This window comes from Agelaius tricolor, unplaced genomic scaffold (assembly GCF_023055355.1).
Source record: "Agelaius tricolor isolate 1412-34295 unplaced genomic scaffold, bAgeTri1.0.p SCAF_10, whole genome shotgun sequence".
In the NCBI taxonomy this organism is placed as follows: Eukaryota; Metazoa; Chordata; class Aves; order Passeriformes; family Icteridae; genus Agelaius; species Agelaius tricolor.
The window spans coordinates 14,305,415-14,372,798 of NW_027269270.1; the positions used below are offsets into that span (position 1 = coordinate 14,305,415).

At 50.7% G+C, this 67,384-nt stretch overlaps 8 protein-coding genes across 10 annotated transcripts in view; 1 reads left to right on the top strand and 7 right to left on the bottom strand.

Annotated features, from left to right (window-relative positions):
* Window positions 1-1,764: 1,764 nt before the first annotated feature.
* HOXD4 (homeobox D4) lies at window positions 1,765-2,979 on the bottom strand. Its single transcript, XM_071434243.1, has 2 exons — window positions 2,562-2,979; window positions 1,765-2,153 (listed from the first exon to the last, which is right to left on the bottom strand). The coding sequence occupies exons 1-2, from the start codon at window positions 2,968-2,970 to the stop codon at window positions 1,849-1,851; spliced, it is 714 nt and encodes a 237-aa protein (XP_071290344.1). The 5' UTR covers window positions 2,971-2,979; the 3' UTR covers window positions 1,765-1,848.
* A 16,648-nt stretch (window positions 2,980-19,627) lies between these two features.
* HOXD8 (homeobox D8) lies at window positions 19,628-21,259 on the bottom strand. Of its 3 annotated transcripts, XM_071434247.1 has the most exons (3): window positions 21,140-21,259; window positions 20,716-20,863; window positions 19,628-20,134 (listed from the first exon to the last, which is right to left on the bottom strand). In XM_071434247.1, the coding sequence occupies exons 1-3, from the start codon at window positions 21,257-21,259 to the stop codon at window positions 19,839-19,841; spliced, it is 564 nt and encodes a 187-aa protein (XP_071290348.1). In that variant the 3' UTR covers window positions 19,628-19,838. The 3 variants fall into 3 exon arrangements, with proteins under 3 accessions (XP_071290348.1, XP_071290347.1, XP_071290345.1); XM_071434246.1 differs by having other exon boundaries at window positions 19,628-20,131; window positions 20,716-21,259; XM_071434244.1 differs by having other exon boundaries at window positions 20,716-21,259.
* Window positions 21,260-25,276: 4,017 nt separating this feature from the next.
* On the bottom strand, window positions 25,277-27,589 carry HOXD9 (homeobox D9). Its single transcript, XM_071434248.1, has 2 exons — window positions 26,914-27,589; window positions 25,277-26,338 (listed from the first exon to the last, which is right to left on the bottom strand). The coding sequence occupies exons 1-2, from the start codon at window positions 27,587-27,589 to the stop codon at window positions 26,097-26,099; spliced, it is 918 nt and encodes a 305-aa protein (XP_071290349.1). The 3' UTR covers window positions 25,277-26,096.
* A 3,141-nt stretch (window positions 27,590-30,730) lies between these two features.
* Window positions 30,731-34,143, bottom strand: HOXD10 (homeobox D10). Its single transcript, XM_071434249.1, has 2 exons — window positions 33,402-34,143; window positions 30,731-32,018 (listed from the first exon to the last, which is right to left on the bottom strand). The coding sequence occupies exons 1-2, from the start codon at window positions 34,141-34,143 to the stop codon at window positions 31,741-31,743; spliced, it is 1,020 nt and encodes a 339-aa protein (XP_071290350.1). The 3' UTR covers window positions 30,731-31,740.
* Window positions 34,144-41,905: 7,762 nt separating this feature from the next.
* HOXD11 (homeobox D11) lies at window positions 41,906-43,392 on the bottom strand. Its single transcript, XM_071434250.1, has 2 exons — window positions 42,786-43,392; window positions 41,906-42,213 (listed from the first exon to the last, which is right to left on the bottom strand). The coding sequence occupies exons 1-2, from the start codon at window positions 43,390-43,392 to the stop codon at window positions 41,978-41,980; spliced, it is 843 nt and encodes a 280-aa protein (XP_071290351.1). The 3' UTR covers window positions 41,906-41,977.
* Window positions 43,393-49,435: 6,043 nt separating this feature from the next.
* HOXD12 (homeobox D12) lies at window positions 49,436-50,715 on the bottom strand. Its single transcript, XM_071434251.1, has 2 exons — window positions 50,154-50,715; window positions 49,436-49,804 (listed from the first exon to the last, which is right to left on the bottom strand). The coding sequence occupies exons 1-2, from the start codon at window positions 50,713-50,715 to the stop codon at window positions 49,566-49,568; spliced, it is 801 nt and encodes a 266-aa protein (XP_071290352.1). The 3' UTR covers window positions 49,436-49,565.
* Window positions 50,716-56,166: 5,451 nt separating this feature from the next.
* HOXD13 (homeobox D13) lies at window positions 56,167-57,910 on the bottom strand. The gene is made up of 2 exons (XM_071434252.1): window positions 57,205-57,910; window positions 56,167-56,417 (listed from the first exon to the last, which is right to left on the bottom strand). Exons 1-2 carry the CDS (start codon window positions 57,908-57,910, stop codon window positions 56,167-56,169), a joined length of 957 nt encoding a protein of 318 aa, XP_071290353.1.
* An 8,131-nt stretch (window positions 57,911-66,041) lies between these two features.
* The window catches only part of EVX2 (even-skipped homeobox 2), a 3,027-nt gene continuing 1,684 nt past the window's right edge, over window positions 66,042-67,384 (top strand). Inside the window, exon 1 of the mRNA XM_071434254.1 lies at window positions 66,042-66,465. Within this exon, the coding sequence (XP_071290355.1) occupies window positions 66,042-66,465 (424 nt within the window). The remainder of the gene's footprint in view (window positions 66,466-67,384) is intronic.

Genomic DNA, 67,384 nt, shown 5'->3' on the forward strand with positions numbered 1-67,384 from the left:
TTGCCGTATACACTCTTGTTGAAAAGCTCGCCTTTTATTTTCGAATTAATTCAAGCCCATTTTGGTCAGCGTTTTCCCGAGCGAGCCCAGAGAGCCGTGAGTTCTCAGTGGGAAGCATCCAGCCTGGAGAAGGGCACGTTAACTCACCCCCTGCTCTTTCCACCTCCCTTCAGTGTTTGCTGAGTTTCCTTCCTCGCCACTTTTCTCTTTAATAAAAGGATCACCTCGTTACAATTTTGGCTCTGTGGTCCCTTTCCTAGGCTGCCCTGAGGGTACAGGAGATAAGGGCTGAGCTTTAAAACCGCCTGAGCAGAGGTGTAAGTGGCTCAGGGAGCTGGTTTGGTTTGGTAGTTACAGAGCACTAAAACTTTGGCAACCAGCAGTCAGGGACAAATTCGTGGGTATTAGACCAGCTCTGCTCCCATCCAAGCCTTTCATCTTTCCTGAAAGCAACTTGCTGAGATTTCCAGCCATTGCAGTCATGTGTCATGGTTTGCTTAAGAGCAATCACTGTTCTAAAAAGGAAAAAAAAAAAAAAAGCAACAAAAATCCCCACCAAAACCAGAAAAACCCCACCAAAACAAAAAAAAAACCCTACCCAATCTTAAAAAACCCACCCAAACCTAAAAACTAAACAAACCAAAGCCATAAAAACCCAATATAAACCCAAAACAAAACAAACCAGCAACCCACATAGACTATGTCTCTCTAGCAGAAAAGAAATTTAAAATCTGGTTGAAAGAATGTGTTCAGCTTTCAGCTTTGAATGGCTCAGTTTATATCAGAAATTACATTAATTTTTCAGTCTGGGTTGCCGTTGTTTTTTGTGGGGTTGTTTTTTTTTTGTGGTCTCGCCTCTTTCTTTTTCCTTTTTTTTCTTTCCATTTTTAAATGAGGTATCGATGGTTTAAAGCACAGCGCTGAACAGAGCAGACTTTGGAAACAGATTTCAAGCCTGTTAGCTCTGGATGGCACACGGTAAGAAGCAGGGACACTTTTCCTATTCACAAAGATGGAAATTTAAAAACAAGGGTGGGGGGGAACAAGAAAGTTGTGTACGTTCAAGACAAGTAAACATTACATATGTGTTCATGAGACTGGGAAGAAAAATGCTGCATTTCAGCTCCCCTTCCTCGTTTTTGGTTTGACTATTTTTCTTTTTGTCTTCATTCTTCTATGCAACAAATAAATAAATACACTAACATTACCAGAACATAAAATAACCCGTTTTCACTTCATTTCTATGCACACTTTCTGAGACGTTATGGAAATGAGCAAGAATTTTCATTACACCGAGAAAGGTAAAGCAGCACAAAAAAAAAAAGTTCACAATTACTAGTCTTTATGTTCGAATAAAAGACTATGCTATGAATTTCCTGTCCTCAACTTGCCCAAAATGCATTCTCCCGAAATTGCATGGGATAAAAAGACAATTAAAAGTATAAATCCCAGAATAAAGCATCCAATCTTCACTTCAGAATTCAAAACTGAAACACAGGACAGTTTCATTTTCAATGATTTATTATTTTTTTAAGGACAGAAGGTCTCATTTAATATTTTCCCAATTCCCACTGCCTGCATGATGGTTTGTTTGTTTGTTTTTCCCTCTCTCTCTCTTTCTTTCCTTTTTTTTTTTTTTTTTGTTTTCCTTTTTTAGGTTGTGCTAGCAGAGGCAAATAAAATAAAGTCCAAAGTAGCGTCATTTTGTCTCCTTTGTACAACAGTACCTTACAGAAAGATGACAGTTTCTCGTGTCCTTAGCTGCTACATGCAGGTTCTGCTTGGGCAGTGTCAGTTATGTACAGTACTGGTCAGAAGCGAAGGATGAAATGGAAAATTTCACCTCTTCTACAAAGTTGTCAAGTCAGTCTGATGGTCCTTGGAACCAGTTTGTAAATGGGGGTTTGAACCAGAGGAAGAAGATCTGCCCTTCGTGTTGGGCAGTTTGTGATCTTTTTTCCACTTCATTCTTCTGTTCTGAAACCAGATCTTGATCTGGCGCTCAGAGAGACACAAAGTGTGGGCTATCTCGATACGGCGGCGCCTGGTCAGGTACCTGTTAAAATGAAATTCTTTTTCCAGTTCTAGGACTTGCTGTCTGGTGTAAGCTGTGCGGGAGCGTTTAGGTTCCCCTCCGTTGTAATTGGGATTCACTGGGAAAAAAATACGGAGAACTTTTACAAAGCTAATCTTGACTTGCCGGTCCGACTTTACAAAAGAAAACCTTACGAGCTGCGAGCATGTGGCCGAGCTGGATTCGTCCCAGTTGCTTACAATGGCCGGGCTGCTGCTTTCCCCCCTCGTTTGAGGCAGGCACTACGGGCACACGCAGCTAGGTAGGCTGGGAGCCTCTAGAAGGCTCCTAAAATGGAGTTTTCTCCTGCACGCCAAAGCCCCGCATGGCCAACGGCCTATTTCCTCAGCAATAAAAATTTATGGCGAGTGTAATTGGCCACTTCGGCTTAAAAAGCTCGCCCACGAGCCTGGCAGGGACTCGGCAGAGCGCCGCTGAGGCCGATCGGAAGCAGGGGAGAAGAGCAAAGTAAGAAGAGGATCCTTACCCGAGTTAACATGGACTTTCTTCATCCAGGGATAAACTACTGCCGGCTGCTTAACTGCGGAGCCGTTTGGGGGTTTGAGGGCCGGCTGCTGGCTGCAGGCTCGCGAGTTGGACATTGGAGGCGGTGGACAATGCTCTGCTGGGCCGGGGAAGTGGCTCGCCGGGCCGGATTGCTCCTGTCCGTGACCCCGCGGCTGCCCGGCAGAGCCCTGGGCATTGCTACAGCTAAAGGGCTGCTCGCTGTAGTTTGACCGTGGGTAGAGTCCCTGGTGCTGGAAATCAGCGCCCTGCGAGGCACTGTAGTACTCGGCCCCCTGCTCGCCTAAGTAGCTATTCTGCAAATATTCCTCGCAAGGAGGAAATTTGGGATCCACATACTTAGAGTTCACCATATACGAACTCATGGCCATTAATTTCTGAAGGTAGAAAATACTAATTTTTCTCGTGTTGTCTTTTTTTCCCCTGCCATAGAGCCCTCCTACTTGCTGTCAACTGAATAAAGTTAGGCGGGCATGTGACCGGCCCGGCCAATGGGGAGCCGGGCGCCCACCGCCGCATTTCCCCGCATTTCCAGCGATTCCACTCAATAACATCCCTCTAACCGAATGACCCCCCTCTCCGGCGGGCCGCACCCGCAAACCAGGTACCGGAGGTGTAGGGGTACCCCGGGGCGGCGGCCGCTGCCCTGCCCACAGCCTTTTGTCTGAGCCGGCTTCCCCCAGCCCCAGGGGATGCTGCCCTGCCGTCTGAGCTACTAGCCAGGATCGCCACCGGGGCTTGGTACCTCGCTTTAAAAAAAATAAGAAAAAGAATCGAAAGGAATATACAGAGCGATGAGCTGAAGCGGGGTTAAAAGGGAAGAAACTGATAAGCAGGCGAGGAAAAGAAAAGCCATCAAAGAAGAGGGTAATATGATGTACAATAGATCTGTCCTGTCTTTGTCTAGCAGAGGTCATCCAAAAGTTACCAGAATTTAGTTCTGCTGAATAAAATTAGGCAATCAGTAACTTCTCATTCACTTTCAAGCCTCAAAATATACGTGTGCAAACGTATGCGTGCACAGACGCAAACGCCAACGTATATTTATAAATCTACACATGTATGTATATAAAATCGTACAGATGGCAAGAAAGAGTTCACTTTTAACCGCTAAAGTTCAATCAATTGAACTGGAGACGTCATTTAATTAGGTTAAAAATATCACGGCTTTAATGAGATAAATTCGGTCTTCATTCATCAATATCATTCCTGGAGCACAAGTAAATACATTCCAGCGAGGCGAATGCTGCTTTTGGTGCTGTCGTAAATATTTTGATGCGATCTGGACCCTTGACAGGGAAATTTTGCTAACGTCTGGCATATCTAGCTAATTTATGAGTATCTTATAAAAGACTCATTCACTGATTGGTATATAATATCTTTTTTTTTTTTTTCCCAGAAATTTTGTAACTTCTGGTGAATTTAACTGTTTAAATTCAAAGATTGTCAGTGAGAGTTAGGACTGAACGACAACCGAAGTTTTAAGAAACGTCCTAAAACCTAGCGAATAGGAGCGAGGCAGCAAAACTTTTATAATTTCTGAGTGTTCAGCACGCACATGCCTCTTGATTCCGCCAGTATTTTAACTTCTAACAATCTGCAGAAAGGTGAAGTTTTTGCATCGACCATATATTCCCCTAGAATCGAATCTGTGACTATATGAATATCACACAAATTCGGTTCTACAGGGTATATATAGACAACGTAATAACATTCTGTTTTCATCTACAATATAGCAGGTCACTGCAATTCTCTTAGCCTCTTACTGTCTTCTGAGGAATGCAAACTATTCTGCTGGGACTCAGTTCTGAAATACAGATTTGCAGGAAGGTGGGATTTCAGAAAAGATTCACGCTTGTTATTATTGCTGCAATAGAGCTTTACGACCCTCCACCAATTCATAGCGACGAATTTCGCCTACCAAATTCTCAGAAAGACCTGCCGCTTTCTTTAAATTCTCTGCCACTTACGTCCTCGCTATGGAAAATGGACGTGGTCAGTCAAATTGCGCTATTTAGAATGATAATGGTTAAAGTAATTTAGCTAGGAGTCTTTAAATATTTAGGCTAACACGAATCTGAAAAGATTCTCCATAATTAGAAATTCCCCCAAAATAAAAAAGAATTTCTGAAAAATCGAAACAGAAGCAAAACAGCCGACAACAGAAACAGCGGTTGGTGAAAAAGATGAGGTTAAAAGCTGGAGTTAGTTGCTCTCGGGAAAAAGAGAGTTTCCAAATTTACCTTCATCCTATTATGCTGGTCTAGCTATTATCCCCGCGATCTGCCTGCGAGCCTTAGCCTCGCACCCTCCCAGGTTTTCCCTGCCGTAGCGTTTATGGTGAAGGGCAGGGCGAGAGGTCAGCCGAAATCATTTACAAACATATCACAAAGTTTCATTATTTTTACTTTGTCGACAGCGGCACACAGGAGTACAAAAGTTCATGAATTGTGTCTGACCCAGCTCCTCACTGCTGTCCTGCGGTCAACCTCTTCTCCTTCCACTATTTAAAACAGGCACCATAAGGACAAATAATGGTGCGGGTGTGATACATCCAACCACTGCGGAGGGCAGATTTGGGGGTGTTGCGCTTATCCGAGCGATGTGTACCGGGTTGTTTGGCTGCCTCCAGCTCCCAAGTGCCTGGGCTGGGAGATGCTATTTTCAAACGTCTGCTTTCTGACCACTGCGGCGGTGCCTCCTCCACAGCAAGTGCACCTCAAAACGACTTTATAGCCTTAATCTCCCCCCGGATTCTTCAAATCCCTACCCAGCTATTTTCAGCATCTCTCCCGCTTTCGCATCCTTTCTCTGAGGGGAGAGGGGATACCCCCCCGCCCTCGCGGGCGTTATTTAGCACCCGGCTGAACTGGCAGGGTAACTCCCCTCCGCCCCCCAAAGAGAGCTGTCCTTTGGGGCAGCCCCCGGGAGCGGACGAGCCCACCTAGGGCTGCCCAGGGAGCAGCGATGGAGTTGGGGGAGCAGCAGCTCCCCGTTCTGCTTAATACTACACATTTTCATATTTGTTAGACGCTGTGACCTGCGTTTCACCTTATTGCACGACTTGCTCAGACAGGTCAAAGCCAAAGAGTTATTGATGAACAAAAGCGTTATATATTCACCTCCTGTTCAACTGCCCATACAAAATACTTTTGATCTATCAGGCTTTTTGTATTCTGGTTCATAATCAGTATGCTAAATGTACGTTGGCAGAAAACAAGTAATCCATACATTTAGGGCCGACCCTGTAATAAAATGCCAAGGGCGTCTACGTAGCACAGGACTGAGCTATGGGGGAAGGAAAGTTACCTATGGAACACAATTAAAATTGCAACGCTGAAGGCGATTCTTTAGCTCGTATTTATAGGACTCGAAAACCAATATTGCAATGGAAGACAAAAGGACCGGGAGAAGCTTGGCACACACAGGGAAAATAGATTATTTATCAGGAAACAGGGAGAGGAAGCGGGGAAACGCAAACAAACACACACGCAAACACTCCTCTCCTTCACATGCTCCGGGTCAGAGCCGGGCTGGCAGAAACGGGAAGGGCGGTGTACAACCTAATGAATCTCCAAATACCGCAGTCTTTCTTTCCCTCTTTGAGAGACAAGCCGGTCTCAGCCTGGAGGACCAGCACCAATGCATCCAGCTCCTCACTGGGGCCAGAAAGGTTCAACAGCAGCTCCTGATGCACACTGATCTTCTGCCCTCCCCTCGGTCCCCCTGGCGCAGCTCAGGCAGGACCATCTGGGATGCGAAAACCCCTACAGTAAAAGATTGCCCCGCTAAGCTCTGATACCCATTCTATTCCGTGCCTTCACAGCATTTAAATCCACGTTAGAGTCTCCCTTGCCCCGAGACCTCTCGCACCAGCAGATCAGCTCTACTGCCCGCAGAACGGGGCTGCAGCTGGGCTGCCCCGGCTCGCCAGCGCTGACCGCCCCCAGCCCCTGCCGCCTCTTTCACCCAGCCACCCGTCTGTGCCAAACGAGGGGAACAGCAGAAAGCAGGCACAGCTCTGCTTGGGATCCATCCCGTCTGCAGAAAAGAGTGGGAGTAGCCAAGGTTATGAGGTGCTGGGATACAACGTGATCCGTCTGGATTCTGCACAGGGAGGCGCTGTACAGTCCCGCCGAGTTAAAATGGAAACGCTGCTAATTGCTTTGGAGTGCTTAAAAGCAGGACGACACCTGTACAGCCCTGTAATAAACCCCCAGGAGACTGCACCTCTGCTTTTAATGCTAGCCAGGATTATGACATGGTACCACAAACTGACTCCACAAGAACCTTCCCATGCTGACATAGTACTTTCTCTTTTTTTCTTTCTTTTTTTTGGGGGGGAGGGGTGGTGGAGGAGGAGAAGGAAGAAATATCCATCAGGAATCATAGTTTGCTGGTTTTTTAGGTCTGGAGGGAAGAACCAGGATTTTCGAATAACATAAACTACGAGAAATAAAAGGTTACTTACTGTGGATGTTCTTCCATGCTGCAGAACCTGTTGCAATAAAAACGTTTGTTACTGTTGTATTCCACATACGGGTGATATTTCTGGAGAACAATTACAAACCACGTTTGATAGATGAAGGCAGAGAGGAGCTGGTGGTAAATCCTGCAAGCAGAGGAGTGGTGGGATGGAAGCCCCTTCCAAATGAGGACCACGTTGCGTTCAGGCAGTTTTTTATGAATACACGCTTTCCCTGTGCCTGGGGTGTGATCTTTCACTTTTAATATTCATAGTCTAAATTTTATAAGGGATAATTTCTAAAGAAATGAAGAGCCAGACCTCCTTCTTTCACTAATGGAAAAGAATAACAAAGGCCTTTGTTTTTTTTTTTTTTGTTCTGTGGGAATCCAGTCACATTCAGATCACCTTTGCCAAACCATCACCCACAAAATACGCCGTGCAGCATTATATCCGTGCTAAACACAGAAAGACCTATAATTTTATCAGAATAAATAAATAAATATCGGATTACTCCAAAATAGTTCTCTTTTAGGATCACCTAATTAACCTCTCAGTAACCACGAGACATGCGCCTTTGTTTGCATTATAGAAGGATAGATTTGACTTCAACATTCCTTCAAATATTTTATTAAATCTATTCAAAGATCACATAAGAGAAACAAACCCACACGTCTAGTCTAATTCTCCTGAAACTCGTCATATATTTAAAAGTAAATACTACTGGGGGGTTCTTTTCTGTAAGCGATTTTTCATCTCCTGTATTGCCTTCCTATGATATCTTGGCGAGTTATTGTATTAAACACAGAGCAATTGCCTCCGTATCAATACTTCACTGCATAGAGCTTTCCAAGACCTTTCTTGTTAATTTAATTATTTCTTTTTTTTCTTGTTGTTGTTTTAAGTTCTGCCCACTCTAGGTAACATTCATAGCCTGCGAGGAGAGTGGATTAATTATCAGCATTTTGGCACTAAGCACCCCCTTACGAAGCCTTTCCTTTTATTAAAATAAATGGTTTTTATTAAAAAAAAAAAAAGAAAAGAAAAAAAAAGAGGAAAAAAAAAAAAAGAAGCTTATCTCCATTTAAGAAATGCCATTAAATTCGGAAATCTCAGCCAGAGCGCAGCCGGCTGGCCCCGGCGCAGCCGCACCTGAGGGTACCTGCCCGTTCCCCCCGGAGCCGCGCCGGGCGGGCAGCGTTGCCGCCCCCACTGCCGGCGAGTGCCCGGGGCCGGGAGCCCGAGCGCGGCGGCGGAGGGAGGCGGATAGCGGACTTACTGTGCGCTCCCCCCGCGGCCTGGGGGACCCGGGAGCAGAGGTGCCTGCGCGGTCGCATTCCGCCGACGGTTCCCTGCTAACACTTTCCCGATTACTGCTTCCAGGAACGAAAGCATCTGCACTTGTATGCTCTTAAACTAATTTATGGTGGGAATTATATTTTGGCTTGTCAACTCTCAAGCCATAAAACAAAGTTTATTGGAATCACGTGCTTCTAAATAGCCACTCAGGACTTATCTCTGTGGAACCATAAATAACCTTCAGCTTTAAACTTTTATTCGCTAAATAAAGGTTCTCTGAATCTGTCCTATAAAACGGGACCGGGTCGAAATAGCGGGGATGGGTGGAAGCTCAGCTGCGCGGCGTTATGCCGGCCTTTTTTGAGGAGCGTGTTTTAGGAAAAGCTGCAAAGGGGACTTAGCGCTCCCAAAGTGCTCTTGGGAAAGGAGCCGGGCGTGTTTTCTGTGGGTACCCGTTCAAACCTTTCTTTATAGCTCTTGGGGTACAAGGAAGCACATCTTTAGGAGGACAGAAAAAAAAATCCCACCAAAACAGCAACAACGACAAAAAAACCCAAACCAACAGAAAGATGGAACCTTTTTCCCTTCCCTGGGTGTTTATGGCATTCTGGTGAGGCTCCCCTGAAAACGGCTTTGAGTCATTCATCTCAAAACTTGGGAGAGCTGTGCCAGGGGCTGCAGGTTCGCCGGGCACCCGAGGGACCTTTGTAAGTGACCAAACTGCTGCCAACAGTGAGTGCACAGGGCTTCGGAAAGGGAGAAAGTGTGAAGCCTGCCACAATGAGATCTTTGAGGACTGGAAGTTTAAGGACGGTTATAAAGCAATAAAAGAGCCCTGGTGTGAAGGGAGCAGGGTGTGAGTTCGCAAATGAGAATTTCAAGGAGCCCGAGCACAGGAAGTCAAATGTCCCTGGCAGTCACACAGCATGAAGAAACTCGGGCATCGGCTCCCAATCTATCATGGCTAAGATGGAGACGTCGGAGCGGCCAGCAGCTCCTGGCGCATCCCAGGAAGGGTTCGTGCCTTCGCCAGAGGGCGGGGAGCTGTGTCAGCCCCGGCGGGGACCGGCCGCCTGCAGAGGGGACACGGCCGCTCGCCCGGTCCGGGGGTGAGAGTGCGCCTCCGCCCGGGGGCTCAGCTCTGAAAAACGAGCAAAATGCAATTCCCTGCTGGGTGGTGGCACCAACTGAGTGGTGCCTACTTAACACTAGAGTCTGGTCTTACTTCTTACGAAGTCATCCAAAAGCATCAGCTCAGCTCTCGCTATATTTTTTAGATGGCTCCAGTCACAGCTGAACTATTCCTCTTCCTTCAGACAACAAGAGGCATCCCGAGGTCCTTCCCTGCTCCTTCTTTATGATCCAGAGTGGCTTTGCATTCCACTATTTTTCTTGCTCTTTGCAAGCCCTTACTCACACGGCATTGCCTTCGTGGTTTTTTAGTGCCCTAAGCTGTGGAAGAGCCCTTTCCCCCTCCCCTGCCCAGGACAGCTGGCAGGGACGGTGCCCAAGGTGGCATTTCAGACACAGTGCATGGTCTGAGAAGCTTTATTGGGCTCAGGGGCTCCAGCCAGCCATCCCAGAAAGAGCAGTGGGCTGTCTTGCATGGGGCTGACTGCAGGGTCTCTGTCAGCTTGTGCATGGCCTGTGCTCCCAGTCCTGGGCAGGCAGAGGGACAAGTTCCCTGGAGCTCCCTGAGCCCTGCTCAGGCACCTGGGCCTGGCCACAGTGGGCCCTGGATCAGGCTTTGTGGTGGCCTCCAGCTGCCCTCCTCCCCAAACACATCACCCTCACTGGCTTCTGGAAGAAGGGCTTCAGCAGCAAGCAGCTGCAGGGAGCCAAAGCGGCCACACCTGGAGAGGGGCAAGAAAAGGCTGTGTGCTGGGACAGGAGGGGTAGGGTGTAATGAGAAAGTGCAATAAATGTGGGGAAAATAGTTTGGGACAAGAAGTAGGATGCAGAGTCAAGTGTGTTTGCCCCAGGCCTGGCACTGAGTGCTGGGTATGGCACAGGTCAGGCCCCAGGCAGCCATGGGAGGGCTCCAGGCCCTGTGCAGTCCTGCGAGCATCACATCCCTCCCTCAGTGTCTGTGATCGCCTCAGCTCTCTTGGCCTGTCTCGTGGGCAAGAGAAGGCCACAGTTTGGAGATGAGTGACTGCCTGGAATGTGCAGGAGGAGAGGAGCCATGGACAGGCAGGTGGCATGGCAGCCAGGCTGCAGAAGTGACAGCCCCTGGCAAATGGGGTGGCCCGGGCTGGGCATGTGCTTCAGACACACGTGTCCAGGACATGGGGCTGTGAAAGATGAGGCTGTGAGATAGTGAGGAGTTGATGATTGAGATACAGCTCCCTCTCAGTTAAGGACGAGACAAATGTTTCAGTAACTGAGTAATTCTAGCCATGAGATTTTTGAAGTGGGAATTAGAACGATTTTCACATTTCCTATTCTAAAATGCAGATATGAAATTTGACTTTGAAGCTCTGGCCAGTTCATTCTCTAGGGTTTTATGCAAGTTTTCATATTTGGGGCTGATGATCTGGAGACAGATAAGAGGTGTGATGACACAACACAGTAACAATTGGTTTCCCTCTGGTAATTGTGATAAAGAGGCTGGGGGAATAGAATCACATGTGCATGCCGCCATCGCTCTCAGTGCGACTTGACAGACATGACGACTGGCATCCTACCCCGAGGACCACACTGCCAGAAAATTACAGGCTCCATCTCTGACTTTGAAGACCTACTTAGCACCTTGATAGCGTCCAACGCATTTTGCCCCTTCGCTTTTATCATAACCTCGACTTTTCAAGAGTCACCTCGTCGCCCATGCCCTAGCAGAGCAGGATGTGGGCATGCAAAGTTCCCTGCCTGCAGCACCCCACGCCCGCAGGCAGATCCGGCGGCAGCGGAGGCCCGGAGCGGGCAGGGCGGCGTCGAGCCGCGCCTCAACATCAAACGGGGGCAGCGGCGGCGACACCTCGGGTCCGCGGGGGAAGAGGGCGAGGAGTGCGGGGCAGGGAGGGGAGGCCGTGGGCCGTGGGAGCGTCCCGCCGGGGTAGGCACGGCCCGTGGGGGTGGGTGCCGCCAGGGTCGTGTCCGGGCACGGCTGGGGAAGGTGAAGCCTGCAGGCAACAGGTGAGGCGGAGGCAGGGAGCTCTGCCGGGCCCCGGCTTGCAGGAGGCAAGGGAGGGTGTGCGGGGGCCGGGGGCTGTGCCCGCGGGAAGGGAGCCGGCGGGAAGGAGGGTGCTCTGGCACCCGCATCAAAGGAACGGGGAGGGAAGAGGCGGGTGCCCGACATCAAAGCGCGGGCTGGTGACCGGGAGGGCAGCGGGGCACACGGGGGGAGCCCTGCGGCACCGCGGGTCAGGCAGGGAGAGCGAGGGCGCGCCGGGGTCTGCGGACCCGGGTGAGACGGGAAATCGCGGCGCTGGAGGGAGTGGGACAACCGGGTCGCGGCTTGAGGCGCCCGAGGAAGGCGGTGGAGCCCCCCCGTGTCCCCCGGCCGCCGGCGGGCCTCTGCCGCGGGCAGGCGGGCGGCAGGGTACGGGTCCCGGGGCCGGCGGCGGGCGGTGGGCCCCTCGCCCCGCGGAGGGGAGAGCGGCCAGGCTTGTCCTACAGCGCCTTCTCCTGGAAGAGGCCGTGAGACAGAAGGGCTGGTGGCTGCGGCCGGGGCCTGTCGCGCCCCCGGCGGTCGCTCCGCGGCCCGGCCCGGCGGCCCTGAGGGGGAGCCGCGGGCAGGTGACCGCGTCCCGCTCCGTCGGGGCGTGCGCCCACACGCGGACAGAAGCGGCGGAGCCAGGCCAGGCGGGCGGCTGAGGGAACCCCCGCCGCCCCTCGCTGCACTCCAGCAGGCTCCAGCTCGGATGGCTCCGGGCGTGGGGCGCTGGGCAGGCGCTGCGGGCCGCCTCCCCTGCCCGCCGCACCCTCCCCCGCGGGTGATGGGAGGCGAGCGCTGGGCTCGGGCAGAGCCTGCTGCCGCTGAATGCAGTTTTATTGCCTCTTGTCTCTCGCAGAGACCCTTCCTCCGCGCCCCGCCCGGCCTCCGCGACCTGCTGCAATGTTTATTGCGCCTCATCTTTTCCTTTCGCTTCCTGTTTTTTCCTCTCCCGCTCCAGCAGCATTGAGTGCCGCACTGCAGTAGAGCAGTAAATACCTTTAACAGCTGCCTGCCAACCGAGGGGTGAAATACCGTCTTTGTTCGGGTTTCTTTTTCTGTCCCAAGCGCACATAAAACACCCTGTGGGAATCATATTTTTGGGGGGAACGAGAAAATGAATCGACGGGATTTTCAGTTCTTGAGAACGCAAAACCAACGTGCCTATCTTCGCCTAGTCTTATCGGGTTTCCCGGGCCCGCAGTTCACAACGCATCCCCTTCCTTGCACCAAAGCCCTGCCAGGCTGGGGGAACAGAGGCTGCACTTCTCTTCCATGCAACCTGCAGCAGCTAAGCGGGAGCCAACCTGGCTTCCCGAATGGCAGCGGGTGCCAGCGGTACCCCGGCACTGTCAGGGACAGGGGGCTGCCGCTTCCTGCCAGCTGCTTTGTGATGATGGTGTTTTTATACTGCCCGTGCGTCAGTAAAGGGTGCACTGGGGATCGGCTGTTTCCTTTCAACAGACACACACACACACACACACACACACACACAAAAAAAAAAAAAAAAAAAAAAAAAAAAAAAAAAAAAGGAAAGAAAAGAAAAGAAAAGAAAAGAAAAGAAAAGAAAAGAAAAGAAAAGAAAAGAAAAGAAAAGAAAAGAAAAAGAAAAGAAAAAAAAAGAGTAAAATTCTGTCAAACACATCAGGAAACGAAGCAAGTGCAAGACATTTGACTGTGAATCTTGTACTCCAAAAATTTCAGCACACCAACACATCTATACTCATACCATGTTTTAGAGGTGTATAAATAGATGTAAAAATACAGTCCTCATAAGTGCCACATATATATAAACATGTACATATAAATATATATGTGCCATAATATATATAAATGCGTATTTATTTGCTATGAGTACTTACAATTCCATAGGTATGTTTAACAACATGAACAGACCTATGTGTACTTGAATGTTAATAATAAATAAATAAATACATACATACATACATCTGATAAGGAAAAGAATAAGAGCAAAAGCAAGCCAGGAAGGAAACCATTTAGAAAAAAGCTGAATTCCCACATGAACCAGTGGAATCATAAATGCATGTGTATATCCGTATGTGTCAGCAGATGGACCCGCAGACACACACATACACATTAGAATTCGTTAGAACATCCTGCTTTTGTTTTTTTTCTTTTTCCCCAGGCTACGAATAATTTCAAAACAACTCAAGGACGAGATTTTCCGAAGTTTTTGGAGAGATTTATAGTCAAGTAGCCATAATTACTGTGTCACCTAGGAGGGATTCTGAGAGTGAAACCTAACGCAGCGCATATTTTCCACGTTACTCTTGAAGACTGTTGCTATGTTGAAAACGACTAGTCCCAAATAATCCCCAAGTCCTGCAGGAGCGCAGGGCGGCCGGCTCGTGCAAACAGGCAGAGCGTGGGGGACAGGGATCTTATCGCTGACTGCAGCGGGGCTCGGGCTCAGAGGCTGCGGCGTGCTCGGGGGTGGATTAAAGAACAATTTCTTCTGTGGGTTCAAAATATGTACTCGGGGCAGGACTGGCACCTTTCCACCCTCACCGTGTATTGTGTAGTCGGGCGTTCTGCTTTGCCGTTGATTAACTGGCTGCTTTCGGGGTAAATGGCGAGTGGGTAAATTCCTGCAGTGCAACAGCACGGTGCACTGCAGCCACCGAGCATCGATGTGAACGCTAAATACCAAACGACGGCTTTTCCACCGTGCACTAGCAGTTTGAAAATGAAGATGGAATGAGTAAAGCATATATACGTTCACAACAACGTAGTCCCAAAGAATATGTGTTCTACAGAGAGAAATGGATGTGTGGATACCATATATATGTATGAATATAGGTAAGGTGAATATGGATGCATATACATATATGGGTAACGCAGGAATAGTTAACTATTCTATCTCCTCGACACATTTTAAAATAAACCCAAGGATTTGTTGTTGGGTTTATTTCCGAGAGTTTGTCCTCCATCTAGCCCTCGATGATTTGCACGTGGGTAGTACCGTACTGCGGCCGTGCCCTCCTGGCGGTGTCTCCGCGCAGCCGCCCCCGCGTTCCGGCAGCCGAGCCCGGCCCGTGTGCCGCCCACCGAGCAGCTCGGAGCCGCAGCCCTGGCTCCGCGCTGCAGCGGGACAAGGATGCTACAAAAAGTCCCTGCGGGGCAGGCGAGGGCTCCCAGGACTGGCCCCGGGCACAGCCCCCGGCTCGACCGGCTCGGCGGAGCGGCCCCGCGCCCTCCGCCCCCGCGGGAGCTCTGACCCCGGTTCTCCTGCGAAAACACCTGTTAGGCTTTAAAGTTACTCGACTGCCCTTCCGCCATGGGGGAAACAAACTACAGCATCACCACAGCATGCTTCAGACTGGCAGGGCGAAAAACTATCCCAAAAGCAGAGGGCCTTATATGGGGAGAAACCCCACCGGCAGGAGAGGCACTGCCTGCGCGCACTGCGCCCCAGCCTTCCGCCCCTCACCGCGGAACACCCAGACATCGCGGCCCGCGGCGCGCTTTCCGCGAGAGACGGCGCGCAACAGCCGCTCTCACTGTGCGGCATGCCCACAGCCACTATTAGTAATAATAACACCAGCGACAATTACAATAGCAACAACAACAACAGCAATCATAGCGGTAATAATAGTCATAGCAATACTAAATGGAAGAAGAAGGGTTTTCGAGGGACAGGTGATGAAGAGGGACAGGAGGACAGCGGAGCCGGTGCCGTGCCGCATATCGCGGAGTACCGGCCAGCAGCCCGAGGGGAACTCAGTGCTTACCAGTTCGCGGCATTGCCCGCCTGCGGAGAAGCCCGGGAGGGTCGCTGTAATCCATTTTGCACCCGTGTAGCAATCCGTGTGCCGGAGGAGATAGCGGCAGCGGGGGCATCGAACGGTGGGAGAAGAGCGAGGGGCTGCGGGCGGCGCGGCGGCGGGCGCGGGTCTCCGCGCATCCCTCCGTGGGCGCGGGAGAGGAGGCGGCGCGGGGCCGGGGAAGCGTCAGTGCGGCGGCGGCGGGACCGGCCGCGGGTTTGGGGGAGCGGGGCACAAATATGAGGGCGACTGCCATACACCTCAGCCTAGACAAAGGTTAGAAAAAGAGGGGCTGAGGCTCTCTGAAGGCAGAATGCGGGGGGAAATTCGCCAGGGAAATCAGGAAAAGGCCATGAAAGCGCTCGCTGCCTGCACATGACCAGCCGCAGCCAATGACGAGCCCAAATAGGTCATAAAAAGGTCTATTACCAAGTTGTAAATTTTCTTCAAACAAAAAGGAATTTACTGCAATTCCTTGCGGATTTTGCACATACTGCTTCCCAGCGCCATGTTTCTTTCGCCTGCGCGCTGCGCTTTTACTGAGGCTTCGGTCCCGCCTGCCCTCGGCCTGCGCGCCACGGGCGCGGTAGCGGAGCCCCACGAGCACGGCCGGGGCGCGGGAGATCCGCGCGGGCCGCGGAGAGAGGGGCAAGCGGTCGCGGAACCGCATAAAGAGGGGCAGGGCACTGTGCCGAAGGATCCGTTTCTTGCCAAACGAAAGGGGGCTTAACCCGCATCCCCACCCTCTTCTCCCACCCCTCCCCACCGCTCCGCCGGGCACTAAAAGAAACCACATCTGCTTTAGCGCCCACTACTGAAGCGGAAGCCGTCGCCGACATAAAAATGTTCCGAGGCTCTTCCCCACCCCGCAGTGTGCGGTTCCCGCAGGTTGCGCCGGGCACTGTCACCGCGCCCAGGGCAGGCTGCCTCCGCCCCCGATAAAACCTTCCCGGGGCACCAACAGGGAAAATCCAATTCCTAGAAAGTATTCTAAAAAAAAAAAAATCAAATAGGCCTGTGTCCACTAGGAATACTCGGCTCGGAGACGGAGTAGTGTGGATGTTTCTTGCTCAAGTTTTGTTTCAGGGAATAGCCAGAGCCCTCAATCCGTGACCTCCGTGCTGGTTGTAACCGCTAACAAAAGTAAACACGCCTAAAGATATAGGATCGAGGCTGGATCTTTTTAACACGCTGCTTCAGGCAGTTGCACACCTTTGAATATTGCCTCGGCGGAGGCTATGGCAACTCTCGTGGTGTCTCTGCGGCACTCACGGCCGCGCTGAGCTGCTCCTCAAGGGAACGGAGAAATTCCGCGGAAACCAAAGGCGCGGTACATCCACTCCGCGCCCGTCTCAGGCGGCCTCTCGCCGCCTCTCCCGCCGCAACCCGCGCAGCTACGGCTTTTCCTGGCCAAAAGTCCGATGGCTCTGGTTTTACAGGGGACTCGGTGGCCGCCTGGGTCAATTCCTGACTCCGTTATCTTTTTTCTTAGCAAGTTTCCAAGTAAAACCGAGGGAGAGATACAGATGCCAGGCTATGAGGGTAAATGCCTTAACAACTATAGCGATGTTTTGTTATTCTTAATGAGTAAGACAGAGGCGATTCCAGTTACCACTAGGCCTTGGCTAATTCTGACGACTCAGGGAAGTCAGTTTTTGCCTACGTGGCTGCGTTCCCAGTCGGTCCTAGGAGAGCAACGCAACGGAAACTTCTTCAGGAATATTTTAATTTTATTCTTTGTCTGATAATTAAAAACAACTACCGCAGCAGCTCTTTTCCGGACAAACACCAGCCTAAGGAGAGCTCCGCTGGTGTGTGAAGGTCCTCGACGTGCGGGCAGCCCGGGTTGGCAGCGGGCGGCACCGGCACGGCTTTCCCGCAGCAGGGCCGCCGGAACCGTGTTGAGTCCAGCCTCCGCCGCCAGCGCAGCAAAAGCGAGAGGCTTTTCCTGCCCGCAGACCAAATATGTCGGTGCCACTAGCACGAGTAGTGCTTTGAAAAGCCAGCGGGTTTTGCGCGTCGGGCCACCGGGTTACTTTAAACGCGCATCTACCAGCCCCACATCCTCCCTTGACACTACGGATGCCGGTGTATTTATGCAAATCCATGCAGCAAAAATGTTTATTTCACTGCTTTGTTGCAGCTTCCCCTTGTTTACAACCTTAAGCCAGCTAGGCGATTAAAATAAAACCGAGAACAATAGCTCCATTAGCTCGTGCCTCCCTCCAGAGCTGGCGCTTTGCAGCAGTGGAAACGTGCCTGCCTCGGTGGTGGGGAGCGGGGAAGAGGAAGGGAAACGAAATGAACCAAACCCGCCCCACAGGTCCCATCCCCGTGGACGGCGGTTCCCGGCGCGCCGGGTGCGTTCCCGGAGCGGAGCGGTGGCTGCGAGAGAAGGGCCCAGCGGCGGGCGGGCAGAGCGGCGGGCGGCACCGCCTCGGGAACCGGGCTGGGATTTTCCGAGCAAGGCCTCGGCTCAGCCCCGGCCTCGTCGGAATCACCCTCGTTTCTGGGCAGAAAATAGAATTATATATCGTGTTTGTCGCAGTTTCTGGCGCGTCCATTCGATTTCCTTCACGGAGCCATTACTCAGGGGAGCGTCAGCCGGTAGGGAAAAAAATGACGCAAAAATCTTGGTAGAGATTTATACCTCATCCCTCGACCCTCTGTCTGCTACTCCTAAAAAGGACTGCTTTCGGCCGTCCTGTTTGATACCGCGCTCTGCGGGACCCTGCCGGGAACGGGAGCAAGAGGAGGGAGGGCAGAGAGAAATTAGATTGTTTTGTTAATCAGAGCGGACCTTTCCTCCCGTGGTTGCGGGAACCGTGAGGCAGGCTCTATCCTCAGCTGCGGCCTCCGCTGGGAAACGCATCATATGATAATATTTAGGGGCAGAAACATCTTTCTCTCGGTCTACGCATGGTTTGGGACTCCTAAGAATTACAGCCCTCTAGAAACCCCCACGCAAGGTCGCAAAAGCTTTGTATTTCTCTGCTTGTCAGCCATCCTCTGGGGAGGCTGGGCCCGTTTTGGCCGTGGTTTGCTTGGAGCAGCCCTTGGGGATGGCGTGGGGCCGGAACGCTCTCCGGGCTCTCCCTGCAGCCGGGCTGACAGCAAACGGCTCCATAGGGCAGGGCCGTGGTTGCGGCAGCGCTCTCCCGCACGGCCGGGAGTGCGGCAGGAACTGGGGAGAGCAGGGCCCGGGCACAAACCGGGGTAGGAACAGGGGAGAGCAGGGCCCGGGCACAGACCGGGGCAGGAACAGGAGCAGGCGGGAGCAGGGCCCGGGCACACACCGGGGTAGGAGCAGGGGAGACCAAGGCCCGGGCACACACCGGGGCAGGAGTAGGAGCAGGCGGGAGCAGGGCCCGGGCACACACCGGGACCGAGCAGGAGCAGGCGGGAGCAGGGCCCGGGCACACACCGGGACCGAGCAGGAGCAGGCGGGAGCAGGGCCCGGGCACACACCGGGACCGAGCAGGAGCAGGCGGGAGCAGGGCCCGGGCACACACCGGGACCGAGCAGGAGCAGGCGGGAGCAGGGCCCGGGCACACACCGGGGCAGGAGCAGCAGCAGGCGGGAGCAGGGCCCGGGCACACACCGGGACCGAGCAGGAGCAGGCGGGATCAGGGCCCGGGCACACACCGGGACCGAGCAGGAGCAGGCGGGAGCAGGGCCCCGGCACACACCGGGGCAGGAACAGGAGCAGGGCCCCGGCACACACCGGGACCGAGCAGGAGCAGGCGGGAGCAGGGCCCCGGCACACACCGGGGCCGGCCCGCCGCCTGCGCTCCGCTCGCAGGTGAGGCTGCGGTCCCCGCTGGCCGCTGCTTGGACCGCGGCACCGCAGCGCTCGGGGCAGGGAGCAAAAAGCAGGTTTTATACACAATGTGCCAGTCCCAGACCCCGCAGAAACACCCAGCATCGGAGGAGAGATGGGGGAGACTCAGAAGGTTCCTTGAGGAGTAGATTACAAAAGGAATATAGAGAGGCCAATACATTTTATAATTGAATAAATTCAGTTTATTTTAATCAAATATTATAGAAGAAGGTTAAATATATTCCAATGATATTTTCTTCCAGATTATTAATTTAATTTATTCAACATAAGATAAAAACAAGAATTAAAATAGTACAAGTGCACTTGTCTTGATTAATAAAGCATTGTTAAATGTTTTACTTATTAATATTTATTATTAGGAAGTTTATGTCGTTTCCCACAATCACCGTCTTTTAAGATTGCAAATATATATATATATATATGTATATCATTAGAAATTTATTGCTAGAAACTCTGTATCAAATTCGAAAAAATAAGTAGAGGAAATGTTAAATCTAGAGATTGTTCTGGATACACTAATAAACAAAATAAAAGCACAAACAAGTGAAGCACCCGAAGCAGGGAAATGTCAAACGGATGGACATGGGGTCACTCGTCCCACGACAAGATCACGTAGTGGTGTGGATGAGCCGAGATGTCGAGCTTTAGCCCTGCTTATTTTTGATTGACTTTCACAAAGACATTTGGGGCAAAAATTAATTCGTCTGGCCTTCAGCTCTGTCTTCTTCCAGATCATGTGCTTCCTTTTTGGCCTCCCCTTCCTTTCCCTCCTGTCTGGAAGCGGGGAATTTGTCCTTGTTGTTCTCTTTTTTCCATTTCATCCTCCTGTTCTGAAACCAGATCTTTACCTGCCTCTCGGTGAGTCCTAGTGCGTGGGACACCTCGATCCTTCTCTTCCTGGTCAGATAGGGGTTAAATAGGAACTCCTTTTCCAGCTCTAGAGTCTGGAATCGACTGTATGTTTGTCTTCCTCTCCTCCTACCCGGCGCTGCTGTTTAAAACAAAAACACAGGGGTTTGGAGGTTGTTGTGGCCGTTCAAAACAAGGCGCAGGCAGGCAGCGAGGACTCCGGTGGCCCCGGAATCCCTCGAGAAAAGCCCCACAGAACCGCAGGGAGAGAAAGCGGAGGGCACAGAGGAGTCTAGAGCTTTGCACTTGAGTGAGAGGAACACAGCGACAGTAAATGCACGAAGCGCCTCAGCTGTCCTTCTGCATAGGATGCTGCGGGGTCACTTTATCATCTTACACACCACCCCCTTCCCGACCCCGCACCCTTCCCGCTCAGGCAGCGGCCACGGGAGACAGGCGAGCGCGTCAGCTGCGCCTCAGCGTCCGACAGGCGTCTCAAAGGCTACTCTTGGGTCGGTAGCTGCCTGCTGCAGAGGTTTCTGCTTGCTCACTGCATCTCTTTATTATCGCAAGCCACCGCGGTGATAGGAATCGCGGTGAGAGAGGTAGGGAGTGAGGGAGACAGAGGCAGGGAGCGAGAGTCAGCGAGAAAGAAGCAGGAGGAGGAAAAGAAAGTTTCAAACTCAGACGTGAGATGGAAGCAAATTTTTGACTGCGTCCAACCTTGTGGTCTCATCCAGGGAAACATTTGAGCAGGAGACGAGCTCTGATTTAAGTGGTCTGGTTCCTCGCCAATATTAGCACTGGACGATTTACAGTCAGGATATTGTACCAGCTCGGCCTCTTGCTGTGTCGTAAAAATCTGCTGTCTCTGTAAGTTATCGTATCCGTAAAATTTAGCGGGCTCCCCGTGACAGGTAACCCCGCTGCAGGGGGCAGGAGGCGGAGGCGCGGCGGGGGGAGGAGGAGGCGGCTGGTAGGCGGCCGTGGGGCTCCCCCCGGCCGGGTGGTAAAAGTCCGGGGCCGCGCCGCCGCCGCCCCCCGCCCCGCCGGGCGCGGGGTGCGGGAAGCCCGCGGCGGCCGCGCCGTTCCCGTAGAGCAGAGCGGCGGCGGCGGCGGCGGCGGCGGCGGCGTGTCGGCCGCTCACCTCGGGTGCGAAGTGACAGTCGTAGTACGGGGAATTGATGGCTTCCCCCGCCGCCGCCGCCGCCGCGGCCGCCGCCACCTTGTACTTGGAGTAGAGCGGGTTGACAAAGTAGGAGCTCATCGGGGAGGGGGCAGCGGCGGGCGGGGGCACGGGGCGCTGCTCACGCCGCCGCCGCCGCCGCCGCCGCCGCCGGTGCCTCTACGCCGCGCTCATGCCGCCGCCGCCGCCGCTGGCCCGTGCGTTCCCCGCTCCTGCTCTCCGTGTATGTGGTGACCAGGACTGGATTATAATCGCTCCCAAAATGACCTGCCTCACTGCTTTTACTATTTCCTATTAGGCACACAGCAGCCCGCGCACGCACACACACACACACACGCTCATGAGCTCAGGGGGGACTTTTGGCTTCAGTTTACATGTGCCGCTCCTCGGGCAAGAAAAAAACTCGGCCCAGCCCTGCCCGGATCCACCCCGGCCGCGGCACCCCCGCTCCCCCCTCCGGTGTGCGCTCGCTAGGAGCCGCTGAAACCCCCGCCGCGCAGGGGCGAGGCGGCCGCGCAGATCCCGCGCGATAACCGCGGGCGCGCTGCCCGGGGCGACGCCGCCCGGCTCACCGGGGCTGTACTGCCCCCAGCGCGGCCTGCACCGCCGACCGGCGAGGGCAGAGCCCCTCAGAGAGAGCCGATGCCCACCGCAGGGGCTCCGGGGTGCAGGCGAAGGCAGTGGGGTGCCCCTAGGGCGGCACCGTGCAGCGGCAGGGCCCCCTTGCCAACGGGCCCTCCGGGTCATTTCCTTCCAGGCGAGCAGATCGCTGGGAAATGAGATGCACATTTACCCTTGACGCCTTGCACGCATGGCTGAGGCTCCAGGTTAATTGATACTTAATGGAAATCATGCCTATGAATATACTTTCCATCATTTCACCCTTGGTGGACGTCATTACCGAGGCAAAGAGAGGGAGGGGGGCGAAAAAATAAAAATCTGTGGGTGAACGGTTAGCACCGCTCGGGGACTCGGTCCGAAATAAACGAGCCCTGTTCTCCGGGAGGAAGGAAGGAAGAAAAGCGCTGCCCAGCAGGCTCGGCGCTGCCCCCGCCCGGGCCGGCCACCCCCGCCGGCCCCCGTGCCCCAAGAAGCGTCGTCTCCAGTCCTCTGTTTTCCGCTTCGTCCTGCAGTGGGAATCAGATTTTTGGAGAGAAACCCTCAGGAGTTCGAGTCCGCCCTATTTTGGAGAGAGACGAAAAATGTAGGTGAAATATAATACAGGCCCAGCCAGAGCCACGTGTGACCGTCTGATGCGAATTGAGAAAAAAATCCTTGTGGTTACATAAAAGGCATCTCAGGCTCCTTCCCCTCACACCCCGTTCTTCCACCACCCCCCCGCCTCCAGGCCGATTAACTCGCTTTGTCTCGCTGACCAGCCCGGCTGCCCCGCATGTGAGCACCCCGACGGGCCCTGTGCCCACAAGGACAGCCTTGCCCGGGCAGGGGCCCCTAAAGGCGGCCCGGGGCCCAGCCTTTAGGAGCTCGGGGAGGCTTAGGGACCCCCGTGCAGCCCAAGGAAAGGCGGGAAAGGCGGGAAAGGCCCGGGCACACGCACACGCACACGAACACGAACAGACAGCAGCTAAAGCCCTTCGCCAGAGAGCACAGGAAGGCAGGAGGCCGGGCCTGGCAGGGGCTGAGCGGCAGCATAGAGACACTGCCTTATCCTGCGGAGGGGCACAGAGGGGCAGTGGCTGCTTCCCGCATCCGCGCCAGACACCCTCGCCCCTCCTCCCGTGCGTCGGTTCCGCGGGCAGCCCGTCCGTGCCCGCGGGGCTGCGGTGCCGAGGCCGAGCCGCGGTGCCCGGGCCGCGGGCGCGCAGAGCGGGCGAGGCGGCCGCGCAAGGGTGGAGCGCGGGCGCCCTCTGGCGGTGCGCTGCGGCAGCGGCAGGCGGCGCCCCCGCTCCGCGCTGCCCGCGCTGCCCGCGCTGCCCGCGGCCCCGCCGCTCGCCAGGAACGCGAACTGCGGAGCACCGCGGGGCCAGTGCGACCGACTCTTCCTTTGCTTCCTGGTTTGGGCTTGGGTTCCTTCTTTTTTCTTCCTTTTTCTTCCTTTTCTCTGTTTTTTTTTTCCCTCCCTCCCCCCCCCCACCCCCCACCCCCAAGTTTACAGTGCCATTTTCTCTTAGCACGTTTCGGTGACCCTCTTTTATTTTTTTGCCAGAGCTATAATTAACTGCATACAAAGAATGCGCCTCGTTTACACATGGCAGCCAGGAAAGACGCCTGAGCTTTGAAGACGACTGCTATCGCGTTTTCGATCATGTTTCCCCACATATTACAGCATGAAATCTCCATGTGTGGTAGTTTCAGAGTTATACGTTTTTGTATTGAAGATGTTATTTTGTTTGCCCGCGCTTTTATGTATTTATGGATTGATTTATGTAAACAAAAGTAAAGATGAATCTTTGTTCACCCCCTCCTTCATCACACATGCCTGTGAATTATTCGGTATAATGCGTGTGCACGAGACTGTGCATATGTGAAAACATATATTAACACAACCAACGGGTAGGAATTAAATTTTTCTGTTTGACACTAAAAGTAATTTCCATAGATGAACGACGTTTCATCGATCGAGATGTTTGGTTTTCTTTCTGCTATTTTGAAATAAATGCACCCAGGTAAACAAAAGAAAAAAATATATACGAGGTTAAATGTGTCAATCTGCTTGATATAAAATATTAAAAGATGGTGTGGGCTTGGTGAAAATTTCTTAACAGAGCCTCTGCTGGGATCAACACAATGCAGTTTATGTACAAGGATATTGTTTATGCGTTGTTACAGATCACACACACCCCACCCCCCACCCCCCCCGCCATGGGTATTTGCGAAAATATTGAGGCTGGCATCATAGGATTCATTGCAACAGAATATCCAATAAAATACATTTCAACAAATAAGTGGACTTCGTAAAATCTCTGTTTCGTGACCTTCAGGTCCTTTTTGAGTCTGTTGCCTTGGCCCAATGCTGACATACTGAAATTTATAGTCCAAGGTTTTAAGACCTAGTTTGTCTGCATTTTTTGCCTTTTTTCCCCCCTAACAAACACAAACATCAAAATAAGGTGCTTTCAAAGAAAAGTGCCATAGCATATCGTAAACTCATTAGGTCCAGACGTCTAGCCATCTCAATGGTTTTATTATACCACGGTTCTTCCTGTTTTAAAAGAATTATAGGTATCTTCTCGACAATGGATGGGAAGCAATGCAACACCTTTTCCTGGCGGTGCATGCTTTTGCTTGCTCTTTTTTTTTTTTTTTTTTTATTTTATTCACAGAGGTAAAAAACATTAAACACCAGGTCTCTCAGCTCTCCCCTTAATCTTGAATTAACCGAACTGCTCGTAAATATTTACGGGTCCTTCATTTTAATGGTTGCTCTTTAAACAAAGCATTTTTTACAATGAACTTCATCTCAATTATCTTGATAAAGTCATGTGTGTTTATAAATGCAGAAGGCATGAGGCGCGTCGCTAAATGAGCTCTCGCCAACAAAGCCGAGCGTTTGGCAGCAGCCGTGTCCCCTCCAGAGCTTCCAGCCTCCCACTTAAAGCAGAGGTTAGAAGCGACCCAGTAGGAAAAAACCCCAGGAATAAAACCCATGTTTAACCGAATAGGCATCATTGTGTTTCCTTGGCTCCTGCGGACTGGTGCGGAAGCATTTCCTGACCGAGCCCGAGGGATCGCCGCTGTTTGTAGGAGCGCTGGTACCTGAGGCCCGCGCACGGCGCGGCGGGCGCGCCCAGCCGGCCCCTCGGCCTGACCTGCGGCAGCAGCTGCGGCTCAGGGGGCCGGGGAAGGTGCCGGAGGTGCTGCTGGCCGGCAGCTCGGCCCAGCCTTTCCCGTCACCCCGGCCTTTGCCGCCGGCCCGGCCCGCGGGGGCTGCGCGGGGCTGCGCGGCAGGGCGGGCGGCGCGGGGCGCATCGCGAGGGGCGCACAGATTTCTGCTCTCAGCGCAGCGCTGTCGTTCGGTCACGGCAGACTTTATTGTGTAATAAGTGACAACAATTACAACAGGTCCGTGGCTGGAGACACGGAGCGGTTAATGAATACAACAGCACCGCGGGCAGGGACGGCAGCTGCCGGGGCACCGGCAGGGCTAGGCCTATGGCGAGCGGCTCCGAGGGTGAGACAGCTCCTAACAGTGCACTAAAGGGGGGGGAAGCAGCTCGTGGCCTCTCTGTGGCATCTATTGCGAAGGATTCAGACCTAGAAAGCAGAAGTTTGGGGAAAGATTTCCTCTTAGTAGGTCGTGGACAGCACAGCAACCCCCATTGATTTAAGCGGCTGTAATTTAATATGCATTTTATTACCGTAATTATAATTAATTTCCTTACCTTTATTTTGGCAAAATAACTATCTAGTCTACATCACTTTTAAGAAACATGTCAAACATTTAACATCAGATAGAGTTCCCAAAGCTAACGTGCACTCACAATATTGTCATCTAAATGGTCTGGGAAGGAGGAGGGGAGTATCAAGAGACTGAAAAACACGTTGTCGAGCAAGACAAAATTTCCGGAAATACCTGACACAGACCACGTTTCACTTCTACCAAGGAAAAAAAAAAAAAAAAAAAAAAAAAAAAAAGGAAAAAGAGAAAAGGAAAAAAAAAAAAAGCGCGATTGATTTAAAATCCCTGGGGTGGAGTGGCGCAGGAGGAGGAGGAACTTATGGGGGGGCTAAGGGTGCAGAGAAAGAATAAAACCAAACTAACAAAAAAAAAAAAAAAGGACAAATCAAACCACAACCAAACCCCCCAAAACCCCCACACAACCAAACAAAAACAAGCAGCCACAACCCAAAACCAAAAAAAGAAGAAAACCTCAACAATCAAAACCCCACACTCCCCCGATAAAAATCCAAACTCAAAACTAAATCAATAGTCTCCAACTACGTTTCCACCCCAGCGTTAGTCTCCTTTATTGCCTTTCTCCTTGTTCATCTTTTTCATTTTCATTCTTCTGTTCTGAAACCAGATTTTGACCTGTCTCTCTGTGAGGTTTAAAATCCTAGCTACTTCGTAACGGCGGTCTCGGGTGAGGTACATGTTAAACAGAAATTCCTTTTCCAGTTCCAGAGTTTGATACTTTGTGTAGGGACAACGCTTTTTCCTCGTTGAACGAGCGTGGATCCAGTTTGCTGCAGGGTTATCTGGAAGAAGGGAGGTATATAGGGAACGGGGAGGGGGGGGGGAGAGAAAGGTCGTTAAATTAATTTAACGAAGGATGGACTGTTTTCACAACTTTGGAGGAATTATCATAAAAGCCTTAATGCCCCAGTCTGTTTACTGTACAAATGATGTCTTGATGGTAGGTGGTTATGTGGAGTCTTTTATGGGTGCTTGTTGCTGCTTGCGCTGGGGTAGGCGTCTAGACGTTTTTATAGGTTAGTAAAACTATCAGTTTTGCACATTCGAGCCTTACAGGTTTCGGCAATAAATCAAAGGGGCAATTTCTTTCTTTCTTTCTCTCTCTCTCGCTTTCTTTCTTCCTTCCTTCCTTCCTTCCTTGCTTGCTTCCTTTCTTACTTTCCTTCCTTCCTTCTCTCCTCCTCTCCTTTTTTCTTTCTTTCTTTTTCTCCCTCTCTCTCTCTCTGCCGCTATTACTCTCTATTTCCCCAACTCCCCATTTTGTTTTGATTGTCTTTTTCTTTTATTTTCTTTTTCTTGTCTTTCTTTCTTCCTTTTTTTGGGTTTTTTTGAGGTTTTTGGGTTTTTTTTTACTTACTCGGGTCAAGTTGCTGCTGCTTCTCCTCTTTCAGATCGCTGCTCGGGCTGGGGTTGTGGCTGCAGGCGGCGGGGTCCTTGGAGCTGCCGGCAGGCGCTTTCTCCCGGGACTCCTGGAGGAAGGAGCTGCACGTGTACTCGGGCACACCGATCCCCTGGGACTCCCGAGACGAGGAGCATTCAGTCCTTTTGGAGGAGGAGGAAGAGGAGGAGGAAGACGAGGAGGTGGCTGCTCCCGTCTCCGGCTTTATCCCATAGTGGCGCCCGTTGGAGGAGCCGGAGCTGGACGCGGAGCCGCCGCTGCTGCTGCCTCCGCTGCCGCTGCCGCCGCCGCCGCCGCCGCCGCCGCCGCCCGGGAAGCCCGGGAAGGGCTCGATCCAGGAGCGCACGTAGCGGCCAGCGTCGGCTGCCCCTAAGTGGGGCTGGTGCATGTAGGGGTGGTAGATCCCGGTCATTGCCGCAGACGGCTGATGGTGAACAGTGGACCAGGAGGTGGAAAACACGGTGGATTTTGGTGCAAAGCTACAAGAGGAAAAATCTGAACTCTCTGCAACACCTGATGGCCTGGAGGTCGCACTGTGACCTCCCTGGACGAATCTACTCCCATAAACTTCTTCGCTTTCATGGCCTATGAGAGAATCGACATAATAGTTACTTATGGTGCCACTAGACGACATTTTAGGCTCCCCTCTTAGTCATATAAAAGGTTACACTGTTAACTGTATATGATACCCTCCCGGAGAACAATCGTAGTATTTTGCAGACTGCAACCCTCAACCATTGGTTGTGGAGCCCACGTGATCATATTTACCAATACTGCGAGTAAATCAATCCGCTAAACTGGGGCTGCTGTGATTAAAAAAAAAAATCATCATCAACAGCGGCCCCGCACAGCGCTCCGCACCGCCCGCGCCCCCGCACCGCGCGGGGCCACCCGCCCTGCCCTGCCCTGCCCTGCCCTGCCCTGCCCGGCCCTGCCCTGCCCTGCCCGCCCGGCGTGCCCCCTGCCCGCCCGCGCTGCCCTCCTGCCTGCCCGTCCTGCCCGGCCCTCCCCGCTCTCCTGCCTGCCTGCCTGCCCGACTTGCCCGCCTGTCTGTCCGCCTGTCTGTCCTGCCGGCCCGGGCGCGGCGGGCGTGGCCGCGCTGGCTGCCCACGGCCGCGGCGGGTGCGGACTATTTCTTCACCTTCGTTGAGCGATTTCTGCCATTCATTTCTTAATCAATGAGAGGCAGGGTGTTTAAATAAATCCAACAGCCTTGGCTTGCTAATCACACTCCAAGCTGCTGAGGGAACCCGCTGGGAAAGGGGGATTCTTGCCTGTAAAAACAAACCATCGCAAGCTGGGACTGTAACGACTTCTCATAAAACAGGAAAATGTTACAGTAAAAGCACATTGCGGTACTTCCATATTTCAGAGCATGTGCGGGTATTATTATCCGCTCCCCCCACCCCCGGACAGAAAGTTTCCCTGGAAAGGATACACTTTTAAAAAGAGATGCCCATTGTGTTGTTTTAAAACAGGTGGAAGACCTCTGTAATGATTTTATGCCTTTCAATAAAAATTTTATGAGGTGTATTTGATTATAGATTAATGTGTCCCTAATAAAATGGACGGATGGAAACAGCAAAGCCTCTGTCTCCGAGCACGACTGACGTGTGGCTGAACACATGCTCCTCTATCTGCGGAACTTTGGGGCTACACAGCCTTAACACAGCCCCCCTTTAAGGTGTCCAGTGCTGCCCGGGAGGGACGCGCGCAAAGACAGCGCGCAGGAGGCGGCCCGGCCCCGCAGCTGCCAGCGCGGCCGCGGGCAGGGCCGCACGGGCGGGCGGGCTCCGGGCCGCGGAGGCGCGGGGCTGTCGCTGACCCCAGCTCGCCGGCAGAGCTGTCTCCTCCGCCCCTAGTTCAGGGGGAGCCACGTTCAATGCCTACGTGAGGGTTTTTTTGCCCCCTTCGCTTTCTTTTGCATGCCTTCCCTCCCCACCCTTCCCTCCCGGCCTAGTTTTTCTTCCCCGAGCGAAAGGACGCCCCGTTAGTACTGAAAAGTGGATTACCCATGGTCTTCTGCCCACGCCTGCTTCCCCGGGCGAGGGACGGTGGCTGTGTCGGGATCTGGAGGAAACGCAGAGAGTTAGTGGCGAGCCCGTAGCACAGCCCGCCGGGGGCACGGACAGCAGCGCTGGGAAAACACTTCCTACTCGCGGGCCGTTATGAGGAAGGGACTGAAATTCCTGTTTATTTAATGATTTATTGCTCTCCTAGGTTGTTTTCTTCCTTTTTCCCCTTTTTTTTTCTTTTTAATTTTTTTCCTTTTCCTTTACTCTTTTTTTTTTTTTTTGGTGTCATTTCATTTGGCTTTAGCATTTTCTTCTGCCATTTTATAATTTCTATTGCATTGTTTTCTAGAAGCAGGGTTTGTGATATGGCAAAGAATTGCCTCTCGCTTCAAACAGATATAAATTGGTAAAGCAGGCAGATTAGAGTGAGCCTCATTTTTACATACGTTTAACTCTTGGTATGGAGCCAGCTATTTACTTCTCACTGCCGAAACTTCTTTGGTGGTGTAGCGAGTACCTTTAAAGGAAAAGAAAAGGCCGTGCGAATGTATGCAATATTTAAGGGGTTGTTTTGTTGGTTTGGGGTTATTGGGGAAGATTTTTTAAAAGCATCGTTTTGATGTTTGTTTTCGAAAAGGGAAGAAGCACGAAGTACCTAGGTGCTTGCGGCTCTCGCAGCTCCAAAATGATGATGCCTTGGTTGGAGGAATATATAGCCTCTTCCCTCTGAGTAAATGTGCACATGAGGAAGTGCTGGATTAAATTAAATATCAGCGACGAAAGAGCAAACAGAATGCCACCAACAGCATTATGAGCAGTATCTGTCACCAAGTCGCACAATATTGGCACTATCTTGAGTTTAATTTCTTGATTTAGAAAGAGCTTAGGGGAGAAATGGGCGTTGATTGTGAGCGAGCTGGTTTCCCAGCGCCAGCAGTAGCCGCTACTTTTGCAGTACCCGTTTGAAGGTGAAAGCATGCCCAAGTATTTGCACTTCAATTTGAAGTCATGTTCATTTGCAAGCTATTTGCAGTTCTACTGAGTATATGTGCTCGCACGGGCGTTCGCCCGCTCTCAGCACACGTACCCTTCCTCAGCTTCCAGCGCAGAGCCCTGCTAATACTATTTTTCAGCTATGTACAGAAAGGGTTAAGAGTCGTGAACGTCATTAGCTGGATGTGTGCTACTAAAATGGAATTGCGCGAAATAAAACGATCTCTGAGCAAACAGAAACGGTGACAAAAGTGGGTCTGAAGAGACTGGTGTACTTTTGTAAGCACGCCTGGAAGGGTTTCTGCTCAAAAAAAGCCAACCTCGCCAGATGCTGGAAAGGTTTTGAGGGAATATTTTTTCCATCCACGGTCTTCTGAAAGCTGTTGAGCCGACCGAAAACCGAGCTCCTTAACATTTACTTATGCCCAGCTTTGCAATCATTATGGAGGTTTTTTTGTTGGTTTTTCCTTCTTTTATTTTTAGTGAGCAAAGACACGAAATCAAAGTCTGCACATTGTAAGCACGCAGGGAGTGATATTTTTTAAATCAACATATGAACATCAAATAAAATGACACACATATTCCTGACAGCTTGTAGTAGAAAGATATTTTTATCACTTACCATTTACGAGTTGTACGAGTCGATTGGATGAGGATGTCCACTTAAGTCATAATATTTTACAACTTTTTTTATCCGTCCTCTTTTTTTTCTTTTTTTTTTTCTTTTTTTTTTTTTCTTTTTTTTTTTTTTTGTTTGTGTTTTTTGGTTTTTGGGTTTTTTTGGTTTGTTTTGTTTTTGTTGTTGGTTTTTTTTTTTTTTGCATTCAGTTTGTCAGACTGCGAACATCACACAACATTTTATCAAGTAATCAGTTGTTTACAGACACATTTATAAATTAATCGGGTACACATCATTTTCCGGCCCAGTCTCCACCCCACCCCGTAGAGACAAAAAAAAAAAAAAAAAAAAAAAAGAAAGGAAGGGAGGGAGAAAAAATGGAGGAAAAGAAAGAAAGAATGCCAGGCAGACACACACAAAGACCAGAATATGGTAAAAAAGGTACATCAGTCCAAAAAGCTGCTGATAGAGAGAGATCAGGAGACCAACCTGTATCCGTGCTTCAAACATTTGTAGAAAACCAAAGGAACCGCAGTAGTTTACAGAGTTTATTGCATTATACATGCAAACAGAACATGCACAAGAAGGACAATTTGCTGCTGAACGACTACTATTCCACATATGCACCACAAGGAAATGTCTACAATGGAGAAGAAGGAAATATTCCATTTTACGAAGGACAATCTCTAAGTTCATTTGAGAGGATAGTTACATTATAATGTGCTTCTTTTTCCCCCCGCCCCCACAGTTTCCCCCCACTCTTTTTCTGAAAGTATTGAATGTACTCAAAATGTTATGGCCCGTGTAACAGCCCCACATAAATACCATTTTGTTAGTAAAAACATGAAAAAGTCACATTGCTTGGATGTTCGACAGTTCCAATAAGTTAAGACCAAATGATAATATTCAATAATAGTTACCCTGCATTACGATGAGAACAAAAATAAATTACACGTGCTAGGTTTTATATATACTCATCATAGTAATACATATTCACTTGCAGCGCTAAAAGAAGGACGAAGAGTCACATTCTATCAGAAAACAAAACAAAACAAAACAAAACTGGAAAATGCCGGGTTTTGCCAGAGTCTCTCCTGCCTTTATCAAGTGGTGGTGCTGTGCCCATTCCTCACTGGTGCCCCCCCCCGGGGTTAGGGTTTAAGAGAAGGTCAGATTAGCGGTCAGTTCCCGGATTCGGTTCTCCCTGCTCATCTTCTTGAGCTTCATTCTGCGGTTTTGAAACCAAATCTTGACCTGCCTGTCAGTGAGGTTTACGCTCTTACTGATCTCTAGACGGCGCTCTCGAGTGAGATACATATTGAATAAGAACTCTTTCTCTAATTCCAGTGTTTGGTGTTTAGTATAAGGACACCTCTTCTTTCTGCCACTCTTTGCAGTTAACCAATTGCTTGTTGGAGTATCAGACTTGATTTCCTCTATCAAAATCAAAGAAGAAGAAAAAAAAAATCAAAAATACCTCAGACTGTTAGAGTGTACCCTTGGCCATGACCCCTCCTCTGCAGCGTCTGGCAGATATGGTGGATGTGGGCATTAACCAGCGCCCGGCTGAGGTGTGGGCTCAGGCAGGGAACCTGCTGCCAGGCTGGGCTCGCCTGTCCCCAGCCCGGCACCCTGCCCTGCGGCCACCCCGCTCTCCTGCTCCTGCCAGTAAGGGTCTCTCAAGTTTTCGGCCGGCGTTTAACATTTCAACAATATTTAACCTGCCGTCCGCCCCATGGACACATCTTAACGGGTCTAGCCTCGCCATGGCCGACTCGGGCTCCCACGACAATTGCCACGGAAATATTCCAATTACAAAATAGTCTCGCACTGTATTCTGAAGCAGCATCCCCACACACATCAGCTGAATCACGCAAGCACACCTATAAACAGATATAGACATTTCCCAGGCAAAATGATATACAAGAAATTACGACCCCCTGTCTTGGATTTTTTTTTCATTTTCCTTTTGGGTTTTCTTTTCCCCACCAGAAAGAAATCTCCCCCACATGAAGCTAGACCCGTACTACTAAACATAATTGAGATAAAGAAATTCTCAATGCACACAGAGGGTAAAAATTGACCTAGAGGTTGCAAAGTACATTTTGATAGCAGAAAATTTCTCGGTTTGGGATTCTTCAATACACGCCGTTCGAAAGAAAGGCGTTAGTGCACTTTAAAAGGGAAAATAAAATCAGAGTGCCACCACTTTCAGGTTTCAAAAACATTTCAAAATACTGGTGCACTTTTGGAGACCAAGCCAAGGTTATCTAAAGCACCACATTGAAATATTCCACCCTTGGACCAGGCAGATAGCGGGCTGCTGCTTTCATTGTGCATTTCTTTCCAACTTTACCCAGTCTGGTAGCACCTATTCCTCACCTATTTTAAGAGGATCGTAATTAACTTTAAATGCAATCAAACCGCAGTAAGGCTCAGTGGAAAAAAAAAAAAAAAAGGCGAAATACTACGAGAGAAAAGTTGAGCTGCTCGTATTTTACAACCTCCAGACCCGCTTTTTTTAGAGGTATGGGGCTGCTTTTGGCTGCTGCAGCGCATTACGGAGCACACGGCTATATTCCCCGCATCACAGAGGCTGTCTGCGTGCACGGGAGAGGCAGAACTCTACGGAAAATCTTTGGACCATTTTGTGTAGCATTTTTGCCTGCCAAAATCTTCAGAGAGACAGCACCTGCAGCCCGATACTCCTTAGCATTAAATGTGATGGCTGTGATGCTCGTTAGTATATTCGAGCGTGCTTTATGGTGCTGGCGTGTTGGAGTTACACCACGGCACGGCTTAAACTCGGTAATACAGACCTTTACTCTCCTTCTCCTGGACTTCTGGGCTGGACACGGAGCCTTCGGGCAGACAGCTCCGCTCCTCTTGCAACGTGGACTTGGGCTCGGGACTTTCCACTTGAGAGACTTTAGCGGTGCTGTCTTGGTTGTTCGGGTTTTCATTCATTTTCTTTTCCAGCTGAAGTTGAGCAGATATCTGCGGTTTGGAGCTGCCGCGAGGGTTTAACTGTAACATTACAGTTGAACTCGTTTCAGGGCTATTATTGTACTCTTGGGTTTTCCCAGTGGCGTAGGTCTGGCTCAGTCTAAAATATCCTGGGACAGGAACCTCGGGGTTCTCAATGGGGCATGATTCAGACACCAGCCTCTGGTAGGAAGGGACGTCTGCAGAAATGAGTTTGGATCTCTTATCGGAATACATGCAGCAATTGCTTTCTTCTTTAATATTTGTAGTGAAGGAACAAGTGGGGACCTGCTGTGTAACAGGTTGCTCTATTCGACAAGATCTGTTCGGGTCTGTCCAAGTGTCTACTTGAGGTATATAAGGATGTACATTCATACCCATATTTTGGTGATTAACTTCTCTCTTAGCCAGAGACGGAAGGAGTCCACAGGTTTGCATCCCATACGTCCCAATGTCTGTGCTAGGTGGCATATACATGCTGGCGCTGTTGGAGTAGAAACTGTCACTCCTGCACGCACTGATGAGAGAATCTACTAAAAAAGTATTAGCGGCAGGAGAGCTGTTGGGAAAGGACATTTTGGGGCGGAATTTGAGGAAGAGAGATTGTGTCCTTTGTAGGCTGACATCTCTAGGAAAACATTCCCGTGTAATTGCGGATGCCTCCGCGCGACCACATGACAGGCGGGCCAATGGCAGCGCCCGCCGCCCCGCGCGCCGCCGCCCCGCCGCTGACGCGCCCCGCCGCGCCGCCCCGCCGCGCCCCGCCGCGGTCAACAGCGCCCCCTGCGCCGCCGCGCCGGCACCGCACCGCGCCGCGCCCCCGCGCTGCGGCACCGGCCCGCACCGCGCCCCCCCGCGCTGCGCCGCCGGCCGCGCAACCTCCGCGCCCGCCCGGCCGGCCGCGGAACCCCCGGCGCGGAGCGGAACCGCGCCCGCCCGCCATGGCTCCTGTAAAAGCCCCGCCGCTGACAAGTGCGGGGACAAAAGGTTGCGGGATTTATTAATGCGTATTAAGGAGAATCAGGGGCGATCAATAAAACCCTCATCTACATTCTCGGGCTACTCGGTAATTTTCTTGCTTCTGAAGCTTTTTCAAGAGTTATACCCTCTGTTGCCGCGCACGGGAAGATATTTTATTAACAAATCAATCGAGACTTTGTAAAGGATAAGATTAATAGTTAAGATTTAGCATAATGGCGTTCGCGTTATGAATTATTGAAAATTATACTATTGATTTTTTTCCTAGCTGCTAACCGAGAAGGTCAATTTTTGTTTTAACACAAATCGTCAAATATTAAAAGGTGGACTTTTGTCATAACTCGAATTTTATAGGGAAGCCACATTCCTAAAATTATTTTACAATGCTCTCTCCCGATCGCCTGGGAAAAAAAAAAAAAAAAAAAAGAAAAAGAAAAAGGAAAAAAAAAAAAAGGAAAAGAAAAAAAAAAAGTGGGTTTTTCTCTTGTCCTGCAAACCGAAATCATCAAAAAGGAAATTTCTCCTTCTGTAGAGTTGCTCGTCAAAAAAGCATGCAGAAACTCATAGCCTCACTGCAACTCCTTTAACTCCTTTAAGCAACTTTTTCTGTCTTTTTTTTATAAGAATGATGAATGCATCTGTATCATAAAGCAGACAAACAGCAAAGAAAGCAACCAACAGAAGGCAACAGTAACTGTCTACATGGCAGATCAGAGTTTTCCGTCCCAACATTTTAAACGTGTTTTATTGTTTTTCCTCCCACTCTTTAGCCGTATTTGCACCCGCAGCTACTACATTTTAAATAGTGGCGGTAGAAACTGTTTATTACTCTTTATCGTTTTACTTTCTCTTTTCTTTTTCTTTTCTTTTTTCTTTTTTTTTTTTTTTTTTTTTTCAAACTGGGGTATTTCTTATCTGGGACTAATGTTGTCAAGGACCCTCATCCACACAAAGTGAACTTGTTGATAATTTTTGTTTGGGACTCGTTCGCCTGTTTATTTTGGGCCTTTCTACCATCAAAACACCCTTTCAGATCCCCAAGAGCAGGCAGCACGTGAAAGAATTTTAAAAAATTTAAATGCGTCTTTCGCACACTTACAAACATGCGTTTTCCACCAGCGTGGTTTGAATTTTCCTCTGTTTCCTGGCATTTGGATGTTTTTGTACTTTACCGTACACTTTAGACCGCTGGAAACAATAACCCTATTTAAAATTTCGCGGTGGTGGCAATGAGACAGACCTTTTAAAACCTTATCGCAGCTGTTCAAATACAACATCATTGTCAGGTTAAGAGCCAGTGTCTTTTATAGCTGCGGTCTCCAGCTCCTGGGTTGCCGGAGAGTTTAAATATTACCTTCGTAATATTCGCTGCTCGCAGGCTGTTTCGGCAGCATCCCCTGCGCCTGGCGCAGCCCCTGCCCGCCCCGGGCACGCTTGGCCGGCGCCGCGGGCTGAGCCGAGCGGCGGGCGCGGTGGCCACGTAAGATCATGATCAGAGCCATGGCTAAGACTCGCCTGCGCCGGGGAGAAGCCGCGGCGGAGCCCACGACGCTCCCTCCGAGCGCCGCGTCCCCCCCCTCCTCGCCTTCTAGCAATTTCCTCCTCTTCAACAACAGCCTGGACAACCCACAGAGTTTAAAGAAACAAAATACTATTTTTCTTGACGCAGTTTAAGACTTGACTATTAAATCTAATCAGGAATTTTATGCCCATCAAATGGTTCTTTCATAATCTTTATTTACACTGTAAGAAAAGGGGTCCCAGAAATATCCCGGCTGAAAGTATCAGCCCAGAGGTTTGCGGCGGGTTTCGCCCAACAGTAAAGTTAAAACAATAAGCAAATGCTGAGCTGCTTTCCACGCCGGCCTCGCTGCTGCTGCTGCTGCTGTTGCTGCTGCTGCTGCTGCTGCTGCTGCTGGAGGAGCTGAATTCTGGGCTCCTGATTAGACATGAGGGCTCTTTGATTTTTTGTAATTGAAAATATTAATTTCATGCATGTCACTACACGGAAACTCAGATGACTGTTGTGATTATAGTAATTTAAATATTGCGTTCAGGACTGGCACACGGCTCCATAAGACCCTTCGCTCACGGTAAATCATGAGGGATTTAAAAAACGGGCAGCAATTTTTTATTGAAAATGAACAGTAGAAAGTTTAAGTTTGATGTAAATAGAAGTTGAATAAACATGCGAGAGCCATTGGGGAACTGGGGACTTAGGCTCTGGGCATTTAATGTCACTATTGTTTTAAATCATATTAAAATGGAATAAAGTAATTAACATTAATAAATAAATCAATATTGTGCAATAAATGAGATATACAATCTACATTAATATAAAGGTTTTGCTCTCAGAGCCCCATATTTTTTAGAACGAGGGTGAAAAAATGCCCCAACCAATGGGTCCATGCAGATGTAAATTACTGTTTGTAATAAAGCATAGGTGGACATTACAGTTTTCTCCTCTAGCAAATGTCAGGGCTAAAAACTGGAGGTTACCAGACGTGGCAGCAGGGCTTAATTTTCACTGCCTTATCTCCCTGAACCTTATTACTGGTGATATGATTATGTTTTTGTCTCGGCTGTGCCGAGCATTCTCATAGTTGCAATTTGCTGTGTTTGTGTCCCATTATGTGAGGGGGATGGGAGAGGGGTACGGAAGAAGCCAGATATTTTGCAGATGCCTTCAGTAACAAAGGTATTGCGAGAAATGTCTTATTTTTAAAATAGGCTGGAACCCCGGAAGCTTTTAGTAAATTTCCTTTGATTTACTTGATTTCACCATTTTATTTAGGGTGTCTTTAAACGCGCTGACTGTATATTTTATGCCACGCTGTTAAATCGCAGGGACATTGAAGAATAGTTTTATTTAAGAAAAAGAAAATTGGGTACGATATTGTGATCTTTCTTCTTTTAATAAAGCAACTGTCACGTTGCCCAGATTTCTCTGTGCCGTATTTTCATAGAAAGAGTCGGCGTCTGGGCTCAGATTCTCTAGATATTTTTGACCGAGGTAAGGGGACAGACACGACATACTGGTGACTTTATGCTTTTTCCTAAATATGAAATCCTATAAAATAAAATAGCACGCTGATCTTTTCTTCAAAGGTGTTAATTCTGAGCGTAAGGATTTCACACTAGCGCTGACCGTACGCTCAGCTTCGCCCTAAACCCCAGCCCTTTTCCTATTGAATTTCCATATTTTTGTGCACACAAAGGTGCCTGAGTGTGATGAGATTTTAGCGTGTATATTGGTGGCCAGTTCCGCCTTCAGCCTCGGTATTTGTTCTGCATATTTGTCTTTCGGCGGATTTCTGCTGCATTTATATTTTAATCAGAAAATAAGCAAATGCCCTTTTCGTTCTATGTAAAGGACAAGCCCAAAGACATTTGGAAATAGCTCACAATCTTTTCTACCTAGAGGAATTTAACTGAGAAAAGGGTAAAAAGGAAAAATAGAAGAGGTTACAGACTCGCACAGAATCATCACATTTACACAGTCGTTCAATAAAAAAAAGGAAGAAAGCGTCATTTCCATGTTCTTTTGTATAGATATAATTTTCCAAAATTAACAGCGCACGCAGGTTCCCATCACCCGTTCACATTCTCTGACTTCGGCCTCACTGTAATTGCGAGGGTTGAAGCGCCTCGTATGAAGCCTGATGGGCTCGGGGCTGGTGCGGGCTCTCGCAAGGAGCCCTCTCATGCCAAGAAAAACAAACACCAAAACTTCGCTAAACATTTCCCCCTAGGAAAGTGTAGGTCCACCGAGAGACCAGGGCATTTTCCTCCGGGATACGGCTCTGCCTGCAAGGGCTACCTCTGGCGTCAGGGATCCCAAGGATTTTGGATTGTACAATGCCGTTTTATTACCGCCGGAAAAGCTATTTCTAGGAAAGTGTTAACAATGAACTTCTAAAAGGAAAAAAAAAAAAAAAAAGAAAAAAGAAAAAGAAAAATAAACCACACACCAACAATCCAGCAGACAAAGTGCCAACAAATGCGTTCGCGAGAGACTGGGCTCTAAAAAATGCGGAATATGGCAAAGCCAACATGAAATAGATTTCGATGAATTCTGCAAATAAGCAGAAAGCAGCGAAACCCTTTCTTTCCTGAGGTTCTGACCAGAAGTCCACACTGGAAGGAAAAAAAATCTTAAAACAAAACAAAAAAATCTCAGAAAGACAGAACATGCTCAGTCGCTGGAGAACGTCCAAGAAATTCATAAGAATGACTTTAATTCTGTAAGCTCTACTTTCATTTTAATAGATCTCCATAGCACTTTTAAAGAAAGGGACTTCATTCAGCAATGCCTTGGAAAGGTGATGTTAGGATATTAAAAATATCTTTTCTCTTTAGTCTCTCTTTCTTTTAAAAATAAGCACACTCAAGAGCTAATGTTAATCTCGCCTTTAAATAAAATACGTTTTTAACATTATGTTTTCTGTACCGAGAGGTTTATCTAAGAAAATCCGCGAGTAAGAATCAAAGATAAATTGTGGAAATATATGTTTTTTATATTACTTTTGTTCCACCAGCGTTAAGGCTGTCCTTAAAAGAGTAGATAGATTTTCGTTCTAGGGAACGAATTCTGAATATCTTTGGGGTTTGACTTTTTTCCTTTCTTAAAATTATGGGATTTTTTTTAAAGCTCGGATGCATTATAAAAGATTACGACCAAAAAAAAAATTCTTTTAAAGTGGCATATTTCTCCAGCACGTCACGGTTATGGGTTATTTGTTTAATAAATCTTTTTGATGCTTTATTTTCTCATTTGGAAGGCCCTGAAATCTTATCGTTACTTATATATTAGATATTTTATTAGCAGTGGAATTATTATTAGGGGGGAAAGAGAGTGGAGCAGCAGAGGCTGCGGCATTGCAGCGCCTGGGCGCGCCCTCCTGTGGCCGCTGCCCGCCAGACACCGGGAATTTCCTCCTCTCCCGGTCTTTCTCCTCCGCTCAATTCCTTCCCAGTCATGGGCTTCTTCCTTTCCTTTTTAATAGAAACTTAACACCGCTATCATTGAGCATTTATGCAAGATTAGTGCTGGGGTGTCTCGGTTTCCGCGGCCCGCTTTTGCGGTGTCTTGGCATTTTGAAGGCGCATTAATAGGCTGAGATAGACTGTCAAAGCACTGCAGGGAACAGAAAACCAAACGGCTCGTTCTCGCCCTGTGGATTAAGGATCGGGAGACACGCGAGAATTTGGCTATAAGGTCAGGCAAAATGCCGTGAGGAATTCCCCGCGACTTCGCGCATTTCTAATTAATGGGCTTTGTGGGGAGACCGCATAGAAATATCGTCTTTGTGCCTAAATTACGAGACATTTCCTACTATTTTTTTCCTAAACAAACCTCTCTTTTTCTTATGAGCTAAAAAAAAAAAAAAAAGAAAAAAAAAGAAAAAAAGAAAAAGAAAAAAAGAAAAAGAAAAAAAGAAAAAGAAAAAAAGAAATTTTGGGGGGTCGAATTCCCAGGGCGCGGAAGAGAAAGAGAGGGAGGTGAGGAGCCCCCTGTGCTCCAGCTGGCAGGGACTGGGGCAGGGCACGCTCACTGCACGACGCCGAGAGCTCACCTCGACCCAGCCGGGATTTTCTTTGCGTTATGATGCATTTGCTAATATGGCCAGCTATGCGGTAAAAAGTGTGTGTGTGGCTGTGCGTGTGTGTGAGAGAGAGCGAGGGAGGGAGGGAGAGAGTGAGACAGAGAGAGAGTGGGTGGTGGTTGAAAATAACAGAGGAACCTTAAGGCGCCTAATTATTCAGAAAGGTTAAAGGTGATGACCTTGACATTTTGGAAGTTCAAAGGCATACACTTATGTTTTTCTTGCTAAAGTGTTTTAAATTTTTTTTTTTTTAGTCATGCCTCCCTCCTCTTCTATTTCTCTATTTTTTGAATTCTCCGTTTTTTCCTGACTTAGTTGGCACTTTTGCCTTCCCTGCCTGCGAGAGTAGCGAGAGCCACCTCGTCCTATTCAAAAAAGCCAAATTCTTTTCTCACTCGTCGCCTTTATTGCACATTGCGGAAATCTCTTTTTCGCCCACCAGAAGGTGTATAATATAACCCAATTAAGCTGTTTAGAACCTCGGGTTTTATGGTGTTGTCTAGACAGTTCAAGGTTTTGTAAACAGCCCAGCCAGGTCACGCAAGATAAAGCGGCGAGGAGCGGAGCGGATCTCCTCCGGGTGCCGGCCCCCGGCGGGGCCCGCCGCGAACGGCAGCGCGCTCAGCCCCGCTCCGCCAGCGCCGCGCTCCGCTCGCCCTGCCCGGCAAGCACGTTTAGAACCACCCCTCTGCTCCCAAAAGTGCTGGGGGTGGTTTGTGGTTTTGGTTTACGGTGGGTTTTTCTTTTTCCTTTTTTTTTTTTTTTTTTAATTTAATTTTCTTTTTTTTTTTTTTTTTTTTTCCTCCCAACTAGTGCCAATTGTTTATAGCTCCCTCTTGTCTGACTCGCTTGGAGCCCTCAGTCTTTCTGCCTTGCTCTTCACTAACAAGTAAACAGTCATTGACGTTGGGGATTCTGGGCTTATTCGGAGCCTGACCAGTTAAACGAAAAGCCTTTTTCGTTGTTTACAGTAATGGTAGCACCATCAGAAGTGATGGTCTGCAGACAGCCATGTTGGCTCTGTCTCACAGCGAACGGGGAAGGTACGCATACCTACAAAGGAGAGTTAGCCATCTGAACTATTCCTTAATTAAAATGCTTTTTAAAAAACCCGGGTAGGCTTCCTCACATTATTATTTAACTGAACTTGGCTCTAGCCCGGAAAACGCTAGGATCCTTCGGAGATGGAAATCCATACAGTGCACGGAAGTTATAACCTTAACTTTACTAGAAACCATTTATTCACATGAAAAAGACAGTGGCCCATGCTTTTGGATGACAATAGAAACATATATATATATATTTTATATATAGCGAGCGTACATTTACCATCTCTTAAATAAACCGCATTCACTTAAAGGGAGGAAAGTGTTATCCTAGCTCAAAGCAACAACAGAGCCCCCCCCGAACTCAATGAATTGTAAGCAACAACTACCAGACACACTGCAGGTCCATTGCTGGCACTGTGGGAGAGGGAAAAAAAAGCACCTTTGGCGAAAAACACTCGAGAGTGGACAGTTGGATTTACCCTAGTTTCCCCTTATCAGGAATCTGCTCCGCCAAGCCCCGAAATCTCCAGTGGCCATTCAGTGTGGGGAGTTGCACGTGAAAATGAAACTTTGAGTTCCGCAGGGTGGATGTGTCAAGTAAACAAATTAACTTTTGCATTCAGATGGTAGGTCAGAGAGACCGACGTTTTCTTTGTTTTTCTTCTTTCTTCCTGTTCTCTTGCTTTTTTTTTTTTTTTTAATATTATTTTTTCTTTTCTTTTCTTTTCCTTTTTCCTTTTTTTTTTTTTTTTTTTTCTTTTTGTTTTGTTCTGTTTTTCAAAACAAGGGATTCCCTGTGAAATATTGGAGACGATCTCTGTTCAGTTTCTTTTCTTTCATCCTTCGGTTCTGGAACCAGATTTTAACTTGCCGGTCAGTGAGGTTGAGCATTCTGGACAGCTGCAGTCTCTTCTCTTTGTTTATGTACACGTTGAAGAAAAATTCCCGTTCCAGTTCTCTTATCTGATATTTGGTATAGGGGCACCTCTTTTTCCTCGATCGCTGGGGAATTGCTGAAATTCAAGAGAGAAGAAACTGATTCACGCTGTTGCTACGAACATGCTCATCTAGGGTTTGATCAGAGACTTTGATAATATCCCATTGCCTGCAAAGCAGCCCTCTAGCACTTCAAACAATATTCCTGACGCTTATAATCTCCGGGTGACTTAGCAAGAAAAGCTAATATTTCCCAACTTCTCCTTAAAAGAGAGCTCTTCGAGCAATACAGAGAGATATTTAAATGGGCTGGAAAAATTCCAAGTTTCTCAAACTCCTCTCCACATATCCCCCGCCCCAAACAAACGAAGATCTTAAGCTCTAAACCGAAGGCAGCTCTGAGCACTACCTGTGAAATCTCTCCGTCTCCCCCCGATGAATCAACAATTTAATAACAATTAATATCCTCTTCCAAGAATACCTTAAGCCCACCTAAATTGGTTTCCTATCGTAAACACGCTTTACAACGGTAAAGGAAATCTTATAGGATATATAAAATCCTTTGGATGCTTATAAAATTGCACATAAAATGCGGCTTGACAAAGTGTTGGCCTTGTACTCTTGCCCCCAATTTACTACTGATACCTACCTGAACTGTTGCTCTTCTCTGCAACAGCCTCACCAGAAGGGGAATCGGCGCTGTTTGCTGGTGTCACTTTCTTCTCCTGGCTGGAAGGTGTTTTACTGCAAGTGCTGTTCTGGGCTTTCAAGTCGCCCTTCTCCGCGTCCCCCTCGCTCTCGGAGTGCTGCTGGTACGGGGGTCCGGGGGCTGTCTCGTAAAACTGGTCGAAGCCTTGCGGCAGGATGCCGTTCCTCCCCACCGAGCTGTAGAAGTTGGAGGCGGCGGGAGACGGTCCGTGGTGGCCGCAGACAGGGTCCGTTTTGAACAACATTTCCGTCCTCCTGTTCGCAGGCTGCAGAAAGTCTCTGTGCATCACCTCTTCAGCTGAGTAATAAGGAGCATAACTGCCCCTATACTGCCATTTGCTGCGCTCTAATCCGTATTCCCTGAATGCCACTTCGCGCACAGGTTGAACATGAGGTAAATTAGAAGAATAAGGAAAAGTCATTTGACAGGACGACGATTGAGACAAAAAAGAGGTTTTCGTCGAGAAATCTGAGGGTGAGACGTAATAGGCGCACCCTGGCAGATACATATTGGATGTGCCGTGACTGCAATCGTCAAACTCAGTCATGTCTTCCTTTTTGCGATTGCAAGCAACCAGGAGGCTTCAATGCATTGAACAAGATCCATCTATTGCACAAGAGGGTTTGGACAGGATCAACTAAGAAAAAATCCCCACCGTGTGCTGACGTGCAATTCATCTTGATTGATTCTAGTGGTAATTATGTCACGTGACGCGATGTAGAAATGTCCTTATATCTATATCAGCCCCTCGGAAAGGCTCCTAAGATCTCTCCAAAGAGCCCTCCCAGCACGGGGAGGCGAGCGCGCCGTTTGTACAAATATAGCCGGTTTTAAGTCTCATCCTTTCAGCAGGCGATGCGAGACACACGTAGGTGGTGCGGATCACCTGGGGCCGCGCCGCCCGGGCAGGCGCCTGCCCACCGCCGGAGCCCGGCGCGGAGCCCCCCGCCCGCATCTCCGCCCGGCCTCTCGGGCAGCCAGGGGGGAGCACGGCCACCGCCGGGGAAGGCAGCCCCCGGAGCGAGCCTTGGGGGCTCACGGACCGGCACCCCCGGCTCGGAAACGTGATCGCTTCCTCCTTAGAGCGAGCGATACTCTCCGGCCGCCGCTCAAGCAGCTGATGAGCGGGTGGGTGATGGTTCACTCAGGAAAGCCAAGTCCCATTCACACATTCGAGTGTATGACCGGATCTGCCCGCCCGGCTCCTGCAATCCACAGTTGGCATCAAAACCGGTCACGAAATTCAAAGCCTGAGTTTCGATCACCTCGTTTTCCCTCGCTTATAAGCCCAAACACTGCGCACTTGTGTCAGGGCGCCAAACTGAAATGAGAAATACGCAAACAGAACATCTCTCAGCAGCCGCATTTACGAAAGGGAGATACTTTCGGGCTCTCTTTAAGGCAGAGGGCTATGGCAGGAAAAGTAGTCCACCAAGCACGGTTTCCTTGGGAAGCAGAGCAGCAGACAAAGTGACCTCTGTTCTCCTGCCTCCAACTCCCACCAAAATGTTCATTTTCATTGGAAGGGAAAAGCAAGACTTGGGAGCTGGCGGCACGCACAGCAGCCGCCAGCCCCGTTCCCGCCCTGCCTTCGAGGGCTCATTTTTGCCAATTTTCCTTTTTTCCTTAAAATATGATTTTATACAGACAAGCACAAACAGGGCCGCAAAGGTTGAAAACAGAGGAGAATAACGAATACGCGCCAGCATTAGCCCTATACTCCACCAATTCCTCATTCCAGAAACATTTGCCAGCTCTCCATGGGAATGGGTTTTTTCCGCCACTGTACCGCGTAGCCAGGTCAGCTCCATCACATGGCGCTCCCCAAATAACCCCGGTATCTGGGCGAGCTCCCCGGGCCGAGTACGGCCGCCTCCGGACTCCCCAGCAATGCCCGGGCGGAGGCTCCGGCAGGCGGCAGGGCCCGTGTCACCTCCGTGTCACCTCCGCAAAGGCAACTCCGGCTCCCACAGCCAGCGGAGAGCCCGGCAGGTGGGGAACCGGCCCCACAGAGCTCCGGGCAAGCAGGGACAAGGCCCGTGGGCTCCCCGGCTCCTCGAGGCAGCCGTGCCCGCCGAGGACTCGGCTCCGCTGCTCCAGGAGCCTCCTGCTCGCCCTCGGCTACGCCATGCGGAGAGGCTCCAGGGGCGGGAGCCCCGCAGCCTGCCCCCCGCCACCGCCACCGCCACCGGCACGGCCCCTCCTGCATCCCCTGGCTCCCCAGAGCAGTCCAGGGCTGCCCAAGGGGCTTCCATGCCGCAGCCCAGCTAGCCCTTTCTAAAAATAAAAAGACCAAAGCCAGGCAGATATTATGGAGCTCATTCTTAACATCCCCCCACCGCCGCCTCTTTCTTTCCTTTTCTCTTTTCTTTGTACAGTTGGTTTTTTGTTTTGTGGGTTTTTTTGATTTTTTTTTTTTTTTTTTTTTGCTTTGGTGTCTCTCGCAAAATACCTCAAACGCCACACATCGCTCTCAGCAGATAGACTCTTGCAAGTTGCAAGTTATCACTAGAAATCAAAGCACAGAACCACCACTCCCTCCCTTAATCGGCTTCCGAGCCCTCTCGGTTCTGCTGCAACAGAAAAAAACAGCCTCCCAAAAATGATGTCTGCGCAGTTAAAATGGCTCCTGTGTCACTAATTACCCTGGACCTTGCAGCAAAGCAGGGCAGGGCTCCGTTCGGATTGTGCCCCCCCCAAGGTTTCTGATCGCCTATCTCGTCAAGAGAGATGGTTCTGGAAACCTATGAAGCTTCATTTTCTTTACCATTCAAACAACTAACTGCGCCTTAGCCAGAATCTTTCACCTTCTTTTCGATGCAACAAGCCTAGCATCAGTTAAATTTTGGCGCAGGAGCCAACCGGTTTCAACTAATTCAAGTTCAAAGACATGGCGACGATTTGTTAGTACGAAAGCTCTTTTAGGAAACAATCCTTTAAGAAACGATCTAATTTGAGAAATGTGAAACCAATATCACAGCAGAGACCCCGCCGGAATAAGGCAGAGCTGGGGGTCCCCGCCTGCCAGAGCGTTTTCACCCCGGGGTCCGTACCAGCCCAGCTCTGAACATCACAATAACACCCCCACACCCTCCCCCCCCCCCTTTTTTTTTTTCTTTTTCCCTTACGCAGATTAAATAGCATCGAAACATAAATGCACATCATGTACACAATCAGGCGAATACTTTACCGTTAGGCGTCTTGAAACATCTGCAATCGTTGCCTGGAATCACCAAGTATGCAGGTCCAAGAGACATTTCCAAATGCTCTCCGTGGAAATTAAGGCGACTTGCGTAACGTTTGGGCTTAAAAATATACCCGGTCCGGCTGGAGAAGATGCGGTATTTTTGTGCCACCCAAGATAAGACACTAACTTGACCTTAACTTTGTTATGGCGCCCCTAGTATCTGGAGAACGTGAACAGACACTGTCTGGCAGCTCTCGTAAAAACCGACTGGAGAAGAGATTCTGAGTCATTTCATTTATTGCCACTACAGTTCTGCAAGAAAGCTTTTCCTCTCTGCCAAACTTTATTATTTATGCTCTTTTAGGAAGCACAAAGGCATCCAGAGCCATTCCCAACAAACCAAGTTGCGTTTGCAGCCTTATCAAAAGAGGAGGGATGGAGAGCCTCCTCGAAGGGCTTTATCACGTTTAGGCTGCGGTGGAAATGCAAAGATGTTTATGTTTGAGTAAATAAAGGGATGAACCGTCGCCTGCGTGCTGCGGAGGGGCGCGGACGTGGGCGCAGCAAGCGGGTGCCCGCCGCTCCATCCCGCCCTGCGCACAGCCGCAAAGCCGGTACAGGGGGCACCTGATGAGACACCCGAAATAATCCAGTGGAAGGGCGTGGAGTACATCCCCCCGACTCGGGTGCATCTCCTGCGCGCCCAGCCGGCGTGTCGCACCCGCTTGTGCACACGTGTGCCCAGGGGACAGCCCGGGTGGGTGGGTGGGTGTGCGCAGGCAGAGCCGCACAGGCAGGGCGCGCCCCGCGGCTGCAGCTCTGCCACGCGTGTGTGCCTCCCCACACCGAACCGCTGTCCTCGCCCACCGCTGCCGAGGAAGGGATGAACCCTGGAGTGTGGGCACCAGTGAAATCATGCACCATTTTCTACCGCCGATGTGTCTGCGCGCAGTATGAGCCCACAAACACGCGCGTCTGAGTGTGCACACGCGGTTACACACAACGGGCACTGCTGAAATGAGTGCATCTATGGATACACAAGCACACACAGAGACACGTTATACACAGACTTTCTCAACAAACCGCAATTTAGATCCTACCTCCTCTGCCTTTTCTCTTTCCGTAGGCGATTTAGATTAGGAGCTTCACAATAAGCCATCATCGTGGATCAGATGCGTTTAATAAATAATATATTGCCTCTCACGTATTTTCATCCGAGGTTCCTCTTCGGATTTCATATCACCCATGCAATAAAGGGACGGGTTGTACTGGGGAGGACTAGGATGGGGAAGAACAGAGCAATGGGTCAATTTCTCATGGACTGTAGCCGTCTGAGTAGTATTCCAGGAGAGGGTAAGAAAAGGGACTTTATCTTGTTTTTGCTCTTCTCCTGGCTTGCATCATTGGGGTTGCTTCTAGTTTTTTCTAATTAGGGAATGCCACTGGATGAAGAGACCATCATTGTCCGCAATGCGTCAACTCCCAGCACAGAGGCTGAGCGTATCGAAGATTTGGAGGGACCCAGGAGTGGTTCCTGTGGCTGTGGATGGCTGGGTGTGCATCCCTTGCCCCCGGGGAGCTGTCACCCGGCGAGGCTTCGTCCCCGCTTTCCTACTGGCAGCCACTCCGCCATGAGCGAGGTAGGGTTTTGTCTGCATTGGGCACTGCGGGCGGTAAGAGTGGCGACAAATGCTTTGGGCTGGTTTTCCTTCTCCCCCCGAAACACCACCCAAGCGTTACCTTTGGGGCTCCCTGGAAAGCTTTCGGGAAAATGGCTGCGGCTCTGCCCGCCTAGGAATCCGGGATTTACCTCCAAATTCATCTGGACTACCGTGCCCTCTCGAGCACGCACAGGAGTGAATAGGACGAAAGTTCAAATATGATTCTTTATGAAATAATCAGTTTATTGCCTTTGAGAAGGCTATCGCCCTGTGTAGGAAGGTAGCAGCTTTGTGCCGTTCCTTGCTGTTGTTCAGGCTTTTTGTATACGCCACAAACAACCATATCTGAGCCTATTTCACATGCCAGAAAAGAAGGCAGCCTCTGCCAGCCTAATTATTGTTCCTGTTGGGAGCCGTGGAAACGCTCTTCGTTAAGAAATGAGGACTTTAAGAAATGAGGACTTAGGTTGAAACTGCAGCCAAAAGGCATTTTAATACGGACCTATAAATCCGTGAGATCTTTCTTTTAGAATTCATATTCTGAGGTATCAGACTAAGGGCAATGTGTATTTCCCTCAGGCCTTGGAGCTCTGGCCAGTCTGGCTGCTCGGGTGTTGCAGAGGCCGGCAGCTCCCGGCAGGGAAAACCTCCCATCAAGATGCGGGAAAAATCGATCTCATTCTCGTCCCAAAACAGTGACCAAACGGCTTAGACACTGCTACCAGCCCCTCTGGTTGGGTTATCCTCTGAGGTCTAAGTCTGGGCAAAATCCCCAACCCGTTCTCACTTTTCCCTCATACAAATCTATGGAGAAAGGGCCATGGGGACTGGCTGGTGAAACAATCAGTCCCACCAAAACCTCCGTGTTGTTCCTGTGCCTGCAGCACCTCGGGGTGAGACTGGGCCCCAGCCTCCCCTCAGCCGCTCTGAGCTTGGGCCTCTGTCCCGGCACCGCCCGCTGTCCTTCGCCTGTCGGGCCAGCGCCTGGACAAGGCCAAAGTCAGGAGCGCCGCAAGGGCAGGGCCCGGCCCGGCCCCCGGGGGAGGCACCGCGCCCGACTCCGCGGCCCCTGCGCCGCCGCGGGACCCCGCGCTGCCCGGGAGGCGGCGGGCACACGGCGGGGGGCAGAGGGGCGCTTTTCCCGGCAGGGGAGCCCTCGGCCGTGCCCGGGGCGGCGGGCGCACAGGGCCCTCCCGGCCGCGCTGTGCCGTCGGGGAGGCCACGCCGAGCCGGCTGCGCGCTCAGGTTACGCGCGGCCTTGCGCGGCTGTCACGTGCGCGCTCCGCCGGGCTGCGGTCGGGTCTGCGGCTCCGGGGGCTGGCGGGGGGAGGGTGGAAAGGGGAGAAAAAAAAAAAAAAAGACTAAAGAAAAAGGTTTATTTGCTAACCACTTTCCCCATCGCTGCTCGAGCAGGTTACTCCAAACCACAAAACAAGCCGGCGCCGCAGGCTCGCCCTGGCGGGCAGGGCAGCAGATGAAGGGAGCGGCCGGGACTCACAGAGCCGACGTCTTTACTAGGCGTTATTCCTTTATTTTGCTGCAAAATGGTGTTTACATACAGATAAAAGAAATCGATCTTAGTTTAGCACCGCTTGTTCTCCGGGGAAAGAGAGGGTGGGATGCAGGACAAAATCTATATAAATGGATAAAGAAAGGTAAAAAGCTGATAATACATGTTTCCGTGCTGGTCCGGCTCGTCTTCTTCTTGGCTAAGAACTCAGCGCTGCCTATTTATGGAGGGATCCTACGCGTTTCGAGAATTTGGTTTAAATGGTAAAAAGACACACTCCCCGCGATTCACTGGCGCGTACGCTCTACTCTAGGGGTGAACACTCCGGGCACAAGTTCATGCAGGAACGGGTGGACTCTGCTCTAGTACATAGAAAGAGCCTGCTCTCGCATAACTACTCTTTTCTTTTTCATCCTCCGGTTCTGAAACCAAATTTTAACTTGCTGATCGCTTAAATTCAGTCTGTTTGATAGTTCTTTCCTCTTCTGTCGGTTAATAAACTCATTGAGGAGAAACTCGTTTTCCAATTCAGCAATTTGTTGTTTTGTGTATGGTTTCCGTTTCTTTCTTGATCTCCCCTGGGTGGGGCACCAAGGCAAACCTACAACAAACACGTCGATAATTTAGTGGATTAAGTCTGGGTATGTAAATGTAGGAATATGAAAAAAAAGAACTAAAAAGAAGAAAAAAATACAACCAAAAAACCCCAACCAAACCCAAAATCAAAAAAAGTAAAAAAACCAAAACCCGCAAGATATCAGAGCTAAACTAGGTCGGTAAACTGGGCAAAGCACATCTGACAGCACAATTTCTATCTAACCTCCGAGTCAGATTAAGCGATTTTTGCTCAGAAAGAGTTACATTGAGGGTTACAAAGTAATTACAGGCATCTCTTAAAAAGAACGTATAGCTAGGTCGCTTCTAACTAAAGCGAGATATTTAAGGCATACCATCCTGCACTGAAGGTCTGAGGCATGACTGGATTGCTGCGGGCTGAACTGTCAGGTTCAAGTTGACGGGATTCTTGATGTCCTCCTTTAAGCTTGAATTGCAGGAATTCACTTCAAAAAGAGTAGCCGAGCCATGCAAACTTCTCTGCAGGCTCGAGTGGTCATACTTTACGGGCTTTAAGTTGGCTGTGTGAGTAACAGTTGGGTCATTTGCAAAAGATTGCCTCTGCCTGCATCTCTCCTCTTGTTTGGAGCTCGTATCGTGGGCGTAATATTTATTGTTGTCTTCCAGGCACTCCTTGTTGCCGTTGGAGCTGATGTTGATTGGAACGGAGCCGGGGAGGTAAGGCTGCGCCGCGCCGCCGAACGCGTGGCTCTGCGGCTGGGCTGCGCACGAACTTGAGCAAGTCCAGGGGATCGAGCTCCGGGGGTAGGAAATGGTGGGCAGAGCCGCCAATTGACTGCCATTAGCCCGCAAATTAGGAAAATAAAAGGAATCTGGCGATTGCAAATTCAAGAGAGAACCAACGTAGCCAGATCTGTAGAGACTGCGATCACACATTTCCAACAAAGGACTTCAGCTGTTCTTACAGCGGTATTTAGTTACAACAGGGAATAAGCGGAAAGCCTGAAACGATTGGACGAAACTTTGCAGACAGGTTCTTCAAAGCCGGTAATTTCAGCACCGCCTCCAGCGACCGAGCCACAGAGTCCCCCCCCTCCCCACCCTTTTTTTTTTTTTTCTTTCTCTTCACCCCCACTTTTAAAAAGTCTTATGATAACACTTGAAATATGAAAATATCGAGCTCGCAAGGGGGAGGGGAAACCACGGTCTCTGCTTCTATAAAAGTGGCCGGGGTGGGTTGGCAGAGCTGCGGCGCCAGCGGAGGGATGAGCGGAAAACAAACATTTGCCGAGAGGACAGGGCAGCCCCGGTGCAGCCCCGTGCCGGCGGTGCCCGCCGGCTGGCAGCGCCCTCCGGGCCAGAACCCAGATACCCACGGTAAGAGTGAGCACCGAGGGCTGGAAATGACTTGTGATGTCTGTGAGATGTGGATGTTTAGGGCATACGTATGTACTTCTGCCCCTAACTGCATGGTATGCATCTGCATATGCGTGCAAATAAAGTGTAAATCGATGGGATATTACCGAGATCCTCATTCTGGCACACTAATGACCAGCATTCGCTCAGGTCCGCACGTCTGCCCTTTTTACCCCTTTTGCCTTTCATCTTCACTTGGAAGCGCTTCTGGTGAACAATGCTTCTAAAACTCGGAATCTGTTTCGTCTTTGAAATACAATCAAACAAACATCAACAAGCAGAGAATAACAACAGCAACAACACGGAATAGCTTGGGCAACCCTCTGAGATTAAATAAATAAATAAACAAATAAATAAAATAGGAAGACTTCAAGAAAGAAAATGCCAGGGTCTGCTCTTCAGCAGAGAGGGTATGAATGCAGCAGCGGGCAGGGGAAAGGGAGAGTCAGTCATCTCCCAGGTTGTGTGTGAGGAGCTTTTCTCTCATGAGAAGAAAATCATCCCTCACTGTTTTATTACTGTGTTATTTTGGGGTCTTACACATATTTTTATATTTTCGATTGATCAAACAAGAGCCCGTTTATTCCATTTTCCCTCTCATTTCCCCACAACCCCAGAGTTATTAAAATCATATCTGAGAGCATCCTCACAGGAGATTGCTCGCGTCCTTTCCCAAACCGTGCGGTTAGGGAGCCAGAGAAGAGGGAAGGCCCCGCGATCTCACCCGAAGCCCTGGCGGGGAGCTGGGGGCCGGGGAAGGAGCGGGGTACCCATGGGCTCCGCGCTGCCGGCCGCTCCCTGCCCCGCCACCCACAAATCATCCGCGGGACGCTCTGGAGGCCGATCCGCCACCCGGAGCGGGCGTTTCTGTCCCCGGCCTCTCTCCCAAGGTCTCCCCGCTGTGTGCGAGTCCGGCGTCAAGCGAAGCCTTAATGTCCGGGCTTTGCCACTTTCATTACCTCGGTTAAAAACTTGAACCTAGTTAGCATGTAGGGTTAATTTTCCCTGTTATTATCCTCTTAATCACAGTTTTAATCTTGGTTTTATTTCTAAGGCGAGATCAGAGACGCTGCCCCTCTTGACATTGTCCTAATCAAATTCATCTTTCTGTTTAATGGGAAATTGAGGGAAATTCTGCAGTAATTTCATTGCCCTGGAAAAAAATCTTTAAATGATTGCTCTCTCCTGGACCACACAGGACCACACAAGCACCGCTGGAGGATATTGCTGACCACTGCCTTTAATTTTTATTGTTTGAATTATGTCTACCAATTGAATCTCCCTCTTATTAGCTGACTTGCATTCTAACTTTGTGTTCCCTAAGAAGATGGGAAATATATATTTATTTTCATAATCGCCTTTTACGAAAGAACTTATTTTCGGTTCTTGGAAGAGAAAAGGAACATTCAGTTCAAAGGCTATATTTTTGTCCGCAATAAACACAAGGAATGGATGTGAGTTCCCAGTTACCGGAAAGAAAGGTGACACTTCAAACTAACTTTTATGGGGTTAGAGAAAACAGAGCTTTCAATTAATATTCAACTCATTTGTAATTGCTAATTAATAAAAAAAAAAAAAAAAGAAAAAGAAAAAGAAAGGAAAAAAAAGATAATATATTAAAAACCTGAAATAGCTGGAGACACTCACAGTTACGGAAAGTGTTTAAATCTACATGGAAAAACATTTACAGAAACATCACGTTCCAGAGGCGGCTGGCCTCGGAGCCGAGGGGAGCGGGGTGGAGTGGAAGGAGAGCCTCGTACGGGCTTGTGCTGCTTTTTCCAGCCACAGCCGGCTGCTGGTTTGGGGGCGGCGTGTTAATGCCTCGGGTGTCCCCCCGCCTGTGTCTGTACAGGAAATATCACCGCTGAGGAGCAGGGAGACCCGGAGGCCTGCTTTCACACGCTCCTTTCCTCTTTTCCGCTCTTTCCCCCCCGCCCTGGTTTTTAACCAGGCGTCCGGTTAGGCCTGGACATCAGAGCTGACCACACGCTGTAATTTCACTGGCACAGTCTTCCCGTTTACGGACGAAGGGTGCTCTGCGTGTGACCGAGCAGCCTCCCTCGCTCGTTTATCACTCGGAAACGCGGCGCCCGGAGCGAGGGGAAGGCTTCCCCTGCCTATGCCAGGCGTTGTCCAGGAGATGGCAGGATTGCCTCAGACATGGCTGGGAAACAGCGCTGCCTGACAGGAGCCGAGCAATGCATCACTGCGCCACTGTGCATTTGCAATTCGCTTTGTCGAGGTACATGTTAATTATCTGCAATAACGTGCGCTACATTTCAGACGAACCTTCATACCCTCTTCTCTGAACATGGGCGGCTGGGGCTGCGCGGCTGCAGCCCGGTCCCGGCCCACGTGCAGCTGATTCCTGAAGAGCCCAAGCTGTGGCCGAGGAGGTTTTGAACAAGGCTCACCAATGCCCCAGCTCCAGGCTTAGAAAACCCTTTTAATTTCAGCCGGTAGGTAGGGGGGCAGATGTGCGCCTCATCTTCCTCCCGCCTGTAGCTGCTGGCTTCTTAATGATTCTGCACGTTCTTAGGAAACTAAAAGGCTACTCCTCTCCATCTGGTACCGATTTGCATGAGAGTTCGGGTTTCATTCTGCCCGAGGAAGGCGGCTTTGGCTCGGCAAACTGCGCCTTCTGAAAGCGCGGAGCCCGGCAAAGCCAAAGGTTAAGCCTGGAAGGAGGAAGAGAGCAGCCCGCGATGGCTCCGCGGCCGGGAAACAAAACAGCTCTGGCAGTGCCCGGCCGTCCGTCTGCAGGGAGGCTCGGTGGGAGGAAAACCTCTGCAGAATTAATGGCAGTATGTGTGGGTGAGTGGGGGTGCCAAGGGGGAGAAGACAAGAATTTAAAACATTCGGAGAAAAGAAGGTTGCATCAGCAGAGCGGGCTGTTCCAGGCACGTAAATGAAGAGGGGCACAAGTGTCCTTTTATACTAGAATTAAACAAAAACGCGCTTTGCGATAAAATCTGAACTGCTCAGAAATTGACTTTTTTCGTCCTTTCAGGGAAAACAAACGCCACGAACGTGCGAGCGGAGTAGAAAGGGGAAGGAAGAGGGCGGAAGAGGCGGAAGATAACCTCCCGATGGAGCCAGCCGGCTGCGGAGAAAACGGAGGGCATCGCTCCGGGCCGGCCCGGGGAAGCAGCAAGTGCCGGGACGCTTTGGGAAGGGAGAACAAAGGCCGAGGGCAGGCGGAGCGGGGCTCGGAGGGACAAGGGACACACAGCCCTTCGCCTGCTTCCCACGCCCCGTGCTTCTCACCGGCAGCATTTCTTTCTCACTAAAACCCTTTCCTGCCGACAAGGCACCCTCCGATGCTCTCCCTCATCCTTTAATGCCCCTTCTATCTACCTCTCATTTGCCAGGAACGGCGTCCTGTGTCCCTGAGAGGATTCCAGGCAAACCTGGAGCCCGTGAAACCCCCTGCGGCAAAAGAAGGCGAATTTCTTTCTTCTCTTTTTATATACAGCGAAAAGAAATAGTTTTATTAAAGATGGTTCAGGAAAAGATTTGCAACATCGTTAACAGTTTGGAAGTTCAGATTGTATTTGCAACACAAAGTAAAAGCTGACTTTAAGACAAATTTTTAAAAAATCGTTTATGGAGAAATAGGTTTATCGTATGTCTTACCACATACAAGGATAATCAAAATGTTTAGAGCAATAGTATATTATAATAAATAATACTAGGTTGGAACACATTTTAATAATTAGATGAGGCACATTAACAGAGAGGATACCGCTTCTCTCTCCTAGCTGTTGATTAGCGTGTCTGATCACCCTGTGTATATCATAACATGCACACTAGGTTTAAAATAATAAAAAAATCGACAAAATCTTAGCCTTTCGGCCCATATAAATTATGGCATCTTTTGAATTTCTTTATTTATTGCTTCTGTCATAAACACCCGTTTAGTTTTGTAAATTAAAACCTAGCAGTGACCTTCGCTTGTCCATCAAGGAGCTTTTGGGCGTGAGGAAGTAGAAGAATCTCGGGCTGGTCCAGACAAACAGGGCAGAGCGGACATTCCCCGCCAGGTCTGTGCAGGTCCATACACACCTCTGCAGGGGCAGCCTCTCCTCTGGCTGCAGGCCGAGCTGCCCAAGCCGTCCTGCCCGAAGCGCTGCCCCGGGCATCGCCATCTGCGCCTCCGCGGAGCGCTCAGCCCCTGCCCGGGACACGAGAGCTTCCCTTTTCCAGCCGGGGCTCCTCTTCCAGCCGGGCAGAGCGGACTCCTCGCACTGAAAACGAAACTGCGGCGGATAAAACGCACAAACCCAAGCTCAACCCCAAACCCGCGGAAGCGGGGAGCGCGGTGGGACGCGCCTGCGATTCTGCGCCCCGCAACAGCTCGGAGAGGTTCTCCCTTCCTCGACAAAGTAATCAAAAACTCTGCTGCAGCCAGGAACCCTCCGCTCAATTCTCTCCGGGTCCCAGTGGACCAGGCAAGTTTGGCAGAAGCCGGGTGCTGCCACGGGTCTGTACTCCGGCTTTCTTCTATTTCCGAAAGATTTTTTTTTTTTCACTCGGCGTGTTTTGAAGTTTACGATACCAAATCAAAACTGACACTTTCTGGCACCGGCTGTTGCTCAGAGAGAAAAAAAAAAAGAAAAAAAGAAAAATCACAGAATACCCCCCAAAGACTTAAGCATCAAAAAAATTATAGCTTTTACCGTCCAACATATTTAAATTCGTTTATACTGGCCTAGAGGGAAGAACAGAAAATATAATTAATATTAATATTATTATTATTTTCAAAAAGAAGAAACTATAATTCAATTCAAGACTTGTCAACACTCCCTTACACTGAGAGAAAAACGCTGACTTTCACGGAAAACAATTCCCGAAATTTCGCCACTGCTGGAAGGACAAAAAATTTAAATATATTTTCAAGTCTTTTCAAAAGTCTTTAGCTGGTGGTAAATTGAGTGTATATTTTCATCACTGTCCGCAATTAATGTATCAGGATACGTTGTCTTTCAGTTTGGAGACTATTTTCTTATCCTTCACCCTCCTGTTCTGAAACCAAATGGTAACTTGTCTCTCAGACAGGTTTGTGGCTGCGGATATCCTTCGCCTCTTGTCCTTGTTAATGAACTTGTTAATGGCATATTCATTCTCGAGTTCTTTAAGCTGCAGTTTTGTATACGGCACTCGCTTCTTCCTCCCACGCCGGTAGACACACATATCGGGCTGGTTTAGTGCAACGTCCCCTATTGTAAAAGACATTATGTGAAAAATCAGAATTTTATTACAGGCTTTTAAAGCTTAACCGATACTTGTTGGGCACTGGTTTTCATGGGCAAATAAATAATGCCGGGTTGTTTACAGTTTATTATTATTTACACTGCCACATTATTTGCACTCTAGTAAAGCCCCACCAAAACTTTGATGGACTGTCATCACTTTTCAGGCATGCATCGCTAACCGAGCATGCAGGGCGGTGGGGCATTGGCTGGGGGGCTGAGAGCGGCTCGCTGCTGGCAGCGCACACACAGAAATCGCTTTGCTGAGAGTTCCCCGGGTTTGTTTGCATGTGGTTTGTGCCTCTGTGCCCTCACTGCTCGCGGTCTCTTAAGTGCTCTGGGGCCGCCGGATCAGTCGCCAGCCGGAGAGGCAGAGGAGAGCAAGCCTTCGAGCCACCGTCCTGCAAACTTCAAACGCGACTCTAAACCCGGCCACCGAGGGAAGAAGCGGGAGAAGCAGCCCGGGGCTGCCTCGGGGCTCAAGGCCCGGGGGTGCCCTGGCGCTGGTGGCGGGAGGTTCTGGGGTCAGTCCCGCGGCTATGGAAAGCGGAGGGTGAGGATTTTCTCGGGGGTAGACGGCCGAGGGGGGAGTGAGAAAAAGAGAATATCCACCGCCCCCACCCTGCTCTATGCGTGTCTGTGCGGCGTGTCCGGCTCGGCAGGCCGCCCCTGCAGCCCGGGGGCGGGGGAGGGGACGGGAAGGCGGAGGAGGCGCGGGGGTGCTCTGCTCAGACCATTTCTCCCCCTCTCGTACCTGGAAAGGACGATTTCCAGAAGTGCGAGCTCTGTGTCTGATCTTTGGCACAGTAAACCTGACTATTCCAGCCATTAGCCAGAGTCCAAGACTGATAGCCCTCCATTGATATGTATGTTTCGTGTCTCGGTTCCCCAGAGCCAAACGTTGAGACCATGTCTATGTACCCAGGAACGTGCTGGTAGGGGGTTGTATAGCCCTGGTAGAAGGACACTTCCTTTGCCCTGGAGGAGACTTCATTGGCGGGGACACTCGTGCTGGTCAAGCTGGAGACGTCCATGTACTTTTCCACGGGAAAGCCGCCAATGGAGGCGTGGGGGGGAGACTTCAGGGCGTTTTGCTGAATCCCGACCCCGTGGGACATCCTGCAGCTATAGTATCCATTGCCAAAGTGATACCCATAGCCCAGCGCGGGGGCGGCGGCCGGCGCGGTGGAGCCCGGGCAGTCCTTGGTCGGGGGGTCGGGCCTCGCCGCCGCCCCCGAGCGCTCCCCTCCGCCGGCGTAGGCAAAACCCGAGGCGGCGGCGGCGGCAGCGGCGGCGGCGGCCGCTCGGCCCGTGTGCGCCGCCCCGAAAACGGGCGAGGAGAGAAAGTTACGGCACTGCCCGGGGGCTCCGCCGCCGCCGCTGCCGCCGCCGCCGCCGCTGCTGTCGCCGCGCAGTCCGTCCATGTCCCAGCTCGCTGCTTTGCTCATGGCCTTGCACATCGCGGGCGGCGGCGGCGGCGGCTCGGTCCCCGGCCGGGCATGATGCGGATGGTTATTTGCCTCCAACAGGTTGGATCCTGGCGGTACGTTTATAAAAACGAAGTCCAGGTTGGGAGGGGGGACCGGGGCGGGGGCGGCCGGCCTCAGATTAGTTTGCCTCAGCCCGGGGGGCTGCTCATAGGCTGCCGTCGGAACATGTGACCCTCCCGCTGCCCGCACTGCCCCTTTCGCCTCGCAGCCCCCCGGTCGGCACCGACGGCGCCCCCACCCTCCACTCCCACCCCCGCCCCGCCGCCGCGCTCCCGCCCCGCCACGGCCCCGGCGCTGGAGCGGGGGGAGATTGCGCGGGCGAGCAGCGGTGATGCCCCTCCGGACCAACCTAGGCCCCCGTTGCTTCATCTCCCCCTTCCGCCTGCTCGCGGCTTCAAAAAGGCCAGCCGAGTACCACTGGACCTTTTGAGGCCGCCGGCGGGGGCCTTTTTTACAGCCACGGACAGGGGTCTCACCGGATCCACAGTGAGACCTTCTCCAGTTCATTGTTGCCTCTGCAAGAGGGGGAAAACCCCAACACAGTCTTTGTATTCCATCCTCCCCACCTCCCTTCTTCCCGGCGATATATGGAGTAGATGGGCTTTGTTCTATGGGAAAAGGGGTCCCCTGGCTTCACTGAGCTGTCGGTCCCTGGGAGAACCCTCCTTTTACCCCCCCTTACCGCCCCCAACCCCCCCGATATCGCTCCCGGCTAGGAAAATGCACGGGGGCTGTGCGCAGCGCAAGATGGTGAACCTGGCACTCATTAGATGTGGCTTTTTCCCCGTGCAGTGTCACTTCATGTCGTGGTAAGGCAGCCTAGTTAAAACGCAGTTTGCTTACGCTGACGGCTGTGCTCGTGGTCACTTCCCAAGACGGTGGCAAATCCTTCTGTCGTCTCCCTCGACTCTCACACCGAGTCGGGATGGAAATGCAGGAGCGGGAAGTACTGGAAATGGAGAAAGCTCCGAAGACGACTCCCAACTCCAGCTCCAGCCCCAACCACAACCTCAACCACAACTCAAATCCCTACCCCTCTGGACCGAGTCCAGTCGCTCCGCAGTTGTGTATTGCACACTTTGCTCTCTCTTGGGCGCGGAGGGCAAGAAGTTGCTGGGAAAAGTGTCAGCTTCGCGGGGAAGGACAGGGAAACTCGGCGCCGCTGAAAACCCTAGAGCTGAGGCTGTGTTTACTGTCCCTGCGGAGGCTCAGGCGCATGAGAGGAGAGGCAGCCGCCATGGAGGTGAAACTCTGTGCCGGCACCACTGCGGGGCTCTGGGGTGCCCTTGCCGAGCAGCCCCGGCAGGTGGTGGCGGGGGTCCCCGGACGCTGGGCTGTGCGGGACAGCCGCAGGTCCCACAGCAGCGCCCGTCACGCAGCCCCACTTTGTAGCCGGTCTAATAATCGCCGGCGGTACCTGGAAGGGGGTTTGGAATGACAAACGGGTGCCCATAATCACGGAACAGCCGAATGTCATAGACGAGTTCATGTTCATTAGCTCTGACCGCATATTTGCTATTAATCTTTCGTAATCAGCTAAGGAGCGAGCCAGGCGTGATTACACGTTTCTTTCAGTTATAAGCCGAATTAAACGCTCCGTAATTAGAAGGAAGTTTTGTCGAAGAACAATTTTCTCACCCTCTTATGTCGCTGCAAGCAACTTTCTACCGAAAACGCTGCTATAAAAAGAAGCCCAGAAAAACGAAGGACTTTGTTTCTCTGGACATCTTTCTATGTGTATTCCCACGTCCTGTTGTGTTTCCTCTTTCAATAAATGCAGTAAAAATTTCTCTCATGTCAGGACCTTTAAATAAGGCCGCGAAAGAAAGGAACATCTAAAGAGCAGAGTTTCGGAGCTTTTTGAGGTCGATTGCATCAAAGGAAACCACGGTTCAGCCGCAGCGGCTCCCGTAGAAGTCTTCAGCCCTGCCGAGACCTCTGCTCCAGCGAGAGCCCCTCGGTGTACCAAGAACCTCTTTGGGCGGGTTCATGACCAACAAATTCAATTCTATAATCAGCTGCTTTGTGAAGGGTGTAGAAAACAGCATTGCCTTGCACGGCAGGATATTATACACAGGAATAAATGATCTCATGAGCAAAGGTCGGAGCTCGGAGAGCACCCACCCAGTTTACAAGTAGCAGGATGGGTCCCGCACCCCCGGTCCAGGGGGCCGGGCGGAGGCCCCGAGCAGCCCTGCGCTTCCTTTGCCCAGGGAGAGCAGCTCCCATCGGGGCTCAGCCGTGTCGGGCAGGGCAGGAGGACCGGCCGCTCTGGCCGGGTCTCCCTCCGTGCCAAGCCGTCCTTGTCCTCTCTGGGCAGCGCTTCCGCGGGTGGCCAGCGCCCCGAGGAGTCGCGTCGCATTTTCCATTGACACATTGCATGGGAATCTGCAGAATACATGAGCTAGAAAGCAACGCTACAGGCGTGCTTCCCCAGAAGAAAAGGTTGTGGGTTTTGTTGTTTTGGTTTTTTAAAAAATTTTTACAATCCTGAAATCATCTCATTTAGACAAGTGCATTCACCATGATTTAATACAGCTAGGATTCCACTCAAACTTTTAGCACAGGGTTTTGGCATCAGCCTAGTATCCATCTCTTACAGGAACCCCTCCGATTTTTTATCTCCTCCCTCGCCCGAATTTGCCGATGGTAACTGTGTCGATAGGAAACTGCTTCTTATGTTAGTGTTCGGTATAAGAAAAAAAATTTTCTTCCAGGACAAACAGAGAACACAAACAAAACCACTCGATTGATATGTCTCCCAAACCTTATCCCGTTTCCACTGCGTTCCATTGTTACCTTTTAATTTGTATGAACTTTTAATAGCTAAACAGAACAGAAGAACTTTCATTTTCCCCCATGCCTTTAAAAAATAGCCAGTTATGATAACGAATAGATTGAACAGCAACACGTAGAGAATTGTTAAACTATTTCCCCCTTCAGATCTATCCCACAGCCTCTCACTTTGGTTACTTCAGCCTTAAATAATCCGTTTCGAGACGGAGAAAGTTTTCTCGGGGCTCCCCGCGTGGTCTCGGTGCAGCGGCCACGGGCGGCTGAGCACTGCGGGCGTTGAACTTGAGCTCTGGGGTCACGGGCTGGTGCTGGCCGCTCTCAGCCTGCCCCCTCCGCTCCGAAGCAGCGCGGGGACCTCGGGACCCTGACCTTGGACCAGCTCGGCAGCCTGCCGCAGCTGCAGCCTAAAGTGAACCACCGGCCGAGCCCCTTTGTGACCGGACATGGGCTTTATCGTTTGAGTGAAGCCCCGTCTGTGTGCAGAGGCAGCCTCAGAAGGCACCGTGAAACTGTGAAACTCAGAGCCATGTAACTGTGAAACTCAGAGCCATGCAACTGCGAAACTCGCCTAGCGTCCCGTGGGTTTCTGCCTGGGCAGCGCCGGGAGGGACGGTGTGCAGGGCCCGCGGGACTCGGGGACACGCTGTGCAAGTGTCCTTCACTTGTCAGTGACATTTCACAGACAATATAGACTGAACACGCCCGGAGACTGGCCCTATGCTGATATGGCGGCCTGAGGTAGAGGGGACAGTCGGGGGTGGGCAGGAGCGTGCTGCGTGCTCAGACACCGGGACAGCCGCTGGAGCTGCCCTGCCAGGCGGCCTCCGGCTGGTGGGAGGGGCGGGCAGGGCCCGCGGGCAGGGCTGGGCCAAAGGGTGGCAGCACCTGCGGGCAGGACTGGCGGGCAGGGAGGGCAGGGCCAGCGGTCAGATCAGGTAGGGCCGGCGGGCATGACGGGCAGAAGGAGGAGCCGGGCTGGTCGGACAGGACGGGCAGGGCTGGCTGGCAGGGCGGGCAGGGCAGGGCAGGGCAGGGCATAGCTGGCAGAGCAGGAGGGGCAGGGCAGGAGGGGCAGGGCAGGTCTGGCAGGGCAGGGCAGAGCTGGCAGAGCAGGAGGGGCAGGGCAGGGCAGGGCAGGGCTGGCAGAGCTGGCAGGGCAGAGCTGGCAGAGCTGGCAGAGCAGGAGGGGCAGGGCAGGAGAACCAGGGCAGAGCTGGCAGAGCTGGCAGGGCAGGGCTAGCAGGGCAGGGCGGGCAGGGCAGGGCTGGCAGGGCAGGGCAGGGCAGGGCTGGCAGGGCAGAGCTGTCAGAGCGGGCAGGGCAGGGCAGGGCAGGGCAGGGCTGGCAGGGCAGGGCGGGCAGGGCAGGGCAGGGCAGGGCTGGCAGGGCAGAGCTGGCAGGGCAGGGCAGGGCAGAGCTGGCAGGGCAGGGCGGGCAGGGCAGGGCAGGGCAGGGCTGGCAGGGCAGAGCTGGCAGGGCAGGGCGGGCAGGGCAGGGCAGGGCAGGGCTGGCAGGGCAGAGCTGGCAGGGCAGGGCAGGGCAGGGCAGGGCAGGGCAGGGCAGGGCAGGGCAGAGCTGGCAGGGCAGAGCTGTCAGAGCGGGCAGGGCAGGGCAGGGCAGGGCTGGCAGGGCAGGGCAGGGCTGGCAGGGCAGGGCTGGCCGGGCTGGCAGCGCGGGCAGTGCCGCCGAGGCGCCGCCAGGTGTCGCCGCCGTGCCTGCCGCCGGTGCCGCCGCGGGCCGAGCGCGCCCCCCGCGCCGCGGGTCCCTCGGGGCGGCCCCGCCGGGACCGGCTCCCCGCGCCCTCGCACTTCCCACGGCCACCGCGCCCCCACGGCCACCGCACGCCGCCTTCTCCCAACCCGCGGGCCGCGTCCCTGCGCTACCGCGGATGTGTCCTGCGCGCTGCCCTGGGGCCTTGCTGGCAGCCTGCCCCGCTGCGGGATGGGAAGCATTTATTCCCGCTCGTCTTCCCAAGAATGCTCCGACTGGTGAAAAGTTGCCCTAGATGTTTGTCTCATTTAATACAAACTTCGGTTCAATTAAACTACGTGACCCCCTTTCCCCGGGTAAGATTTAATAAATGAGTACTGAAATATTCTTTGATGCCTCCAGCAATAACTTTCAAGGTAAAAATCTGGCCAAAGGCCTAAGCAGCTATTTAAACTTACAAGAACAACTGAGTAAACAGAGTCTAACAAAAGCTCACATATTTCGGCAGTTTCTCAACGGTCTCTGTAACTTCCTCCCTCTTTGCCCACTAATGTCGCTTCCATGTCCGTGGTTTTTCAGGCTTAGCTATTGATTTTGAACAACTACAAACATTCTGAAAGATTTTGTAGGCAGTGCTATTCTTTTTGGAAAAAAAACCCCAACCAAACAAAAACCCCAAAGGAACACCACAAAAGAAAAGCAACAATCAAAAAAACCCCAACAACAAAAAAAACCCAAACGGTAAACAAAACAACAATCCCAAAACATAAGCTCCCCTGACGCACACAAGCAACAAGCAAAGAGATAAATATCAGTGCAGTAAATACCTCTACTTTTCTGGGATTTGAAACAACAGACAACTAGTTTATTAAGGGGTTGACGGTCTGGGGTGAACTCATTAACTGCATTGCAGGGAACAGTTTTGTAACCTCACCTCTACCTAGTGGAAGATTATTAACGTCTTGTATAACATTTTATAACCCTTGCATATGAATCTAGCTGTATTTTAAGATACTCTGTACATAACCTAAGGAATCAGTATTATTTAAAAGGTGCAAAATATAACCCTAGTAAAGATCATTCATAGCCGCACTTGAGTGCAACTTATTTTTCTCACATTGGGGCTTTTCACATAGTCTTTTTCATCCGCTCCAAATAACATAAAACCCGTTCTCTCCTTTTTAGTGGCGCAGTAACATTTTTTGAGTCTAAAGCTGTGCCGGTTCTGGTGGTGTGCACATACGATTGCCTCCGAGATGTGGTATCTCGGCTGCGGTTTTCGGGAGAGCAGGGGGAAAGATGCTTGCCGCGTTACAGCATGTAAGAAAACAGACGAGGGCGCCAAACGACAGCAATAAACCCGGCCGCAGGTTTCCGCTCCGCCTCCGCCCCGCCGGGACCGGCGGCCGCGCCGCCGCCTGCAGAGGAGCCGGGCCCGGCGGGGAAGCGAGGGCTGCGGGAGCCCCGGGCGGGCGGGGCCGTGCCGCTGCCGCCGCCGGGGCGGGGGCACCCCGGGGACCCGCTCCGTCCCTCCGGGAGCGCCCCGCGGAGCCGCAGCTCCGGCCCGGCCGGGACCCCGCGGGCGGCACCGCTCTCTCCCCTCCGCATCGGCACCGCTCCTCCGCCGCGCCCGCGGGCGAGGAAAAGTTGACATTGACTCTAGTCTGGTTTGGGGGCTGTAAAACGCAGGACACCACGCTGCAGTCTAAATTCACATTTCAAAGGGCTGACATAAAACTCTCATTAATAGAAGGCTGGATTTTGCAAACAACGCCTAGAATTTTTTAAAATATTTGGTGGAATGTTTAGGGGGACTTTAACAGGCTATTGAAAAAAAAAATCTGACAAGTATCCCATTTTCGAACTATGAATCATGCGCAAGAGCACAAGAACTTAGGAGATGCGTGTGACCAATATTAGCAGGAACAGCTCTCATTAAAAAAAAAAAAAAAAGAAAAAAAAAAAAAAAAGGAAAAAAAAAATCAGACCCGCGTTTAATCACAGGAAACATTCGGGTGTTTCTCCGGGAGATGAAACTCGTATTCCCAGGGTCTAAACACTAGATGATGTAGGTGAAAAAAAATCACGGCGAGAAAAAAGGTTGGGCAGCTATCGAAGCGCACTCCAGAGATGCTAACGACAAAGGATTTATCTTCGTTTAAATGGTTGCCATCAGCGTCATTATTACTAGCAAAGTTACCACTGAAGGGAGACTTTCCGACTGTCACGTCTGCCGAGCGCGGCAGCCCGTGTCTCCAGCAGCGCGGCCACGCTTCGCCCCGCGGCAGCGGCAAAGAGCGGAGGGATGAGCTAACTGAGCCACAGGTAACTTTGGAGAGAGGGTGTTAAGGTGATGTTTCTGATAGGTCGGAGCCTGTAGGCAATAACCCCCCATCCATCATTTAATTCTAGGATTATTTTTTAATTTTCAAATGCTTGTGTTTTATTGGTGGTGGGGAGGAAAGAAGCAAAGGGCTGGAGTGAAACCTGCCGGGAGAATGAAATGGATGCCCACGGAGTGTTTTAAATCACGAATGTATTTAATGTTCTCCAGTTATTTCCTTCCCCTATCATACCGTAAAACAGTCAGTATTTTCCCAGAGGGAAGAAAAATCCCGGGCTAGCTTTGTCCATAAGCAGGATTATAGAAAGTAAAAATGAGATCATATTTAAGGACGCAAAGAAGACAGAGATAATAGAGTTGTAATATACTACATTGTAACAAATATTTTAATCTCCAGGTAGCTGCTGTAGGTACACTTGAATCCGGGCAGCAGACTTGTAAAGTCTGGGCATAAGGTTCGCGCGTGTGAGGGGGTGCGTGGGGGTGTCAGTGTAAATTCCTAAATAAAAGTACTAAAGTGGTCTAGAAATGGAAGGGAAAAGTAAAGAGATATCAGCGGCAGGAGCTTCTCGATCCTCTAGTCCTATTGAGCACTTCCATGCCTTGTGATCTAAAATTCGCCTCAGAAATAATAATAAAGAAAAGTATTATCTAATATTTAGCATGTAGTTCTGTCCGAGGACAAATGAGAAAGAAGCTGCATCATTAGGACCTAAAAGGCAACAAAACAAAAATCAGAGCATAATGATGCACCTAAATGAAGGGGGAAATGTTGCACAGCTCATTTTATTAATCAGACTGTCAATTCCACCCCAGAGGCCAAACCCCAGAGCAATTCAAGCAGGATCTGATCAAGCTAAGGACAGGAGCTTTACTCCTCACTTCTTGTCTTTCTTTCTTTCCACCTGGATATATTTGTCTGCTCTGAAGCCGCCTTCATTATCCACTGACAGGAGCTTGTATTTATTTGCTTATAAACCTGTTACAATAAATGATTATTCGAACAGCGTCATTCGTACCTTAATGACGAGCACCACTTTTTGATGAATGACATTTCGGGCTAGAAAGGATGTATGGGTCATTTTGACCAGTCATTCCCTCGCTTTGGCATCCCACAATTTTTACACCTCCCTCAAAAACAGATAATAATATTTAGAGACACTTGCCGGGCTGAATGTGAATTAGCCCCTGCTGCAGCTCATCATTAGTACAGGACCAGCCCTGCAACTTTGACATTTTTTATAAAGCTGAGATGATGGAAAGAATAAGAAAAGAGATGATCCTGATGGAGAGAGGGCTGCACAGCCCTACAGCTGGCAAAAGGCTCTCGAATTTGTCAGACTCAGCTGGAAATGCGGTGTTGGAGGCCCTTGAAAATTCTCCGCACAGTGGTCGCCTCAGCCCGAGACTGACTGCCGCCTCCCTGCACAGCGCTATAGGGGACATCTCCGCCAAAGGCAAATTTGAAATAGACACTTTATTCAATCTCCAGCACCCGAGCAGTGAAAGCACTGTCTCCTCCGAAATCCCGCCGTCGGAAAGCAGGAAGAAAATCAGCCTTTATTCCGAAGTTGCTCAAGAGGCAGATATGAACAGTGATGTGGAGGTGGGCTGCTCCGCGCTCCGCTCCCCGGCCAGCCTGACTTCCTCCCAGCTGAAGGAAAACAGTAACAAAGGTAACTCTTCCTTTATCATCTTCATCTAAGCCCCGCGCTTTGCCAACCGGCTTTAAAAACCAGAGGAAACCCACTGCCACCGCCAAAGTTGCCGGCCTCTGCATCGGCGCTCTCTCTTCTGCGAAGACAGAGCTCCAGGCTGTAAAATATTATTACAATTACTGCTCTACCCCAATAGCCGAGATACACCGTCCCGGCAGCTCCTGTGCCGGTACCTTCGTGTGTGTGTGTGCATGCCCAAATCCATTGATATGTAGATATATATCCAGAATATAGGTGGGCACAAATATCCACCCACCTATATTTAGGCAAAGCTTTCTCCGTTTATTTCCCCGCGCTCTTGGAGTTCTCGGCGTCTCTTGAGCTGTATATGAGTGTATATACATAGATTAAATTAGAGAGAGAGAGAGAGGGGGGAATGCGAGGAAACTGCCCGCATTTGACTGTGCGTGTCCTTCTCTGTGTATATGCAACGTGCTGTCTGTGTCCACCTCGGGCTAATTTGGCTTTGTTCACTTTTCCTCTGCTTGTAAGAGGCGTTTTGAAGCAGCCTCGTCTCCTTCCCCGTTCTTAGCGGGGCACGGTGATGGACGGTGGTTGTTACTATTGCAGGAGGTGGAGGTTATTATTGGGGAGGTGTAGGGAGATGAACGGTGGATTTCCTGGGCGCCACAGTGCATGCCTTTTTCGTCAAATGTGCCAGAGAAAGGAAGGCATGCTCGACGTAACCCTAGAGAAAAAAAAAGGGGGGGGTTTTATGGCTACTTTTATTTTGTGTCTCAAACGAAACTAAAGAACGGCAGTCGAAGGGGAACAGGCTAGCGCCGAGCCCGGGCCCCGAGCCACGGCCCGCGCCCTCGCCCGCTCTCCCCTGAGCTCGGCTGCCCTGCAGTCTCCAAGCCCGCCCCATCTGAAAATA

Excerpts from the sequence above, each read along its gene's own strand:
- HOXD4 (XM_071434243.1), bottom strand. The coding sequence starts at position 2,970 with ATGGCCATGAGTTCGTATATGGTGAACTCTAAGTATGTGGATCCCAAA. Across the intron at positions 2,154-2,561 it reads GAAAGTCCATGTTAACTCGG|TGAATCCCAATTACAACGGA; the intron begins GTAAGGATCCTC and ends TTTTTTTCCCAG.
- HOXD8 (XM_071434244.1), bottom strand. The coding sequence starts at position 21,259 with ATGAGCTCCTACTTTGTCAACCCGCTCTACTCCAAGTACAAGGTGGCG. Across the intron at positions 20,135-20,715 it reads TCCCTGGATGAGACCACAAG|CAGCGCCGGGTAGGAGGAGA; the intron begins GTTGGACGCAGT and ends TGTTTTAAACAG.
- HOXD9 (XM_071434248.1), bottom strand. The coding sequence starts at position 27,589 with ATGTCGTCTAGTGGCACCATAAGTAACTATTATGTCGATTCTCTCATA. Across the intron at positions 26,339-26,913 it reads GCAGCAGCAACTTGACCCGA|ATAACCCTGCAGCAAACTGG; the intron begins GTAAGTAAAAAA and ends CCCTTCTTCCAG.
- HOXD10 (XM_071434249.1), bottom strand. The coding sequence starts at position 34,143 with ATGTCCTTTCCCAACAGCTCTCCTGCCGCTAATACTTTTTTAGTAGAT. Across the intron at positions 32,019-33,401 it reads CCAGGAGAAGGAGAGTAAAG|AGGAAATCAAGTCTGATACT; the intron begins GTCTGTATTACC and ends TGATTTTGATAG.
- HOXD11 (XM_071434250.1), bottom strand. The coding sequence starts at position 43,392 with ATGACTGAGTTTGACGATTGCAGTCACGGCACATCCAATATGTATCTG. Across the intron at positions 42,214-42,785 it reads AGAGAAGAGCAACAGTTCAG|CAATTCCCCAGCGATCGAGG; the intron begins GTAGGTATCAGT and ends CTTGAATTTCAG.
- HOXD12 (XM_071434251.1), bottom strand. The coding sequence starts at position 50,715 with ATGTGTGATCGCAGTCTCTACAGATCTGGCTACGTTGGTTCTCTCTTG. Across the intron at positions 49,805-50,153 it reads CAGACCTTCAGTGCAGGATG|GTTTGCCTTGGTGCCCCACC; the intron begins GTATGCCTTAAA and ends TGTTTGTTGTAG.
- HOXD13 (XM_071434252.1), bottom strand. The coding sequence starts at position 57,910 with ATGTGCAAGGCCATGAGCAAAGCAGCGAGCTGGGACATGGACGGACTG. Across the intron at positions 56,418-57,204 it reads CTGGAAATCGTCCTTTCCAG|GGGACGTTGCACTAAACCAG; the intron begins GTACGAGAGGGG and ends CTTTTACAATAG.